Source organism: Uloborus diversus, chromosome 6 (genome assembly GCF_026930045.1).
Source record: "Uloborus diversus isolate 005 chromosome 6, Udiv.v.3.1, whole genome shotgun sequence".
Classification (NCBI taxonomy): Eukaryota; Metazoa; Arthropoda; class Arachnida; order Araneae; family Uloboridae; genus Uloborus; species Uloborus diversus.
The window spans coordinates 149,106,284-149,178,372 of record NC_072736.1 but is presented as its reverse complement, the minus strand read 5'-3'; positions in this window follow the sequence as shown (position 1 = coordinate 149,178,372).

The following is a 72,089-nucleotide window of genomic DNA, read 5'->3' as shown; positions in this document are numbered from 1 at the left end:
TGACATAAAGAAAATTTTGTTATTTAGTATTAGAATTAAAGGTAAAATGACTACAATAGAAACACTATCGTTGCTTCGTACATATTGCTGGTTAACTGAATGCTATAAAAGAGTATTTCGTCTAAGTACAATTAAGCAACACTGTTTAATGGAATTAAGTTAAATTTATCATCGGAACAAAAAATAATCATTATCTTCTAAATAACAACAAAAAACAACTACTTAATCCCATAAATATATTGTGGACTAGTGTTACCCGCACGGCTTCGCCCGTAATAGAAAAAATAAAGATCTTTTTTTTCGCCTGTATTTACAAATAATGTATGGTGAATTCATACCAGTTCCACGTTATGATAATTTCGTATCTCGCCAATTGGCTTGTGCCCATGTTACGGTTCCCCGTTATGATAATTTCGTATCTCTCCAATTGGCTTGTACCCATGTTACGGTTCCACGTTATGATAATTTCGTAATTTACTCGTCCATCTTATGATATTTTTGCTCTTAAAATCGGAATAGAAAAATAACCACATCGAATTTTCGAAAAATCGCTTCGAGGTGCACAACCCCATGCTACAAATTAACTTTGTGCCAAATTTCATGAAAATCGGCCGAACGGTCTAGGCGCTATGCGCGTCACAGAGATCCAGACATCCTACGGACATCCAGACATCCTCTAGACAGAGAGACTTTCAGCTTTATTATTAGTAAAGAAAAAGAAAAGAAGAAAGATAAAGAAGTAAAGAAAAGAAAGATAAAGAAAGATAATTTTCAGAACACATTTTTTCCCATTTTATTAAATTTCTGTGAAAAATGGGCTTAGAATTAGAATAGAAAAAGAACCATATGGAATTTTCGAAAAATTGCTTCGAGGTGCACACTCCCATGCTACAAACTAACTTTGTGCCAAATTTCATGAAAATCGGCCGAACGGTCTAGGCGTTATGCGCGTCATAGAGATCCAGACATCCTACAGACATCCTCCGGACAGAGAGACTTTCAGCTTTATTATTAGTAAAGAAGTATAATAAAACAGACATCCCCTCTTGCGTGCAGGTCATTACAGTGGTGTCTACATTATATTTTTTAATGGAACAGTAATATAAACGAGATCCGATAATCCTTTACCTTTTAAAAAACCACTTTTTTCCATTGAATCTCTGGTTTTGCAAAAAAAAAAAAAAACTTTTTTACCAAACTGCTCTAATTAAGAAGATAGTGTGCTCGTTTTCTAACAGATAGTAGTCAGATAATACCTATCAAAAAAGATTGCGTCAAAAAAAGAAAACATTGAATCAATTTCTTGACAACAAAAAGGATTCTGGAAAGATATTTATTAACACGATTCAATACTCTTTGTCGTTCCAGGAGCTTCTAAGTGGGTGGAAAAACGGATCTCTACTGGATAAAAGAATTCTATTTATTGGGGTTTTGCGGGACTTAGAAAGGAAAACTGGAGTGTTTACACCCCCAAAATTCATTAAGAAAGGAAACAAGTCGATATACTAGAAAATAAGCGATTTCGGTAAAAGGGAAGTAGAGTGTAGTCTTAGGTTTTGGTTTTGTTAGTTTTCGCAGAATTTAATATTAGTATTTACATGATACCTAAAAAATCAAATTTGCGTTTGCCTTAAAACTATGCGGATATAACAAAAAAATTCGTATGATTTGCTTCAAATAAACATTGCTTTGCGATGTTACATACATAAAATAAAAATAACTTAATTCCAGAACATATATTGTGTTATAAATTTTGCAGAAACTTTTATTCCATTTCTTATACGTATACATATATGTTTATTTTAATTTTCTTCTTTATGTTTTCTGCACATTTTCAACTTACAAATAAATAGTGTTCAAAATTCACTGACTTTGTTTGAAAAAAAGAACACTAACATGATTTTCGCGAGGAGAAAATATTTTTGGTTATTAAATATATTACTTTCAGTACATTATTGTAAATATGCCAGTAAGCACTACTACTATAACAACGATATTTTATTTGGTATTTTTTTTTAATTAAAGATAAAAGTGCTTAGGTTTTAAACAGTTGCTTTCATTACTTGAAAAATAATGATTTTTTAAACATGTTCCAAATCTTGCAAGAACTTATACCCTTAAGTATAGTATTCCCTACAGCATGAAAAAAAATAGTTAGGAAGTATCTAGGCAAAGGGGTATAAGTACTAAAATTAAATATATGGTGATAACTAGTACCGATGGTAGAAGAAATCTCATTCTTTTTTAGTAATCCTTTTAGGTCCAGATATACAGCGTGATTTAGAAGAACCTTTAGCAAAAGCCTACATAAGATTTAAATTTTGCACATATTTTTCTCAAAACTTAAAATACTATTTACAATAGTTTGACTTTATTTTGGTTCAAGAAATACTGAATGGAAACAGCCAGGTTAGTGGCATCCTTCTTGTAAGTTATACTGTAAAAATAAAAACTAACTGATCGTTGAAACTTTGTTTTCAGGATTTTGTTAGAATTTAGATAGCATTCTATTGCTGTTATTTTCATTGAAGGAATTCTCCTTTGTCAATTGAAAAAAAAATCAGAATAGAAAAATTCCATATATTTTAAGAAACATGTTATATTTTTTTAAGTGGGGTGGAATGGGTATAATATTGGGCTTAATGACATAGGCTGTGGAATTAACATTTTTTCTCATTAAAAGTTATTCTCTGAATTAAGTTGTTCATTTCATCAAAACATTAATATTCTGAAATTCTTATGTTATGGAGTTGCTTATGGTTGCACTAAATCTGGTTGGATGGAAACACAATCTCTAAAGAAAGTTTCAAACTGTTCGCAAGACATCTGAAACTAGTATGTTGTGGCCATCACGAAACTTTCTTCTATATTTTTCTTTCCTTTTTTTTTCTGATCCCTCCCCATGCTTGACGAGGAAGCAATATCCCCAACAAAAACAAAATTACCCATGCAAAAACTTGACGACCATCCCAATGTCTGAATTATTGCAAAAGCAAAGCAAAGAGCTAAAATTGAAAGTTATTTTAAAAGCCTTGCTTGAATTGATTACAAATATTTTATTTGTTAACAAACATAAGATGGCAACAGTTAAAAATTTTAAATCATTGAGATAATATTTCCGATCATTTCCATACAATTAAAATCACAAGAAATACGCAGACGACAATCTATATTTATTCGCATTATATTTTTATTCGCAAAAAAAAAAAAAAAAAAAAAAAAATCAACACCTCTTGGAGCGATCGGCGTCAAAATTGAACCAAAGCCTGTTTACATATGGATTCACATATATTCCAAATTTCAACCAGAACGTAGCATTACTTCTTGAGATAGGGCACTCAAAATGGAAAAAAAGAACGGGTGATTGCGCTACCCCCTTTTTAGCTGTTGACACAAAAATAAACTCAGTTCTTATACCCACTAAGGGCTACTTGCCGATAAATTTTTCTTTCATTCCGTTCATTATTTCTTGAGATACAGCAGTCACAATTGACGACAAAAAACGTTCTATAGCTCAACCCCCGTTTCAGTTATTGACACCAAAATTGAATCAGCACCTGTTCCTGTTAATACCAACATATGGACCAAATTTTGTTTGATTCCGCCAGTTAGTTCCTGAGGAATAGCAAGCACGCGTAACTCAAAAAACGTCCCATTGCTCCACCCCCCTTGGAGGAATTCGCGCCAAAAACCAATGGGCAGAAGTTCACATAGGGGCACATATGTGTACTAAATTTCGTTCGGTTTCATGTGGTAGTTTTTGCTGTAGAGCGGCCACAAAAAACTGGTCACACACAGACGTGACACACATACATACACACACACACACATACACACACACACACATACACACACACACACAGACAGACAGACATTTTCCAAAAATAGTCGAAATGGACTCAGCACACCTCAAAACGTTCGAATCCGTCAAAATTCGAAATTCGAAAATTTGCACGAATCCAATACTTTCTTCTATGTATTAGATATAGAAGAAAGTAAAAATAGTCGAAATGGACTCAGCACACCTCAAAACGTTTGAATCCGTCAAAATTCGAAATTCGAAAATTTGCACGAATCCAATACTTTTTTCTATATATTAGATATAGAAGAAAGTAAAAACATGCAAGCCAGCTGACCTATGAAGCTGTAAAGCACGTTATGGATAGTGAAATTATCATTTGCCTACGGCCTAATACGAGTCATACCATGAAACCACTACACAACGCCAGAGCTGACTAAGTAAATTTAAAACCAGTCTGATCAAACTCCCATTCCACTGAGCTTATGTTTAAGTACAATGTCTACAGGAGATTGGGTGCTAGTTGAATACATTGTTAAGAAATTTAAAAAGTATAGAATCTCTAATCTCAAGTTCTAGAATCTTTATATACTTGTGCTTACGTCGTAAAAATTCTTAAGAAGTCTTTGATGGGAAAGTTTTTCACCTTCCCCAATAATGCGGAAATGGAGATTGAAGAAATAGAAATCATTAAAACCTAAGTCAGCTAATCCTCAATACTCGTGGACATTATACCTTTAATTTGCATTGAAACCACGGACTACATTGTTCAACATATTTTTATCCTTATATTAAAATGTTTTTGTGAAAAAATAATAAATAACTTCATGTTTTAACTCTTAAATTTAATTTAAAACAATGCTACCCATTACAAACCACCCCATTTGGTGGAATGGGTATAAAAACAGACTTTGAAATACAGTAAACTCCCAATTATCGGTGGTCGGATTATCCGCGAGTCCTTTCACTTTTTTTTTATAAACTTGTCATTGTGTTGTTGTTCGCTTTTAGATTTTACATATACCTTTTATATTCAATGCTAGTAGATGCAATGTAGCAAGGTTTTTAGTTATTTAAATAAATGTGTGATTGTCATTAATATTTTTTATCTATTGCATACACTAAGATTTGTTTTCTACCCATTACTCGGATAATCTGCGGTTTCGCTTATCCGCGGTTACCGTGCCACCCTATTCCGCGGATAATCGGGAGTTTACTGTAATAACTTTTTCACTGAATAATAAAATTATTCCAGTAATAATAACTATAGATATGTGAAGTGAATTGTTGAAATGTAAAAACTCAATTAAGGTTTTTTAATTGCTGGATATCAAATTTAAATAGTTTGATAATCATTTAAAAAATGCCTGTTTTTAAACCCATTCCACTCCACCTGACCCTACTTTAATTTAAATCTCAATGCTTTAAATTACTCTGACTTTGGAAATTTAAAAAGAGCAACTATCACTGAGGATGTTAATAACGTTTCTACAATATGCGATGCTGTGAATTTAACAATGAAAGACAAGTGAAGTACAATACAAAGATTACCTGTAATCCGCATGTGGCGGTGACGTAAATTGGAATTTATCACACTGTGAGGGGTTTGAAATGGGTTTTCATTTCCGGAATCAAAGCTCCCCGGCGACAAAACTGTTTTGTTTGGTGTGTATCTTTCACTGAACCTTCTTCTATTTTTAAACTTAAATTTTCCTAAATATTTTTGGATTGAATTTTGTATTCTCTAAATTTATAGATCTAACTTAATTCAAAAATGATTTTTCGTTCGTTTACACTATTCAGAGAAATTTGATGTTGATTAACACCAGGGCAATAATTGAACATTGATGAAGGAAAAATAATTTTCTCGCAAGTTAAATGTATATCAATGTACTCCAGTTGCCTAAAAATGTAGAAAGGATTATGTGATATTGTGTTTACGTCATAGACATGATTCTAAGTTTCATAAGAAGTAACTTATCTAGTTAGTGGTAGGTTTTATAGCTATTATGGTATTGAATCAACTAGTTTTTCAAAATGTATGCAAGTATGGCTATTAAAGGTATGGAGAAGTTGAAAATTATGATAAATATTTTGGAGTTATGTTCATTATGAATTAATACGCGGATATACTGACGTGAGGCATGGACTGCATTTTGCGTAAAAATATTTGAAAATATTAATAAAAAAATACTTATTTAAAAAAAAATACATAATCTCATGTATAGTCCCGTAACCATATAAAATAGACCTTGCTTCAGATCCGGAAGTTCTGATTTTATACTGAGATGATTATGATATTGCTCCAATAAATAATCCAAGTTTTTGACTATCTCAGTGCAGAACGAAACCTTTTCATTAATCGAAAAAACAGTGAAATTTTAGACTTTTTTTTTCGATTTTAAATCTAAACGACTAGTTTTTCAATACTACTTACGATGAACGCTTTTAAAGTTAACTAAATTTGTTAAATATGAATCTAGAGCTGCATCTTTATACCTAATTGTTTTCGAGATAATGTCTTTAAAAGTTTTTTTTTTTTTTTTCGCGCATTGCAACTTCAATTATATTTTGTCGCTCTGCGTGGCTTTATCGCGGAAACTATTGGGCACTTCTAGCTTCATGACGTAGAAAACTTAATTCAATTTAAAAGCTCTGAAAGAAGGTATCGTGTAGAAACTAGTCGTTTTTGGTTGAAATAGGAACAAAATATATAGTCTGAAATTTTACGGTTTTTTTTTTCTATCGATGTTTGATTAGATTGTGCTCGGCACTTAGGCAAAAGCTTGTGTTATTTATTGTAACAATATCATGAACAACTCAGCACCAGATCTGACTTAAGGTACCCCCCCCCCCCCACCTTAGACGACAAAGTTACTGGACTACTACGTAATGAAAAAAAATGTGTTTGTTTCTTGTAGCAATGGCGTCCCTTCCTTTCCAGTTCTGCGTAAACATTTTTATTTATTTATTTTTTTTGAGGGGGGGGGGGAATTCTCTAACACTCAATCATCTGATATTCTGTTTCTTTGTTAAATTAACAGTTTTTATCTCAAAGGGATCCCGTAATACACACTATCGAAATTCTATTCAAAAAGCTAACGAATATTTGCAAAGGCAGAAGACATGCCACAAGATTTGCATTTTACAAGATAAATCCTTTAATTCAGTTAAACAATGGAAGTTGTTTTTAGATGTGTAAAGACATTTTTTTTAAATCTAATGAACTTTAAATATTCATTGCTTCCCGAGAAATAAATTTATTCAACTTGTAAGATAAGCAAATATTTGTTCGAGAATGAATAAGTATTCCTAAAAAAATACATTTTCCTTTTGATTGCTTACGGATTTCTTTCAGTAATGAAAAAGTTAAAGTGTGTTCAAGAGTTTTTAGTTAGAATTTATCTCTAAGAAATGTGACTTATTCATACATTATTGATTAAGATCTAATTGTGGTAACTACCAATTGTGATTGATAAATATAATTCACTAATTAAATACTTCATTCACAGTTGAAAAAAGTTCGATTTGTTTTAATGATATGTATACAAATGACTCAGAACAATTCACTAAAACTACACAAACGAAAAGGTTCAAGGCAAATATCATTCTGAAAATAGAATAAAAGAACATGCTATTTTTACTACAACGCATGAATAGTAAATTAATTTAAGCTGTTGCCACAAATAATTTACAGAAATGTTAAAAAAGAATACAATAAACTTGGAGCAGCAATTTAAGCAATACTTTGAATAATTTCCTGCATCTTTTAAAGTAATAAAATGTTAGCAATTTGGTGAATAATAGAACTGCACAATTTATTTTACTCTTATTCTTGTCACAGCAAGCAGTTAATTCAGAAAGTCAAGTTGTCTTAGTGACTTTAATACGTTTTATTTACTTTATATGTAACATTTAAATATTTTTTGAGCATTATAAACAATTTTATCCCCAACTCTTTCAAAATAAATGCATTCAAAATGAAGGAAAGCATAAGCTATGTTGACTTACGTTATGCAACAGAATAATCTTATCGAAGCGCAGGAACGTGTAATAATGAAAAAAAATAACAGGCAGCAATTGAGCGAGCATATTGAAGCATTTTTGAAGCAAACATTAGTTGCCCTTATCCCCCGTTTTTCAGATATAAGGTCTTCAAGTCCGTCGAATTTTTAAGGAAAGCATCAAATTTAACATCCTGGCGAGAAATTGAAAGTAGCACGCAATAGCACCCCTTGCACGTGGCATTATATCCATCTGAAAATTATGGGAAATATATCTTCCATTATACACCAAACTTGCTAAATTTAGTGACTACTTTCAAAATGTCGGAAGATTTTAATACCTTATATTGCAATAACGAGGACAAAAGGACAGATAAATAATATATGCAACCAAAAAAAAAATACTGTGATCTTTTGCTTGCTATTTTAGGTTTTTTTAAATTTTTTTTCATTTTTACACTATCGTGTGGTCTCCTGGTTACAGTTACGAGACGAAACTCTCTACTTGAAGAAACGTTTCGATGATTGTTGTGAAATTTTGCTAACAATGTAAAAAGCTTTGTTGACGCGAGTTTAAGATTATACCTTTTAGAGAAGTCAAACGAATAGCTTCACCCAGCATTGCATGTTTGATCTTAAACTGCTGATCTATATGAAGTACGCTGCTGACACGTGATGTAATCAGAGACAAACAGTGGTGTTCCCATAAGGTATACTCCATATATGCTGTACACTCTCAAACAGTTTTCAGACATATAGCGTATAACCTCAAGGTTCAAAATTTTTCATATTTTGACATACTATTATGTACATTGATCGCATACACACATTGTGCACAATGTATTACTGGGAGTATACCCTCAGGAAAATTGATGGGGACATCACTGGAGACAACTATCTGACGTGCAACGGGTATGTCACACGTTATTCGTTCCGGAACTGTAATACGTCGGTTTAGAGGAAAAACTCACTAAGTGGATTTTGAATTATTTCTGGAAATGGGGAAATATGTGTGATGGGAACATCACTGGAGACAACTATCTGACGTGCAACAGGTATAGCACACGTTATTCGTTTCCGAACTGTAATACGTCGGTTTAGAGGAAGAACTCACTAGGTGCATTTTGATTAATTTCTGGAAATGTGGAAAAAATTTAAAAAATAGTTTTTGAAATAAAACTACGGGCGGTTTTTTATTGCAATATTTTTTATTGATGTTAATGAGGCAGATTTCGATTAATCATGGGCTAATTAATCCAAATGTCCTTAAAAACACTTTAACATTCATTTAAGATGACCTTTTTGAGATTTTTCTAAATTTCTTTTAGTGCAGCGAGGTTTTATTTCTATCTTCATTAAAGCAACGTTTGGTAAGACTGAACCTCTCAGACCACTTCTTTATATGACTCTCCTTCTTTGAGTTGCAACAATAGTTGCATGAATGGTTAATTAATTTTCTTGCTGCATCTAGTTAAAATGTCAAACTGGTGGTGGTGGTGATTGCAGCTGCTTTAAGACAAAATACATGGTGAAGGATATTTAACTGCACCTACATAAGTCATTGTTTTTTTCTTAAAAGCAGGTCATATTCGTTCGTGTTTCGTATACGATTAAACTGATTAAATAGTCTAATACTACTGACAAGTTTCTAGTACTATTGTTCATTTAGAGCATAGTGTGAATACTAAAGGCAACCATTAACTAATAGTCTTGAAACTTCGGAGTGAAAATAAGTGAGTTATAGAAAATGTGTGTGTGTATGTGTGCAGGGATATTGAGAATATGTGCAAAAGGTTGTTCCGCCCTACCCGAATGTGGTCGAGTTTTTATGTTCGGTCGGGTTGTTGAGTGTTGCGATTTTAAGACTTAATGCATTCTGTTAGCAGGTCGAACTTTCTACATTGGATAAAAACAATAATTAGCAACTGCTTTGCATTTAACCCTGGATACGATGACGTTTTGGTGTCATTGTAAGACAATTACACAAATTACTCTAAAACCAATGTTTTAACTTCATAAATGTAATGTTATACCGTAAACTCCTTATTTGAAGTATTCATAAAAATATTGAAAATGCGAAAAATGCACTTTTTCATATTTTTCTCACCACCTTTAAAATGTTTTTCTATTAAATCGGTAAAGAAAAAAAATCTGATAAAACTAGGTCAGGGCTTTTTTAAGCACAAAACGTTAAAAATCCCACATTTTATAAAAACACCAATACAAAAACTTGAGACTTCAACACACGCGGTAAGCAGTTACACAACTTAAGTACCATCCAATGTCCTGAATTCCTAAAAGTTATGTTTAAACTGTAAACATTTTACATGAAAAATGATCAAATAAGCTTTGATCTACAATATGATTAAAGTTTAACAGCAACACGAGTAAAGCACAAAGTCCCTAGAAGATACACGCGGTTGAAGTCAGTTCTCTCGCGATTTTCTGGTTGTGTAGTGAGCTTTTTGCACTGATAAAGAGGCTCCATTGTATCCTTGAAATAGCTATTTGCTGTATCTTCTTGAGAATTTTCGCTTTATTTACGATGGTTTTTCACGTTAACCGTAAACGTTTTATTTTAAACATTCAAAAAATATTTAAGAAGCAAAAAAGAAACATTTTTATTTTTTCTCATTGCCTTTAAAATGTTATTTTATGGAATCTCTAAGGGGGAAAAATGATGGAACTAGCCCGGGTTTCCGTAGAAATTTCATTTTTCTTTAGCCTATGGTTTTCCCACTGCGCACTACAAAAAACACATCGCATTTTATACGATGTGAAAAGAGGCAAATGTGTACATAGGTAAGAAAATTATTTGCCTTGTATTAATTATTTCATGTTTTTGTATTAATTCTCTTCAAAAGTGAAAACTGATACATTTTTTTCTATCTGAATAGCCTTTAGATTATGAGTTTGTATATTTAGTTTTTTTTAAACAACAACACTCTAAATTCCATTTCTGTAAAACAAATCAAATTATAAAATGCATTTACTGTAATTTTGTATTGCAAGAAATCTATTTTTACTGCAAAATCCATAAAACAATGATTTATTTTTCAATTCATCCACCAAGGACATTTTTAATGACACCTTTAACCGTTATACATTCCTTAAATCATTTAATTATCCAGGGGACATTAAAGATATTTTTATCACCAACTAAGTGGATACTTTTGAGTTTTAAGTGCTTTAAAACATATATTTTTTCTTTTTTTGAAAATGATGAAAGCTCTCAAATAAATCGAAAAGCATTTCCCTGATTATTAAATAAGGAACTTTCGCTGTAGAAAAAATTATAAGCAAATCATTTCAAAGTAAATATTTTATATCTTGTAGCAATCATTTTTCTTTTGTAATTAAGAATAAAAAAACTATACAGTGGTATAACAGTTTCCATATGAATATGCAAAACCTATGACTACGAAAAAAAAAACATTTTGATAGAGAAATGAATTTCAACCCTGGATAATAAAGCTTGAAACTTTTGATTGAGAAAAATGACTTTAGAATGAGATTTTCCATTTCTTCCCGTCTTTGAAAAGTTTTCGGAAACTGCCACTCAGCTCAGAAAAGAAAATCTTCTTCTGAATCGTTTTATTGCTCCAGATTTATGTTACGGTAACTCTTAGTGATATAATTGCATGAGTAAAAATGTTATTTAATACAAAGGGAATTATTTTACCTTAATTCGAATTTATCTATCATTTTAAAATACGTATTTTTCAATATTTTTTTATCCGACCAATACTTACTTTGATAGCTTTGAAACAGCTGTTCTTTAAGTTTCATTTTTACTTTTATTTATAATGTCTCACATATAACTGTTAGCTATCATTTATTTGAGTCGGTCCTATAAATTATTTTAATATAATATTAATTCCTATGTATGCCTGTACTAATATCATGATAAATATGAACTATTATTTCGTTCATAAGACGTACATTTTGGCACTTTTTTACAACATATTTTTTCCGAACTACTTCACACAAAACTGTAAACGGGAAAAAAATAATTAAAAAAAAATGGAAATTTATTACAGAAACTAATTCTATTTTTCTAATCTGTAACCTTAATCAAATTTTTAATAATTTGCAGGATGCGACGAAGTATCTGGCTAATGGCTGATTAAAGAGCTAAAACAAAGGTCGAAACACTTTACTGGTTATGACGGTCCAATCAAACGTCTGTCTTGTCCTTGCAAAAATGGCCTGTCCAATGAGACAGCTTCTTTGTTCCTACAAAACTGAAATGTTTTACTTCACTGGATTATTTCTCAAAGCATCGAAACATAGTGTATCCAAGCCGTGAAATAACAAATGTGAAAGCACTTCGTGCTGGGTAATATAAGCTATTTTCGTTTTGCAAACGGCATAAACATTAGGAAACGCACTCGTAAAAAGTTCTGCTGATCAAAGCAGCAATATGTACGTGAGTACATACTGATGATATTACCTGCGATCGAGCCTAAATGGCCGAGTACACCCTTCTGCGAATTAATGGATTTAAGTTGGAAAATGTTAATTTTCGAATTTTGTAGGTTGTCAATCTTTGTTTACAACAGCTGTTTAGCCTACCAGTTGATTAGGCGCTTTACCCTCACGCTATTTTTTTTTTTTTTTTGCTGTTTTTCCTCTATCCGATTACTTTTTATCTTTTTCTTAGCCATGGATTTCTCCACGGAAGAGGCAGGCCATTGTGACATTGAGTTAAAATCTGATTGCACAACAAAAGAAAAAAATCATTTGTGCTTCGCGATAAACATGGTTTAGATGTCAAGAATTCAAAGAAAAGTGCAAATATCTAGTTGACTCTATGCACAGTAGAGTGATAATGGTGAAGAACAAAAGGGGGGGGGGTATAGTAAGTCATGATTTTGATTTTATAATTAAATCATGTAAATAAGGGTGATTTTGTAAACAAATTTGCTTGATTCCATTAATTTGCACAAGGATGTGATCTGAACAATAGTTTGATGCACTGAAGATGATTAGACTAAAACAATATGCTTGAAAGTTTACAGGAAACATTGAACAGCAATATTCAAATATTAGAGCACTTTCTAAGTGAAACATAATTAATTAGCAAATAATACTTCCCTTCTAGTGATAAAATAATCTTTATTGCCTTTATAAAAATGTAAGCACAAAATGTTCTGAGCGATGGCTTGTTGTACTGAACATGATCAGACTCAATCAATATACTCGAAAGGTTGTAGGAAAAATATTACAACAGCAATATTCAATTATTTAATTACATTATGATTAAAACACAATTGAATGAACAAGTAAGACTTCCATTGTAATGAAATTATTTTCAGTACCCATATAAAAAAAGCAAACGCAATAAAGTTTCGTAAACTGATAAGGACTCATTGTTACGTGCTTCTCTCTGATATTAAAACCATTTTTGATTTATCACCGCGACAACGTAATCAATTGTATCAGAAACTATATCTCACAAGACAAACATAAAACATATTTTTATTTTTACTTTTTTTAACAACAAACATTCTCTTAGAATATTTTTTTCTAACTCTCCATTTGCATTTCAGATGCTTTATTTAAATTTCATCCATTTCCTAGGTTTTATTTTGCACACAGTCGAACCATCGTCTCTGATGCCCAAAGTTATCGTTCTTAAAACTTCGAAGATAAATGCTTTTGCAAAATCAACTTTATGATAGCAATGAACACTTTATGAAGCCGTTATTTTGTGCTTCTTGGCGCAACTCTAGAAATAAAAAAAGAATTTAAAAGTCTTTCCATTTTTTTCCGTTTTCAAGTTCGTGATGTGTATAAACCATGCTACTAAACTAACAACAAAAAAAGAAAATCTAACACACTAGGGTGTATTTTATGTTTACTGCTTTGCGTTCTCAGGATTCTCAAGGAAATCTGGAATTGTTTGGATACATTTTATGCAAAAAAAAAAAAAAAAAGCTGCTCACCAGCATAGTCTGGGAAAAATATTTTTGCATTTACAAAAATCACGCGTGTTTCATTTTCGCCTTTAATCTTTCGAGTTCCAGGAAAACTATTAAAATGTATTTTTTAATTGTAATAGTTTTTTAATAAATCAGCAAAAAACATTATAAAAAATGAGCACTGAAAAAAAAACATGCTTTTGTTGGTTGTTAAACAATCAGCAATTCTGTAACTAAAAAATCTTAAAGTTTAAAAATGGTTCGGAAAACCTGACACATAAGCAAAATAGCAAAAAATACTAAATGATGATGTACATTTTATAGTGATACTCAGCTTTATTATCGTCTCCTCAGAGCAACATCTAATCCCAGGAATAACACTAAGATACCCTACTTTTGCTCTGAGGCTACGATATATATCTTTAAGATCACATCGAAAATATGTACTACGATCTTGTTAAAGATTTGTGCTGGTTGTTTAAAACTATTTCTGTATTTTTTACTACTTCTATTTTTTAGATTCCTGCACGCGTAATATTTAGCATCTTCTATGGATTTTAGAATAAGACTGGAGGATCATCAAAATATTTATTTAATAAATAATAAAAATAGATTTATGACTTTTTTTTTGTTCCCATTTAGAAAGCATTTGACTGAAAATTTTAAGAGGAATTTTTCTTCGTGAAATAGGCAAAAAAAAAAAAAAAAAAAAATTAGTTCTCCACATTTGGTTGTCCAGAAAAAAAGTATTTTAAAATAAGATAACTCTCAATTTAATAAGACAAAGATTATAAAATATAATGAAAATAAAACTTTTTTTTTCTTTCAACTAATAATATATAACCATTTCAAGAGAAAATATAACACTTGAACAAATATGCAAAAAAATAAATAAATAAGGATGTAAATAACAGTTTGGATGATTAAGAAAATGCATATTATAAAAAAACACCTTTCAGCTTATTTCAGAAACAAATTGAATTTCCATTTACAATTCCCTTTGTGTGTGTGTCATGTAATACCAATTTGATTTGAAAAAGGTATAATTAATCAAATCAATGTTTAAGGTTTCAAATGAGTTTTATTGTTACATGTTTTATTAATTTAAAATTTGAAGATTCGGTAAAATTATAAGTTTTGGGATGAATTTATGTTAAAATATATTGTCATCTTACTAAAATATGCAGCTCGAGGGATATTTGATTTGATTAATAATATTCCGAAATGTTTCTGAGAAGCAAATATTAGTTTCATGTATGTTGATTATTTTTCAAAATTAAAGTAGTTTCATTATAACTAACACGGTATTGAATTACCAAAAATAAACTGTTAACACTTGCCTTGAGTAATACAAAGGATCCCAAAGCCTCTCAACAGTATATAATCCTTTTAGGGGGATTTATACTAAAGTAAGCAGAAAATTTTTAGTGACTGTCCAGAATAAATTAAAAAGTCTCGTTTGGCTCAGAGGGACAGTACAGGGACCGGAAAGAATTTCTTTTTTAATTTTAAAATTTTGACAACCTGTTTATTTTAATCAATGAAGTAGTTGATCTCAACATCAACAATCTCTGCCATCTAGTGAAGAACATTTTTTTCACAGATCAATAAAAATCAATTGGTTTACAAAAAAGGGAAGCATCGGAATCCGGTTTTTTGTATGCTACCGAAATTTTCAAGTTTTGTGTCTTATGGGGGCCGGAAAACAACAAAATCAGAACCTAGAAAGTCAGGCAATTTTATTCCTGTAATCATAAACAGGAACAAGACTACGCAATATAACAATACTCAAAACAAAACCTGCTACCAATTATTACTTTGCGACGGGTTGCCACCATATACTATACTCTCTCGACATTGCATTGTCTCATTTCCTTTTCTTCCTTTGAAGGGTGGGACATTTTAGAAATCCTATGAATACACACTATAAGTGGGTTCAGTTGATCATCTAGTCATATATTTGACTGTCCAAAAGGTTTTTTAATGCATTTCTTTCGCAGGGGGTGGTGTCACTATTTGTTCACACCGCTTCCCTGGGGCAAAAAAATGTGTTCAAGCATGCAAAAGGAGTTTGAATCTTTTAGAACAATATAATTAATTATCTGATGGAATTTGGAAAAAAAAAAAAAACATGGTTGCCTTTTTCAGCGCTAGTTAACAATAAAAAAAATTAAAAAAAATCCATTTTTAAATTCCAAAGATAGGCAAAAAATCGAGCAAACGGTAAAAGATACTTTTGTTGTTCTGCCGCCTATTGTTGTTTTTTCAAACTTAAAACAAATTGCCCAGGTTATTTTGATACGAAAATTCGGGAAAAAAAATGTAAATTGACGATTTTGCGGAGCGACCACCGCCTTGTTAGTACGTTCAGTATGTAACAAGAAAGCTCGAAAGAATTGGTGATGTCTGAAATGCTATTCCCAGACGTTTTGGTACAAAACCACTGGAATTTTACAGGTAAGAAATTAAAAATTTGCATGTCAAATGGAAAAAGTTTAACCCTTTATGTCATCAAGTGGAATATCTGCAGCAAACACAAAAGCCTATTATAATTTACTCAGTTTTTATGATTATTTCCATTTTTGAACATCTCAATTAGAACATATCTCTCAACTTATCTGTAGTAGATGAAAATATAATACGATCATTAGATGGAAATATAGTACGATTAGATGGAAATATAGTAGGATTAGGTGGAAATATGGTACGATACGACATTCAGTTTATCTCTTACCAGCTTCTCTTTGAATATAGTAGACATTTTTTTCACATTTTGTAACGTTTGAAACAGTTAAAACATTCAGAAATAAATTTTGTTTCATTAATGTAAGATCAAAGTCTTCGTCTCACAAAATTTTAGTTGAATAACATTCTGTACTTCAGAGCCGGACTAACGTTAGTGCAGTAATTGCAATTTTCCGTTTACAAATGAAGTCTATGTAGAATCATCTTCCGCACGAAGCCATATGAACATAGTTCTGAAATAAAATCATTCGCAAATATTTACTAGTGTTAAAAGGGCGTAGGTTTCACCCTTTGTATGCACCAGGCAAATGTTTTCCCGCTCTCCTGTAAGTAGCGATTATGTGACACGTTAGTCTGGCTCTGTGGTACAGAATTTAGAATTGAATTTGTAGTTTTATGCTTGTTACAACAATTAAAACTTTTTTAAATAGATTATCCACTAAACACTGTAGTATTTTTTAAACTATTTTTACGTGCTTAGAATAATAAATTCTAACGTATCAGTATTTTTTTCCTAATTGGAGGTGTTAAGATACAAAGGGTTAATAATTAAAGTATTTACGTAAATAATTAAAAATAGAATCTCGTAAAAATTAATTTGTATGAATAAATAAAAAACTTACTTTCTGTCCCCCGATATAATACAATAAGCATCAGTTTCATTCACTGTGAACCTATTTTAAATTTTCGTCAACAAATCACTTCAAAAAAAAAAAAAAAAGGTTAATATGATTTTACGAAGTGGAAAATTCTCAAAACTTTCTCAAAAGGAAAGAAAATCTAAACCCTCATTCTAAAGTCATTTATCTTAATCAAAGGTTCAAAATTTTTGTTTCTTCGTCTTCTTGAAAAGACTTCAGCTGATGAAATCGTGACCACGATATACTTTTATAAAGTTTCCGTATTAAACTGAAATTTTTTTCACGTTTATAGAAATTAGAGGCTCCTTTAATTACCCTTTATTTCTTTCAACGAAATGCTCTCTACTGCAAAAATATGCAAATTGTTTATGAAGTTCCGTAATAGATTTCTTAATGATATGAATCTTGCAGATCACAATTTCATTATCAAAATAAATGTTTCCAAGATTGCTCTATTATAAGAATGATATGCATCGACGAAGATGCTAACATCGTTACTAGTCAGAGGGCTGCACTGTTATTTAAACAAAAAATACAAGTTTTAATTTAAATCAGGTATTACACAGGAGGTTGCAAAATTAAAAGTATGGCGCGACTTCCTTTGGTAAAAACTTCAAAATAGGAAAGGTAAATATTAGCACATAAAAAACTGTTGAAGGGGAACATTGTTAAAAAGACAATACAATTACGTTTATGATGAATAACATTATGTATATTAATTGAAAAATAGTAAATGTTGCATACACGTGTTGCAGGATTAAAAAATGTCTATTTGCTTAATTACCCTGTAATTTAGAAAGCATGTTCAGCTTCCGACTAAGAGCAATGTTTACAATGAAATTGGTTCGATAACCGATTTATTTCGCAATGAGCTATTTGAATTAGATTAAGTTATGTCAGAAATAAATTATCAACTATAAAAATTATAAAATGAAGTCTTATCGCGCCTGTATTATGTTTGAACATGAAAAACTAGGATTATTATCAAAGAATATGTCTTTGATTTTTTTTAAATTTGAAATGTCAACATTCCAGTACAAGAAAAGTTCAATACGTAGATCGTTTTTCAATTAAATTCTACTTTTAACAGGGATGGAGTGAAACTTTGGAATTGTTCTAATTCCAATGCATTTTTGAAAATTCATTTTTCTTTCGAAAGCGGTGCTTTGAGTTAAAATCGTCGTTATTCAATATGGGATTTTAAATACGACGTGGAATAATCTTTGAAAATAGATAGAATAATGTCTAAGCATTTTAGTTTAAATAAAAAAAAAAAAACAATATTTATCTTTCATGCACGGGAAATACATTTTCATTCATACAAGGTATTTTGTTTAACTTCACAACACTGGTATCGCCGTGAAGTTTTTTTCAGGTAGTTTATTATAAAATGTTTAGCTGTTGCTGTTTCGTATTCCGCCTGATATAGATTTTGGCTAGAACAGATCCATAAGCCCAGAAGGCCTCAGAAAGAGGACATTTAAGGAGGTCTTCCTTATCAACATACCAGTTTATGACAGAGGGAAACCTTCTGAATAATACATAAGATATCATAAAACGTACTTACCATACACTGGTATCTGCAAAAGTTCCTTCAGAAGCACAAGTAGTCAGCTGACGGATCGGGTACGTTCTGCGTTCGCTGTTCTTGGGGCTTACTGTTTGAGTTTAAAGCAATGAGGAATAAACTTCCTGCTTTATCTCCTTTCTATATGACATATTTCAATTCAATATAAAACATTTCCCATACAGTCAATGTAGGAAAGAGTTTACAGCCGAATTGAAGAGTCGACCCGGAAACCACTTTTACAGGTCAGAAAGTAAAAACCACTCCAGCTGAACAAAGGAAGCGGTCACCGTTTAAGCTTTGTTCTCAATTTAGATTTAATAACTTAGATATTATTCTTTCTTTCTTTTTTTTTTTTTTTTAGTTTGCTTACAAACATTTTACTGTATTCCACAAGAAGTGCTCCTCGATACAAAATCGAAAGAATTTTCCATCACAAAGAGACAATAACAACACCAAAGAATACCAGGGACGCTCTTGCAGCCTCCTATAGTGTACGCAGGTAGTTATTGGAGGAAGTGCTTCTGACCGCTCGACCACGGCGGCCCCAATTTCTGAACTAGTGCTCTGGTTTTTGATAATGACTATGAAATACTGTAAAATGGAACAATTTTGTAACCAGACGGCAACAATGAGCCACTGTTTATCTGGTGATGATTCCGCTCTCTAGTGGCATCTTTTTCGAACTTACGAATTCCAAAAAAAATCACCAGGTAGCATAAACATTTAGGTAACAAAAGACGTCTTAGCAGATATTGCCATTTTTGTTGTATACCTTAGATAATTCAGTTATTCTTATTGCGTGATTCGACTCACTCGTGGAAGAGCCAAAAGTCTCCTTTGGGCAGTCCACTTATACTGTTTTTTCAAGATCTGGTAAGTTCAGATTTGCTTTACTATTTTGTCTATTATATTTTACGAATGAAGCCACTTCTTGAATGAAAACGTTTCACGTTTACCTAAGCCCTCAACATTTATCGAAAATGGGAATGCTATAGTACAACAAAGGGCCACCTATTCTTCATGGTTTTTTGTGGCTTGGAGTTTCAGTTTATTTTCTTTAGAGATGCTTTAAGTCTATTTTGTGTTATTTTTTGTAGATAATGTCAAGAAAAGACATAAGAAAAATGTTTATGGTTGATTTGATGCCTTAGAATAAGGTAGCTAAAGTTTACTGATTTTGTGTGCCTTGAAATGTGATCTTTAAATATATATATATATATATATATATATATATATATATATATATAAGCGCTCCGTAAAATGTGATAATTTTTTTTTTGATGAGCCTTAGAATGTGAAATGTGATTTCAAATTTCATGTTTCAAAATATTTTTTTATTTTTTGTTCTCGTTTAGAACTTGTCAGACCTATGTAGTTCCTGAAACTTGAGTATAGATACCTAGCCTTTCGTTTGTGATGTTTTGCAAAATTTTCAAATGTTTCTGTGTCAAAACCTAGGTAGATAATATAAATAACGTTAGCTACAGTTACAATGTTGAATTTATTTATCACTAGAGACTTCAAATAATGATTAAACCTTGAAAAAATTGGAAAAAAAAAAGGTCAAAGATGGGCTAAAAATGTTTCTATACAGCTTCAAGCAGAGAGCAACTAGTAGCCTCAGACGACAATAATAATGTTCTCAATGTGATTTTTCAGATTAAAATGAGGTGACCCATAGTGACTAGTGACCTCAAACATATCGTATCTATTTTCTAAAACCTTTTTTAGGTGATCAAACATTTTCTAAATATCTTAACATTAAAAGTGGTAAACACTGACTTAAGAACTTAACCAGCCTTTCTGTTATTGAAGATGTCAATTCCTTCCAAGCTAATCCAAAATGCAACTTTTTCCGTCATATTAAGCCAACTGTGATCAATGAATCTTGTTAAAAAATTTGTATGCTATTAAAACCTGTAAAAGTTTGTCTGTGTGTATATCTGCGCACGTGTGGGTGTGTGTGTGTAACCTTATCTCCTTCTGACTGGCAGTGTCTACCATGTAAATACTGTTATTGTTGGGTACAGGACATCCAGGGGAAGCGATTCCGTCCTCCCTTTAAACCATAAGAGCCGAAGATAAGGAGCCAATTGCCGAGTTCTGAGGATGCCTTGAGGAAAGCAGGGGATGTCCTGTTAACTGAAAAGCATTAAAATCATTGAATTTCACCCGCCGCAATCGACGTTTAGGCACCACAGGTGGGTAAAGAGCAAAGAGAGCAGTGGCGAAGCTCCCTAGTTTTAAATGCGTTGTTTTACTTTGTTACAATATAAGTGTTTTGCTCTTTGTGTAATTAGTGTCATATTTTAATGTTCTTAACCGTCATAATAACACAGCTCATATGACAAATGGTCTTATTTAACCAAGACACATAATGTTCTGCTTACCAATTCAAACAAAAATCGTCCTTACTGATCAACTTGTGATACAAATAACTGGATCTTATTTATTATACATAGATATTGATTCCTGAATTAATTTTACTATCATAGCCCAAAATGATAATGCATAAAAAATGAAATCTATGCATCTTGCCTCTCTTTCATATCATTGCAAATATTTTTTACACAAATATGCATCTAATACATGATATATGGTGCATACCATAGGGTGAGAGGCGGGAAACATCACCTCCTGCGTCACTAGATGTGCTAAAACTGGAATACAGTCGGTTTTATTTTTCTTCAATTTGGGTAAATATTTCTGCAAAAATCTGCACGATCAATTAATAGCATTTACTAGCGATGCACGGGGATATCAATATTCGTATCCGTGGATATCCGAAGAAAAATAAAGATCTGTATCCGTTTTATGTTTGACCGATCTTAACGGTCTTTCAGTCTTAAACTTCATTATATATTTTGAATTCTACATTTGGAAATCTATAAAATACTATTCAATTCCATATAAATTAGTATTCATTTTGTGTAAGGGGCTTTCTTCAAAAAGTGTAACTTTTCTGTCACCCGACTTTTACAGTAAAAACTTTACGGAACAATACATTTAACAATGCTTTTTAATTTCATCAAAAATATATCTATTTAAACCTGCCGACGTTTTTTTGATAATAATTTTTGTTTTAGTATATTTTTGGTTCACAACATGTGAATTTCCACCTCCGTAGCATGTCACACACTTTGTGTGACTGTTAATGTTGCTTAATAACTTATTTAATTAAAAGTATTTACTGATTATTCCTTTCACAAGTGTCTCAAATACTAATTGTTAAAGTAAATTTAATTTTTTAATATTGTGTTTTAGTTTGTTTTAGTAGGATAAGGAGTCGTGTCACACAATAAATTCCCACCTCCGTTACCTGAACACAAAATGGCATAAAATTGTATTTTCCGCGATACAAGGGTAACCTTGTACCGTGTAGGGTACCCTTGTTTATTTTCAGCCATAAAGAAGTTGTGAGATTTTTGTCGAAAAACAAGAAGTCAGATTTTGTTTTAAAAAGTAAGTGTGGTTATTGTGACTTCTCACCTCCGTGAACCTGAATTTCATTGATGTAAATTAATGTAAAAAAAAGAAATGAACATGTTTTCATATGCTTAACATGTGCAGATTGTAGCAACGAAGAAATAAAATATTTCCTTGAAAAATGCATCCTTCAGGCCTGTATTAATGGAAAATTCCTCACCTCCGTGACAGACCTTATAAATGTCATTATTTCTGAGGTAAAAATAAATGATGGAGATTAAATACATCAATCTTAGGCATTGTACCAAAGTTATAAGTTGCCAGTATATTCTAAAATTTTCTAAGTACTATTTTTAAACACACATTTGAACTAAAAAGATAACTACTAATTACGCCGTACTTTAATTATGAGAGCTTAATATTAGATTCTCACTAATCATTAAAATAGCTCATTGTTTGCCCAATTAAAAAAAAACTACTACTTTGATATTACGTTGAACTCGATTTTTAAACATTAAAAGTGTTTTATTTATTTATTTATTTATTTTTATTTCCGTAAACAAGGCATTTTTTATTTATTTTTATTTATAAGTAAAATAATTGGAACTTAGCTGGCCATTGTTTATGGTTTTTTCTAGTAGGTAACACTTTCATGTAAGAGTGAAAAAAAAAAAGAAGTTTCAAAATTGAAAAATATTTGCGTTCAAAAATTACGTTTTCTGGAGAATGACCCGTAAAAATTGCAAGGTATCATTTCAAAAAAATAGTAGTCAAATTCCTACTGATTTAGGAATTTTATTATTCCTCATTTTGGCTTTTCTGGGCATGTTTTGAAAGAAATGAGACTAAATTATACGTTAAAATTTTCCAAAGATGTTCTCGGCTGTATAATTTCGTTTATAGTTTAGTTTCCGGAGGAATGATTCAGCGCTGTTTTTGTGAAGAAATAAAAGGTGAAAAAATATTTCTTGCTAGTCCAGTAGATGTCGAAGTTTAGACTTTTGCAAATACATCTACAGAGAAATCTGAAAATAATTTTCACATATTATGAAGGCATAAATGCAACGCTTTCCTATTCCTCTCGCTTCCCATTTCTAACGTTTACCCCCTTTTCTTAAAACTGTTCCTACAATTGAGAAATATTCTTCATGATGCTTTCGCTACAGTGGGTATAAAAAACGATTCCAACCTACACCAGCAAGTATGGTTAAAAATAAGAGAAAGTGTAAAAAAAATGCATTCTCAAATTAACTGCTTTTACTTATTTTTTATCTTTACTTTTCACGTCTCAGGTCTGAATTTTCAATTACAATAACTTATTGGGATGTGTAAAAGCAAGACATATGCAATAAAAAAAGGCCTTATAAGTGAATTATAAAGGCACTCTTAATACCTGCCTCTTAATTCATTACGGAACTGTATGGAATATTGATAAGTATAATCGATATTGCAACATTGAAACTCAATTTGTCGTCATTAAATAAGGATTTACGAGCTTTCTTTAATATTCATTCAGTCTTATTACTGCGATTTTAAGTTAAAACTTTAACTTCGTAGCGCCTAAAGGAGTTTACATTTTTCAAAAGTCAAAGTAGCATTATTGGGATCATTTCGCATTATAAAAGTGGTAATAATGCTGAGCTTAATACTAAATTCAGAAAGTCCTATTTTTTTAATTAGTACTAACTTAAATTGCAGCCTCTTTTTTTAACTTTACATTCAAAGAAATAACTTATTTAAAACATTAATCTTTATTTGTGGAGAGACATTAATAAATGACAGTAAGACAAAAACGACATGCTGACGAAAAACAAATGTTAAACACGCCCATATACATGTAACAGGTTACCAAGAACGATTATGTTGGCCAAGTTATGCATCTAATAACTGGTTTCTATTTACCAATATAAATTACAAAAATGAAGTAATGTTATATAGTATGAGAGTCGTACTAACATTACCTCTAAAATTTAAAATTGTTCCACGTATACATTGCTGAGTAGTTACCAAAAGTATTCAGTAAATAAGAAAAAAAAACACTTTTTGTTCTTCAGCAAAATACAAAATTAATCAAAAGCAGAAAATACTTTGAAGTTGCTTTTGTAACTTTTACTTTTAGGAGTATTATTCAAAGTCTTTTAGTTTATATTTCATCCAAAATCAACTCACCATTTTCTTTATTCAAAGCCATTATTCCCAAAGCGAAGGAGGTAAAATTTCTTGAAATGCAACTTTATGTAACCCATGAACACTTTGCGAAACCGTTATTTCTTGTTATCGTCGGGTGCAGTTCAAAAAGAGCAAAGATTAGAAAATGCTATTTACTTTGTTTCTGCAATTTAAGTCAGGGGTATTTCCTAGAAGACAACATAAAATTCAAAATATCTGTGATAAATCATAATGCATTTCATTTTATCTTACAGTGTTAAGAATATAGTGGATAACTGTATTCTACTACGCGCATTAAACGATGGGGTTTTTTAATAAGTTGCTTTGATATCACTTAATGTTCTAAGTCCCGGAGCCAGTTATATTTTAAATATCTGTATTGAAAAAACAATTGTTTTCATTGATGTCGCCATAAGTACACATAGACTTCCCTTATCCGTTGTTAAGGCTAGTAATAGTGGGATAACTAATTTGAGAGTTTTGAAGGTCTTTTTTAAAAAACTTTGCTACTCATCACTCATTAATTGTTAAAAACGCAGAATTTTAAATGTTTTTAATCGTTTTGAAAGAGGATGGGGGGGGGGGAATACATGCTGAAAGTATACGAGGTTATGTCTAAAAACAAGTTTTGTGATGCAGAAAAGGGGGGAGGGGAATGAAACACTGTAATCTGTTTAATTTTCTTGTAAATGCGTGAAATTATGTGCACGATAAACATGAATCACTGCTAATAAAACTTGAAAAAACTAAGCGTTAATAAATGTAAGCCCTCTCTTTTTCTCTTAAAGTTTTTTTGCAATCTCATATAAAAATATTACCAGCTATTTCAGTTACTAGCTGCGTTGCATGGTCTAGCTGCTTAAAAATAAAAGTTTTGTTGAATGGCACATGCTCAACATTCAGGGTTAAATAAAAAAAGAATATTGTGTAACGGTGTAGAAAAGATAAATTGTATGACTAAAATTCAAATTCACATTTCTTTGGATTTTTTAACATCCTAAAAAGGCACTCATTGTTATAAATGTGCGAAAACACTCCGTTTCGCGGATTTTATGGCACCGCACGAGGGGGGAGGGGGGGGGCAAAAAAATTGTGAATTCCTGAGCATCAAAGGAACTCTGTGCCAAATTTATCGAAAACCCAATGTAAACTAGATTTATACAGTCGAGCGTGCTTATAATGAGAGCGAAGGAACTACGAGATTTGCTCGCTATAGCCGAGTGCTCGTAAAAAACGAGTTAGTGAAAAAAATCATACAAATTTAAACACACTTTCTTCGTGTGATTTTTGTTTCTGTTAAGTATCAAGGAACTGAGTTAATATGCTTTGAACTATATCATTGTTTCTTTTCTGGTTTACTGTTTTTCGATAAATTCTCATGGCTGGAAAAATACCATCTTTGTACCGCTTACTTCCAAAATAGTTTGAAGATTTTCTTCAGATCAAAAGTAGTTGACTATGTTGAGCATGGTTCAGCTTGAAATTCTTCGCATTTGTCGTAATTTTTGGCGCCTTCATAATTTGTTTCATTTGCTTTAATTTGAATTAGAGCTACAATAAATTCGGAAGTATCTTGAAAGTGATATGGTTGGCAGCAACTCATCCACAAATATTTCTCAAATGCTCCTGTACTCCACAAATTTAAGTGCAGTCATCACTTTTTCTCAGGTTTTCTGACTCATCACTAACGTTCAGTTGACGTTTGAAAGTTAAATATATTTTCAAAAAAAAAAAAAAGGGATAGACTGAGCTGAAAATCCCTAGAAATTTTATGAATAAAGAAAGTATTGCTCGCTTTAAGCGGAGTTTGCTTGTTAGAAGCGAGTAAACCACCAGTAAACCTCCAGTAAACTTAACACTGTATCAATCAAGAAATACGTCAAATTCGGGCTCTCAGCCATTTATAGACTTTATTTGGAATGTATAATTTTTTAGAAAAGTTGAAAATGAAGATTATTTTATGCAGTCATTCACCATCAGTAAAAAATGTATGCCTAACTGGATAGATATGTAAATAGATAGAGTTGTGTTTTCATGCATTTCAGGCTTATTTGAGTACATGCATATATCCCTCGTGGTATATAAACAATAATTTTTCTCCGCTTCATTTGCTAGAATAGCTGTCTTTGTGAATGCAACTAATTTTTAATCGACGCACATTTCCCCCCCCCCCCCCCAAAAAAGTTTAGCGTTCTACATTTATTATTAACAGCTAATTACTCAAGAAGTTAAAAAACATCAAATTATATTTAGACGAAAATACAGTATCTTGATTAGTATTATGCTACAAGCAAACTGAAAAAAAAATAACTAAGTCTAGCTCTCCACGGGAAAGTAAAAGGCAGAATCTGCAAATCTCTTTTTTTTTCTGGTACTTTTGTCATGTACTGTACTTAAACTTTATTGTACAAGCTTGAATATTTCATTTACGCCAAAAGCACAACATGATGGAAATGTCAAATTTTAACACTTTCCTATTGTTAGTAAGTAGGGATTGCAATACCGGATCAAAAATTCAATACCGGTATTCAGTATTTTTAAAACGTGATACCGGAATACCGGTATTGATACCGGTATTTGAAATTTCTCAAAAAATTGCTTGAAAACATATTGTTTCATTGCCACATTTCAAAATTTTGTACAAAAATCGTATTACTTGTGAAAACGTACTGTGAAGAAATATAAAATGAAGGAACAAATGTCATAATAAAAATCAATAATAGCAAAAAACATAATTCATCTAGTGAATTGTTTCTAAGAGTGAAGCTCATTTTAGTGATCAACTTTCCTGCAGTTGAAAATGCTCTTTTAATTCACGCAGGTCGGCGGTACTGTTAACAACCTCCTCTAAAGTCCAGAAGCCCTTAATCTTCAAATAATTCCGTCGATTGCATTTCATTTTTGGATAAACCCTTTTGTGTGTGAGTGTTACTTTTGTATTATGTGTATTGCATTATTATTTTTTTTGAAGTAAAGCTAATTGTCATTTCTTTCCTAGAGACGATACTTTTCCAATATTAACATCGTTTTCTTTTAAGCAGGTGAGGTTTGTGTTAACTTTTTATTAGCTCTTTGGTTTGAAATTTGCGATAAACTTGACTAAATTTGATATTGTTGGTTTCTTTTATTCGTTTTCGCTTTCTTTTCAAAATTCTTTACAATTATAATTATGAAAATATCTGAAAATATCTTTCAACTCATGGAACATATTTATGCTTTTCCACTATGCAAATTTTCAAGGAACTCTATATAATTTTTAAATGTTATCTTGCCAAGTATAAAGCCAAATAGCGAGACAGCACAACAAACCAATACTGTTGCCAACAAATTACCATTTGTAATGCTAACAAGAAAAAGTAAATGTTAAAATTTAGTACAATTGGGACAAATATTTAAGGAAAAAAAATCATACAGTATTCCTGCAATTGATGGTTTGAATAAACTTTTCATCGGACAAATGCATTCAAAATTTAACTCGAATTTAACTTTCACAAATGGAAAGTGAAAAAAATGGAAGAGGAAATGGAAAAAATAAAAACATGGTGCACAAAATATTTTTAGATATTCTATTAGTTCATACTTTTGTGAAGCTAAATTTTTATATCAATAGATTGATTTTGGTTCTGTATCTTGGAAAAAAATGTACATTCAAAATATAAGTGGATATTTAATAAGTTAAATTGAAAATTCTTTAATTATATAGTATTTATTATTTTCTGCTAATACCGACAATACCGGTATTTGCCTCAGCAAATACAAATATTCCGAAATTGCAAAATTGCAAGAAATACCGGTAATTGGTATACCGGTATAGCAATCACCTATTAGTAAAGAATATAAAACGCGTTTCTTTAAATATCTCTAAAATTCGTTTCTGCAGATACTGCCATTATCTTTTACAGGCAGAATTGCATTTTTATATGTAACCTTGTAATACGTGACATGCATAACTCTAAGAGGTTGAACCAAAAAAAAAAAAAAATAAATAAAAACCACAATAAATCTTCCAGAACTAAAGAAACAGCGATGATTCGTTCTTTTCCAAACGAAGACAATTCTGTTAAATCACCCAATATTTCAAATTCGTTTTCCTTTCAATTGAGATTTATGCAGGTGCATTACTGTCTCTGCTTCAAACTATAGTCATTAGTTATTTTCAGAAGATCTTATGCTACGTTTCAAATCTCGGACGCATCAAGTTAGATAGAAAATATTACCTTAACCAAAACTATTTGAAAAGAAGCATTTACACTTGGATAGAAATAAAATGCTCCTGCTTTTGAATGTGCGCATGTGCCCATAAAATGCACGTAAAAAGTTTCACATAAATGCATATCTGCTCTGTACGTTGCTTTCTTAGGATTGAAAACAAGCTCTTAGTGTATGGTGTTCTGTAATTTGTGCATCAGAAGTGAGTCTCGATATTAAAAATACCTTTGTTTAAAGTTTTTCTCTAAGTACATAATGTAAAATAAACCTTATTCTCTGTATTATGGTTTAAATGATAGTATTTCACTGTTTTTCGCTCAGGTTTTGAATTTATCAGACTATTTGCTTTTCGGTTATACACATGAACCGCAAATTGAAGCCTTGGTTGAAAAAAGCTTCGGTCCGAGGTTTAGCTGTCTGACGAAGGATCAAATCGCTTGGTAAATGCTGACGTTAATGACGCATTCTGATAAAACATAGCATCAGGAAAGTTTGAAAAACTAGGAACTTCCCTGTTATCAAACCAATTTATGATATGGACACGGAAGTGTTTCTTTATGAATATTTCAGCTGAAACCACAAATGCGCTGATACAGTTTGAAATAATGATTATTATTTTTTTTTTCATTCTCCGAATCTGCAACATAACATCTGATTCATGTTCACTAATTAAATCAGTACTGTTTTAAAACTGCTGGATTTGCCACGTTTCTTCAACGGATGTAAAGACAATGCCTAGAACAGAAAGAAGATAATAAAGCTTAGTACCAGGAAAATAAAAGTGGAGGTATTTAATTTGGCTAGTAACTCTGAAGTAAGACATTGACACATGAAACATTGACAAAGTAATTGTTATTCAATGATAGGTTTCTAATTAATTACTTTGTCCTGTTTTTTTTCCGGAGGATCCTGTCCTGAGGATCAACTCGGCTGGTATTATCAAACGTCGAACTCGTGTTCTCATTTGTAACTAGCACCATCTCGAGAGTTTGGCGGGTCATGAGCGTGATTATCGAACTTTGGTGCTTTATCTGTATATTTGTTGACGACTTCGTTAAATAAGTGAACGGAAAGAATTGTATTGCTCTACAATTACGAGTTCCTGTGAACAAATAGACGTAAATAATTATATTTTTAAAAGATTTAACTACGTCTCGTCTTCATCAAAATGAATTTTTACCCGACTACGGCGAAGACAAAAGGAAGGGTTACGATTTTTAGCAGTCTATGTGTGTGTGTTTTTTTTTTTTTTTTGTAGTTGCGCGTGTTCCACCGTAGCACCTAAACTACTCATCCGATTTTGATGCACAAGGTGTCAAACGATTCGTTATTATAACACAGGTAACATAGACTACATTTTAACCGAATTCAACAATAGCAGGATACGATTTGTTTTATTTTAGCTCTTTTGTATTTAGGTTTGCTCCACCGTAGCGCCTATCATTTTTTATAAATAAGGTGTCAATGGATTCGTTGTTATGGCCAGAGAAACATAGGCTACATTTTAATTGACTTCAACTGCAGGAGGATTCAATTTTACTTTGTAAATTTCGGTTTTAACTGATTTTTTTAGCGCGGGTATTAAATAAATTTATCAATAACCCGACTAAAGGAACAAAAGGTAAGAAACAAGTTTGAAGTAGAATACTATTCTGATATTATTAAGTAAGATAAATATTTCATTATATTTTATAATAATTAAATAAATTTATTAGTAACCCGATTAAGGGAACAAAAGGTAAGAAACAAGTTTGGAGTAGATTACTTTTCTGGTCTTATTAAGTAAGATAAATCTTTTATAACGAAACATTTCTATAAGTTTAATATAACAGCACTAAATGACATTTACCATTCTTATATATCAAACTAAAATGCTTACTTGTTAAGTTTTCATTACTCACGGTATTATTTTGCTTTCCATCAAAGGTTAAAATACTGTTCAAACAAGAACGTATTTCAGTAAAGTATTAATATGGTTTAATGGTTAGATCTGAACAGAGGGAGTGAGTGAATCCATACCCAGCAGAAGCAGAATATAGAGTTTTAAACACAAATTACAAATAATAAAAACAATTTTCAAAACATTTAATACCATTAAATAAAGAACCTTAACAGATAAACTAGACACTAAAAATGAATGAGTATTGATCATTAATCCAGAGAGAAGACATGTAATAAGGGATATTTTCTCACTACTATAACTAAGTACGCAAAGCATTTTATACTTTAGTCAGCAATTGGATGTACAAACTAAGTATGCGTACGTGTACGTCCATCCGTATGTAATGTTTTCAAATATTTGTTTGCAATAACAAAAAAAAAGTTTATTAACACTTCTTATAGATAGAAGGCTCATGCAATGTTATTTAAAACTACCTTAAACTCATTAATGTAAGTTGTGTCAAATAAATAAAAACAAATAATAAGTAAGATCCCAAAAATGAAAAAAAAAACGCTATCTCCGAAATGAATAAGTAAAATCATTTATTCGGAATTTTAAAAACTGAATTAATGTTTTTCTGTAAAGATAACATTCATTGTTTTACTTTTCCTTTTTGTTCAAAAATAGTTTTCTCTTATGAATCACATGAGCATTTTTCCAAAGATTTATCTTTTAAAACTGAGTATTTTTCTCAAGTTGCGTTGATAGCAGAAGGTTCAGCTTCCTTTGGGAAGTCGATTTGGTTATCTAGAGTATCCAGCTATGAGAGTTAGTCATTTTTAAATTTCGAAGTGAAAACTCCTTTTTTCCAAGCAAGACTCTTGGGTCTAGAATTAAAAAAAAATAATGTTGAATTATGAAATTAAATCTGTTTAAAAAAGGTCTGGTTTCTTTTGAAAACGCTGCCGTAACATATTTATTTAGAAACGCTGAAATAACAAAGAATTCATATTTACTTCTAAAAAATATATTACACTGTAAAAACTATTTAGAAATGTTCCTGGAAAATAATAGGCAGCTGATGTGCCCATTTTCAGCTAGTAACATATTTCGATAAAACCAGGAATGTTTTCCGCTAAAATTTAGTAACCTTCTTGAAATTATCCTGAAAAATCCAGAAATCTTCCCGTTTAAAGCCATTCGTGTCTCTAGAATTTCAGAGTAATCTTAGGTACGGATAATATAACAGCTCATAAATAGTAATCACGGCCAAAGCTAAGCCAGAATTGCGCGTAAGTATCAAGCATCTTACTTGATTGCAATTCTTGCAAAGCTATGTAGCCCAAGAACTTATACTGCCGTGGGCAGGTAAACGGCAGTAACTGCAGATTTTTCGATTTTCATTTTTTTGCATTTTTGATCTCTATATTGATATAGTTTTATGGTACAAACATGTTTATTTGGTTGCCGCAGAAAAAGAAGCATTTTTTTTACCAGTGGTAATTAGCAGTAACTGCTTTTTTCGCAACATTTTGCGGGAAGTCGGCAGTATGTACTTATTGCTCTTTACCTGCCCACGGAAGAACGAAAACTTTCTCCCGTGGGCAGGCAAACAGCAGTAAGTGCTTTCATCGCTACATTTTGCAGGTAATCGGCAGAATGCACTTACTGCTCTTTACCTGCACACGGAAGAACGGAAACTTTCTCCCGTGGGCAGGCAAACGGCAGTAACTGCAAATTTTTTGAGTTTCATTTATTTGCATCTTTGAAATTTTTTGCCCATAACCGTTCTGCCGTGGGAAGATAAACAGCATTGACTGCAAAATTTTCCATTTTCATTCATTTTTTTTTTTTTTTTTTTTTGCATTTTTGAAATCTATATTACTTCAGCTTTATAGTGCAAACATATTTATTTGCTTTCCGCTGAATAACAGCATTTTTTTAATCAGTGGTGATTAGCAGTAATTGATATTATCGCTGCATTGTTCAGGTAATCAGTAGCATGTATTTACTGACCTATACCGGTCCATAACCATTGCTCGAAGAATGGAACATAAATGAATCGCTGCCAAAATTGGCACCAAGACGCAAAAACCGTTTTCACGATTTTTTTAAAACTCAACTAAGCGCAAGCAATAGCGCCCCGAGTGGAGGTCATTGTGTGGCCTCTCAAAAAATTCCTTTATTCGGCAAATTTAGAGACAATATTGCATTTTTAAAAATGATTCCCAGTCGCTTCTCATCAGATGTAGATATGCGTGCCAGGTCGTATTTTATCAATCTGCAAAATTGGGAATTATCACATCTCAAAAATTTATCTTCGGCCGTCCTTCAGCGCAAGAGAGACTTAAAACCATTACTTGAGGAAAATAACCATAGTTTATTTCAAATAAAGTCGAAAAAAACGTTTTGTAATTTCACAGGCCTCAGACATTAAAAAGAAAAAAAATGTTCTTTGATTCGTCATATTCGTGTTCTAAAACAATAAAACAAATTCAGTTCTTGCTAACATACAGTTATAAAAGCTAACATACGAGCAAACACAAGCAATACTTGGCAGGCGATAAATAAACGTGTAGCAACAGAACGATTTTGTTCCGATTGTTTTGTTTTGTCGCAGACGATAATTTCCGTAATTTTTAATACTAAGCGGCTGCAATTTTAGTTGTTCGATGAGAGCCATTGTTGACATACGAAGCATTTCTTTTGCCTAAATTTTCATAGAGATTTATTGGAACATTAAGCGATTTTTCATTAAAAAAAGAGAGAGAGAAAAGAAAATCTACTGAAGTTTTTTTAATATTCAACGTTTTATGAAAGTCAAAAAATATAAAAAACTAGACATTTGAGTTTGTTTAGCAAGGACTGTTTTAATAAGCAAGTATATCTAGTATTTGGGTAGTTACGTATATGTTATTGCATTAAATTTCTATCAAATGTATGTAGGTCATTTTGTTTGATACATATTTAAGTTATATCTTTTTTAATAATAAACCAACATATATACATAAAGGCATTTATTTTCATTTTTGTATGTAAGAATTTTTTTATTATTATTATTTTCAAGTTACATTTAATTCATTTATTTTAAATTTATGTCAAGTGTATACATGGTATTTATTTATGGTTTAAAACAAACTATATATTTCTCACTTTGCAACGAATATACTTAGTAATAACGTATCTACTCCGTATTATGTCGAATCTGTAATTATTGGTCATTCAATAGCATATTGTGCAGTTTCTGCTTATTACCAGTCAAAAGTGGATGAAAAATACTAGCAGGTAAACGGCAGTATTTGCATTAATCAAAATTTTAAATAAAAAATCAAAATGAAACAGATTACGCAAAAAATATTTCGATATGAACATATAGAATCACTAAAATCAAACTTTAATATTTTATTAATGTTTGTGGGAAATTAAAAACGCGTTTCTTCAAATATATCAAAAACTCATTTTTTGTAGATACTGCCGTTTACCTGCACACGGCAGTATACGCTCCCTTTATGAGCTTAAGCAGTCAGGACAAGCTGTAAGTGAATTAAAAGTCGATACACCTTATAAATACTCTCAGTTAATCTTTAAACTGGGAGCTATAAATATTTTTTACAGCAAAGAGAAGTCTGCATTCCTACGACTTGTAGCAATTCAGGAAACTTTTTAACAATGATACTTGGTATTTCCAGGAAGTGGATAAAAACCATTGAAATCCCGAAACGTTGCACGAAAATACTCAGTAACGTCTCGGAATTTTTTTAGTGTTCGCAATATTTTAACAGTAGCTTCGGGTATGAATGAGATGAATCCGATTTCTGCGGTCACGAGTTTGACATTGAAATAGATGAAAAAAATATTATGTATTTTATTTTGCACGAAAGCGAGAATTCTCCAGCCAATTTTCAATAATATGTTAGAGTAACGAAGCTGCAACAGGTGATATAGTTCAGAAAAGAGATGCAGATCAGTGGTGTGACATCTTACCACTGGAGAGCACATTTAAATTAGGCAGTTATATATGATATCACAAGAGTTGATAAACTGTAAATGCATTTTTATGTCATTTTCAACTTTTCGGAATATATTATAAGTAATTGCATTAGATACATAGAAATAAAGCAAAAAATATTAGAATTGTTTACTATTGAACGTAAGAAGTTAAAATGAAAATACAGTGAAACCTGTGTATGTTGACCACTTTCGGTGCACTACTTTGGTGGTCACCTTACAAAGGTTGATTTTTATGGTAAGGGCTAATTCCGTGCCTGAAAAAAAGCGGTCAACTTAGGCAGGTGGTCAACTTCACAGGTTTTGCTGTACTTCTATACTTACTTGGGGTTTCTGCTTCCTACTTCTTGATGCTCAACAAAACACCTGAAGATAGGTTCACAATCTTATTTGGTTACCGAAGATGTAATGTGCATGCTAAGAATTATCAGATTAAAATACACGTTACGAATAGAGTAAAATGAAAATCGCGCTTTTTCGTAGATAATAGGATTTTAGTAAAGAGCTCATCAAAATTAGAAGGGTATTAAAGTCCTACACCGACTCAAAGACAAAAAGAGCTTGATAAAAATACGTACAAAAAATATTAAAAAATAAAAAAAAAAACTTCATAGAGCACCCCCCTCCCCCGGGTCCAATTTTGTTAGAGGCCTCTTGAACATTGTAAATCAGCTGTTTTGTACGTTCGTGGTATCTAGCTATATTTTACTCTGTAGTACCGGGCTTAATTTGAGTTAAACCTAAGACGTTCCCTAGACTTGAAACCGCTATATCTGCTGGTCTGACTAATTTAAAAAAAACAGAACAAGCTCAATCTACTGCAGAAAAAATGCTCTTTCGCATGACATAGGATGTAAATTGGTGTGGGCAATTTTTCATCCCTTTAATAGGCAATGCAGGTAAAATATTAGCTTAAGAAATTAATTACTAAAAAACATAACTCCTTATTTAACAAAAAAACTATGTGCAAACCCCTGCGGCTCGAAGTAATTTCTTACTTAATTTCAAAGCTGTAAGTGCTCGCAGGATTCACTATTTCTTTGATGTTACTTTTTTAAGATTCCGAGATGCATGGTTAAAAGCTTCTTAAACTAATAAAATACTCATATTTAAACACGACTTTAAATAAAAACAAAAAACAGAAGAAGAAACGTTTCTAAAAGCAATGAACTACCCAAGAGTTTCAAACTTGGCAAAAATTCTACATCAGAAAGAGCAGAGCAGAAAGGAAAAAAATATGAAAAGCAAAAGATTGAAAATAAATAAATAAAAATATTAAATCATGTAAAAACGTACTTTAAGCATCAGAAACACCGACAAATTTGGAATCAAAATAAAATTAGGGGGTCAATGGAAAAGTGAGGCACTGGAAAAAATGTTACTGCCATAATGTGGTAATTTTTGAAACGAAACTGTATGTGAATAAAGACTAGGTAATATGTAGAAGATATTCTAAAAGTTCCCCGTGCTTCCAAACAATTGTATACAAGTAGAGACAATTGGGGTAAAAAAGAAAAGACTAGGTAAATGGAAACAAACTCAACAGTCCCACTTTCGGTAATTTTTGAAGCGAAACTGTTGATGAGTGAAGACAAGGTAATATATAGAAGCAATTTTGAGAGTTCCGCGTATTTTCAAATAACTGCGTACAAATAGAGACAATTGGGGTAAAATAAAAAACAAAGAAAATGGAAAGAAATTCGATTGTTCCACTTTTGGTAATTTTTTAAAATAAACTGACCGGGTGAATAAAGACAAGACAACCTACAGAAGATAACATGATAGTTCCATATGTTTTCAAATAATTGTGTAACTGTGTAAATTGTGTAATTGTTGTGAAACTGATCACAAAAGAACTTTGAACTGTTTTCTATTTTTAATTATTCAATTCTTTATTTATCGTGATTTATGTAAATTTTGATGTAAATAAATTTATCTGGCAGGTGTCGCCAGATAAAATAATACCTTCTGTTGACAGGTAGTCGACTGCTTTTTTTGTTTCAGTGGAAGCGCAACTCTGCGCATTGTAGTGTGGATTTCAGGCTTCAATAAAATCAGTATGTAGATATTTTGAGTTAGTTCTTGTACATATGTGTTCAATCTCACAGATAAAAATATGGTCAGAATGAAATCGAGGAGTCTCCCAACAGATGCTATGATTATTTAAAGATGACATTACCAAAAAAAGCTTCTTTTTTTCGTGTTTCAAAAGCTTTAATTTTTTTCTTAGCTATAATTCTCATTAATTTTTACTTGCTAAACAGTACTTAATTATTACATTTCGCATGTGTCTTAAGTTAAAATTTTCTACTGTAAAATTAGGTTTTTACGCATTTATTTATTTATTTTTGTTACTTAGTATGGTTTTATTTATTTATTTTTATTTAAAAAATTTTTTTTTAAAGGATTTGCAAAAAAATATATAGTGTTTATTTTTAAAATGCGGTTTTCTGGATTTTCAAAGCTTTCTTGCTAGTTTAAAAAACTTCCTACATTGATGTAAAATGTAACAGTGTAACAACGTATAACTTTGTTTACTTTCAGTAAAATTAATGACTCAAGTACAAATTACCAACTCAACTCTAGTAATATAAAAAGTGGAAAAACATACATAAAAGTGGTGCACTTTTATAAAAGAGAGGAGTTTAATGGATTTTTCTAACGATATAAGGGAATTATTTTGCGGAAGATCAATTTAAAAAAAAATGTTTTCTGAAAGTACTTATTGCTACAGAAATTTCATATCTAAAATTGCTTCATAAATATTTTATAGTAATTCGAAAATTTCCAAGCTCATTCCGCTTTATTTTATGATCTGCTCCAGTAAAGAAATAAAGCACTAAAGTTTTATAAAGTTGCTTTTTTTAAGGCGAGAATTCATTCCAAAATAAAATGATTTGGTATAAAAGATGGAAGCATTTAAATTGTTTTCTTGAATGGCAAAACCATTTTTTTTAAAATAGTTCCTTACTAACTATCGAATACAGGCGTTCCTCGTATAACACGGTACTTCTAGAACACGGTTTCGATATTACACGGTACGAAACTTGAATTTAATACTTCATGGTTTTGATTATAACTCGAATGTTATCTTTAAAAAAGATGGAATTTCAGTTTTGTTTAAGACAATCTGTTAATGGTTGATAACTCTAATACGTTTTTACGAAACTTGGTTTCGATATAACGTGGTACACATCCCTTGATTTACATTACTTCTAGGTCTCGTATCACATGCGCTGTAACACGGAACACGGTTTCGATATAACACGATACATCTTAATCTGATTTTTCTCAAGTACATGCATAATTAGAAATAAAAATAAGTAAAAATGTTATTTTCAACAAAATCTCGTATAACACGGTTTCGATTCTACACGGAACGAATTACCCGTTTTATACAAGAGCCACTCCTGCATATGCAAATTTGAAAAAAAAAAAATCTAGCATAAACCCTCTGGCATTAATTTAGTTACTTCAAAAGGACAAGGACTAGAGAATGAAGAGGCACAGTCTCCCTCACCTAGTCCGGTGGACCACAAAAAGGATAGGACATGAACTACGGTCAGAGTGAGAACAATAAGAAGTTCGTGATTGCTCAAAAAAAGCGGAAAACCTACTTCGCATCAAAATGTAGATGCTGTACGAGTGAATATACGGTAAGTGATTTTTTTGTGTCCCCAAAGAAAAAGTCATGTGTTTTGTTTAATATTCATTATTTCAGTAGTTGCCGTTATGTTTGTGTTTGTAAAGATGAAAACCAGAAATTTTTTTTTTTTTTTTTTTTTTTTTTCAGTTTTTTAGGCACCAGGGGAAAATGTTGTCTGGGAAGTGACGCTATTGGCAGAGTTATATATGTTATTCTCGTAATATTTTCACCTTTTCCTGATTTATCTGATATAGTTCCGCTTTTTTTTCTCTTTTAATTCAGAATTGTTATTCGGATCATTTTTAATTTCTTGGTAAAGTAGCATTTCTGCTTGACGCTTTTTATTTAATCTATCTACCCCTGTTTTCTTCTTTTTAATGTCCTTCGTGATATATGAGTTGGAATGAGCAACTAAAACAAAAAAAAAAAAGCTTTATAATTGTAAAATGAATATAATTTCCCAGTGACACCAAAAAAGCCAGAGGAGTGACGCCAGAGAAGTGACAAAATCACACATAACCTGTCAAAACAACATCACGCATTCTTTTTACTAGAACTTAAACGTAATCCCATGATGTTTGCACTCAATAAACATTTCATTGTACAAACTTACATTTATGTAACGACAAAATATAAAAACATGTACATATCAGGGAAAATACTGCAACGACTGGAGCAAGCACGCTTTGTGGCAGTTATAACGTGAATTGATGCAATATTATTTGAACTTTGATCGAAACATTTAGCTGGATTTTAACTTTAGTCTGTATTACGCAGATTCTTTGCGGTTAAGGAGATCCTTTAGCTGTTTTAATGTTGAATTTCAGTCTTTCAATTTTACCAGGTGAGGGTGACAATATTCTTCTGTGACGTAAAAATCAGTATTTTTTTGCATATTAATAAATATTTTTTCAATGTGTTTTGATAAAATATGTGTTGATGTTTATTCATAAGTATGACTATAGTAAAATACATTACGTTAGGTGATTTACATTGAAACGATGAACGTGTTTGTACAAAAAGTCGAAAAAAGGGAAGCCAGGGGAGTATACATTTTTAACTATTTTTAGCTTAATTAATGCTAAAATGAAACAGTTATCGAGAATTGACTGTGTGGGACAAATAAAAGACAATATTCTTTATAAATTGTCCATGCGATAACAACATTTTTTTTAACCCCCCCCCCCAAAAAAAAAAAAAAACCTATCCACCGTTAAAGTTCAAATAGCGTATATTCACCCATACATTTCTTTTTTATTACAATACATTGCAAATAATCAAACACTTTTTGAACAATATTTGCACACGTACACTTGTCCCCTTTTTTAGAACACTTTTTCCGGTCAGTTTTCAAAACACTTCTTGAAACACTGTTCGGAACGTGTATATCCTTTTTATCTCACTTTTTGGACATTTCATGGATAGTGTAAAAGAATGGTTTTTGAACACTTGCGCTAAACATTTTGTGGCACACGTTTTAGTACAGTTTTTAGGATATTTTTCGGAACAATTACCGATTACTAATATGCACCCGGAATGTGTGCTACCCAAGCATAAAAGAAGCTTATAAAAATAAAAAATGCTCACTAAATTCATTTTTGTTGAGACTGCAGGCTTGAAGATGGGTTTAGGCTTTGAGTGAATATGATTATTAATCCGCATTATTAGTAAGAAAATTTAAAATGTAATGGCATCTCAAAACCAATTGAATAGTTTACAGCGAAATGACAAACGAGCAAAAAATGCAGCAGGAAATTGTAGTATAAATCATATTTACTACAGAAATGACAACTAAATTTGAAATATAAATTTCCATAAGTAAGTTTTCAAAGCCAATCAATAATGTAAAAAGTAAACAAAAATGTGTCAAAAAACAAATGGTTATATAAATTAAATTAAAGAAAAAATAATTCCTCAAGAACAAAAACTTTTATTACTGTCTATAAATCTAATTTGCTTACGTTCCTACTACTTAGCTACTCAGTAATGCAATGAAATTCTCTAATAACTAATCATTTCTGCGAAACAAAACTGCAAAGATGGAATTACCAATTAGTTAGTATTAAGTTTTTCTTCCTTGTGCAAAGTACAGGAGTAAATGCATTAAATTAAAAAAAAAATTGAATTAGGCCAAAAAATTCCATTTAACTCATTCCCAGATGTATGTTTAGTGTTTTCGACCCGTCTGCAAGTGCATATGAATGTACGGGCAATCAAAATGCCCGTTTTTGGTAATTACTGAATTCATTATCACGAGTTTTCTCGTGACGTCAGTAAGTACGTATGTATCAGAGGTGAATTTGTAAATGTTCCAGTACCAGAAACCTTAATGATAAATGATTGAATAACGATTTTTGGCCAGTTTTGTGTGGAAGCGGAATTATTTTTCTTGAAAAGTAACGGCGTTGCAGTAAGACCAAGCACGAATTCACCCCTGGTTTTAACGTATCTCGCACAACTGAAATACTGTATGCCGTAATAAGTTAAAATTTTGTATGTAGACTGAGTGGAGTCTGGTTGTGCATCTCCGTTTTTGGTGTGCACAGAGGTTCCAAAAGAAGCGTTTACAATTTTTCTTTTTTGAACCAAATCGGTGTAGTTTTCAATGACGACTAAGAAGCATATTTTTCTCGATTATGTTCGATTTGATCGAATTCTATGTACCAGTCACGTAGCGAGACATATTCTTCTGGGTAGGGTAAAGGAAATTTCTGGCTTCACTTTTGGTTGATAAAATTCGTTCGAACCGAATCATCAATTATGTTAGGTTGAATGTGCCTCTGAAATGATGTTATGCATGGACGCGCACTTGGTGAAAAACTGAGCTACAAATATTTCACTAGTTACTACTTCTAAATTGTTATTTCAGTATGATTTTTTGGAAACATTACTTCTGAAATAAAATTTTTTGAAAATCCAATTATTAGGTTGATTAAAAGTTATTAAACGTAACTTGCTTTCTATTAATGGCACATTCAACTCGATTGTGTTCAATTCGATGGAATGCTACCTACCAGTAGCGTAATGAGAAATTTCAACTGGATGAGGCAATGCAAATTTTTGGCTGTGTTTATTGGTAGATACAATCTTATTCGATTGGATCAAATTATGTTCGAGTTGAATGGGCCACTTCAACTAAAAAAGTTTCAGTTGTACTTGATTTTTTGCAATAGTGCGATTTTCTTTAAATAAAAACACTAGTTCACAGAAATTCCTGGTCAAACTCGCTTAATTATACTTTGAAATACAGAGTGCTGTTTAAAAAGTTAAATTCTCTCAAGGAAGAAATAAGTTCCCTAACGCAGCTAAAAATTAAAACACGTATTTAATTTACATTTTAAACTGATGCACTTAGAATCTCTGAACTCCTATTTTGCAGTTTACTAAACACATCTTGCCGTAAACAAAATATTTTTAAAGTTAACCTAATTGACACAAATACACATTTTAAAATTTACATCACATTGCTGAAAGTAGTATTGCGAAATCCTTATCGTCTTTGGGCAAAAGTTTAATTAATTGAGTGTTGGTCAACTTGGACTTTTTTGTTTCAGTCGAACGTTTAATTAAATTTAGTGTGGTAGGTTCATTGTTTCAAAGCTTTTTAAAATACGAAAAACATGAATTTCAGTTTCAATGTCTGGAAATTTAAGTACAAACGACGTCAGGAAAAAGTCTTACATAACTGAAGCTTGAATAGAAGTATGTTCATTTCTTTTCAATAAATGGAAATCTTGAAACGCATCTGCAGAAATCGTTTGCAGTTTTACTACTCAACGGTCATTTAACTCAATATTTTTTTAATTAATTTATTTGACACATATACAGATTTTAAAATTTTCATCACATTGCTGGACAGTTGTATTGCAGACTCCTCGTTTTTACATGCAAGTCGATTCTACTGTAAAATTCCATAAAAATTTAATTTATAAAAGCTATTTTTTTAAATTTATAAACTTCATCAGTTAAACACAAATAATACATGTCACCTTTAACACTAAATTCTCTTGGATAATATTTTTCTAGAATTAGATCCCTCCCCCCTCCTTCTTTCCCTTTTATCATCAAATATAGCTGACATGTTTTTAAGATATTTTTTTTTTTAATTTACGGCGAGATTCTCCGAGTCTCCTTCCTCTAACGTCTTTAAGTTCAGCTTAAAACTATACTTTCAAAATTAAAATTTTGAAACATTGAGGTAGGATATCCCTTTAAGTCCCCTAAAAATGTTCTTAATTCTTCACCTCTGAATCGTTTTCGGAGGGGATTACTCATAGAAACTCTTACCTTTATAATTTACTAAAGACCAATCTAAAATTGCAATTTCAAAACTCCAGTTTAATTCATTTTTCTAGACCCCCTCCCTCGTTTTCTCACCTTTACGTCACCCAAAGACACCTTAAACGTTATTTGAAAAACATCAGCTTCAACAAATATCTCGGGAAGGTATCCCTACACCTTTTTTCCGAACATTAAAAATATGGCCTAAAATTGCGTTATTAAAGTTAAAATTAGAATTTTTTTAATTAAAAGCCCTGAAAATTCCGAGTATTCTAGTATGTGGCCCCCTGAGCCTCCCTTTTATAGTGTTAAATAGTTTGCATGAAATATATGTATAATATTGAAATATTTCTTTCATATCTGCTACAGAATGAACTTTTTACTTATCCAATACTTAAACGTTTTTCTTCAGAATTTTCATCATGTTATTTAATTTTATTTCATCAAGTTGTACATTTTTCTTAAATAAGACATGGTCATTTTTCAAAAGATAATTTTTTTTTATTAACGTGTCGAACAGCAAACTGAAAAATTGATTTAAATAAGGCAAAAAAAAAAAAAAAGGTAAATTTCTCAGAATTATCTTCTAAACCAGTGGTTTTAAACCTCTTGTTTCCCAGTCCTAATTTTTAACAATTCCAGGCTCGATATATGTACTGAGACACACATACATTTATACAAGCTATATAAGCTTTAGTAGTTTCAGAAATCAGATCAAGATAGCTGATATAACTTTTTGCATATATTTCGAGTTCAGAGTAGAAATTTTAAACATCATTTTTTTTTTGCTTTACTACGCATTTGTGCTAAATTTAAATGGTGAGACTCAAATTTCATACATTTATAAAGTGTAACAAATAACAATAAAGGTTAGTGATCCCTGTTCCAAGCATAATCGATGGTTAAACATCTGGATTACAATTGTATAATTTTAAAATTTAGTTATTTAAATTCTTCTACAACTTAAACAGTATGATGAATAAAAGTTTATTTAAAACAAAATGTGAATGCTCAGGGATGTACAAGCGCTTAATGTACAAATGCTAACGCATAATGTACACAAAATATAAAGCTCAACGATCTGCGAGTGCTAAGTCAATTTTCAAATGTTTAAGCATCATGTAAAGAATAATAATGGAAATAAGTAACTTGCATTAAATTATTCCAAACCAGACCAAAACAGTTACAGATGAAAATTCTGAAATCGACATCAATGTTTACTAATACTTCCTGCGTAGCTTCGCAGAATTTGGCACACGTGATGAAATACGTCACAATTTCGTAGCAAAAAGTTCTTTCAATTAAGTTTATGAGTGAGGGTGTTGAAAAAATGTAACAAAATTTACAGTAAAAATAACATCATTAATTTAATAGTGTATACATACAGTATATAGTACAAACAACCAATCTTCATCTAGCCATTCTCATTACAGCAAAGAAAGCAATGATTTTACAAGTGTGCCCAAATGTGACTAATCATGTTTTCAAATGTGTTGACGAACCATCTGCTACCTAGACTCGTGTGTTGGTACTCGAGGTTCAGTATCCAGAACCAATTCGGAACAATTTCTTTCTGACGGAGCTTATTCAGAACACTTCATAGCGCACATTCCCATATTAGGATCACTTTTTCTGAAACAAAGTGTTCCAAATTATGCAGGTTTATTTGCAGTGTAGACATAAATGCCAGAGTAGCTTTCTATGAAATCTTTAAAGAGTTCCATCACTTGCATCCCGTTTATGAAAAACTTTAACCACTGCGTTAACTAGTAACTAAATATACTAGTTAACGCAAATCTGCAGGACGAATGAAAGCAAAACGTGGGACGATTACAGGGAAAAAGTACCTCTTTCAAGCTAATGTTTTTTAAAAAATGTATCGCAACATGAAACATATGTTAGATATGTTTTAAAATCAAATACAACTTTAGACGCTATTTAAGTAAAAATAAATATTAAGCTAAAACTGCATTTGCCTTTGTATACGCTTCCCGTAATCGCTTTGCTTTTTAAACGAAAACACTGTCAACTAGTATGTTGTGGCCATCACGAAACTTTCTTCTATATTTTTCTTTTTTTTTTTTCTGATCCCTCCCCATGCTTGACGAGGAAGCAATATTCCCAACAAAAACAAAATTACACATGCAAAAACTTGACGACTATCCCAATGTCTGAATTATTGCAAAAGCAAAGCAAAGAGCGAAAATTGAAAGTTATTTTTAAAGCCTTGCTTGAATTAATTACAAATATTTTATTTGTTAACAAACATAAGATGGCAACAGTTAAAAATTTTAAATCATTGAGATAATATTTCCTATCATTTCCATACAATTAAAATCACGAGAAATACGCATACGACAATCTATTACGATTTATCTTTCTTATTGTTGCATTAATAAAAATATTTTTATTCGCAAAAAAAAAAAAAAAAAAATCAACACCTCTTGGAGCGATCGGCGTCAAAATTGAACCAAAGCCTGTTTACATATGGATTCACATATATTCCAAATTTCAACCAGAACGTAGCATTACTTCTTGAGATAGGGCACTCACAATGAAAAAAAAGAACGGGCGATTGTGCTACCCCCTTTTTAGCTGTTGACACCAAAATAAAATCAGCTCTTATACCCACTAAGGACTACTTGCCGATAAATTTTTCTTTCATTCCGTTCATTATTTCTTGAGATACAGCAGTCACAATTGACGACAAGAAACGTTCTATAGCTCAACCCCCGTTTGAGTTATTGGCAACGAAATTGAATCAGCACCTGTTCCTGTTACTGGCAACATATGGACCAAATTTTGTTTGATTCCGCCAGTTACTTCCTGAGGAATAGCAAGCACGCGTAACTCGAAAAACGTCCCATTGCTCCACCCCCCTTGGAGGAATTCGCGCCAAAAACTAATGGGCACAAGTTCACGTAGGGGCACACATGTGTACTAAATTTCGTTCGATTTCATGCGGTAGTTTTTGTTGTAGAGCGGCCACAAAAAACTGGTCACACACAGACGTGACACACATACACACACACACACACACAGACAGACAGACATTTTCCAAAAATGGTCGAAATGGACTCAGCACACTTCAAAACGTTCGAATCTGTCAAAATTCGAAATTCGAAAATTTGCACGAATCCAATACTTTCTTCTATATATTAGATATAGAAGAAAGTAAAAATGAAACGCTCAATTTTGACGATTCGGCAATCCCCGAGCACTATTTCGTTATTTTCAACGATCCTTTCGTCACCGAATCACGTGATATTTGACGAAACCAGAAATCTCAAATTTTTCACGAAATTATTTCGTCCCGATTTCGTCACATTGCAGTGCATTCTGGGAGTTTTCGTTTCAATTTTGTACATGCTCGTTAAATTATCTTACCTCAATTATTCTAAAGGATTCATAAAAAAGGTTATAGACCAAGAGCTGACCCCCGAAAACGCGATTTATCTCTTTTATGGCTTGTGGCCGGTTAAAATAATAAAAAAATGCAATTTAAAACTTTGGCTCGAATCCCCCCCACTAATTTTGGGTCACACGGCTGCGGGGGTGGATGAAAGGTCAAAAAAATGAAAAATATCAAAGTGATGAGTTAAATGGCTAAAAACTATATAATAGCATTAAATTAATAAGAAAAAACCCGTAGCGAATTTCCCCCCCAGCTATTTTGGGGCGAACGTGGTGCCCCCCAGGGGTAAAGTATCGATTATTAAACTTAAAAAAAATGATCACTTTCGTGGGGGGGAATTTTACAGGGTATTAGTTTCATTATTTTGATTGCCAAAAAAAATTCCCCCCCAGTAACTATGGGTCAATTTGTCAAAAAAAATTTTTTTTGTTCCTCTTTATTTGGTTCAAGTCGAGTATTATTCGAACTTACGCATGACTGTTTAAGTTGCAAAAAAAAAAAAAAAAAACCCCAAAGTTTGAATGTTTTTTCATTAAAAAAAAACTCGTAGCACCCACCCCCACACCTATGGAGGGGGTTGCTACGCGGTGCGCAGTTTTACAACGTGGTGCCCCCCCCCCAGGGGTGAACTGTCGATTGATTAAATTAAAAATAAATGATCACTTTCGTGGAGGGAATTTTACAGAGTATACATTTAATTGCAAAACAAAATATCTCCTCCCCAGCAATTATAAGTCTACTAGCTGCATTGCCAGGCGTTGCACGGTCTACCTCAAAAATGTACGTGTATTCGGCGTTCCAAGCATTTTATACAATTATATAAATTTTCTCGCTTTCATTACATTTCTTATTGCTGCTCCACTCCTATTAGTCAAAGCGCAATGTTATATAGCCTATAGCCTTCTCAATAAATGGACTATTCAACACAAAATGAATTTTTCAGTTCGAACCCGTCGTCCCTGTAGACCAAGAGCTGAGCCCCCAAAACACGGTTTATGTGTTTTATGGCGGGTGGCCGGTTAAAATAATAAAACAATGTGATTAAAAATTTTGGCTCTAATCCCCTCCCCCCTCCGCCCACTATTTTCGGGTCACACGCTGCATGGGTGGATGAAAGGTCAAAATAAAAGAAAAATATTAACATAAGTGAAATGGCTAAAAATTATATGATAACATTAAATTAATTAAAAAAAACCACGTAGCAAATCTCCCCTCTAGCTATGTTGGGGCGAATGTGGGAAACCCCCCCCCCCCAGAAGTGAATATCGATTGTTAAAATTAAAAAAAAAATCACTTTCGTGGGGTTGGGGATGGGGAACTTCACAGGGTATTTGTTTCATTATTTTGATTTCCAAAAAATCTCCCCCCCCCCAGTAACTATGGGTAAATTTGTCAAAAAAAAAAGTTTTTTGTTTCTCTTTATTTGGTCCGAGTCCAGTACTATTCGAACTTTCCCATGACCTCTTAAATTGTAAAAAACAATTGCAATTATTTATTCGGTAAAAAAAAACACGTAGAAAATCCCCCCCCCCAGCTATGTTAGGGCGAACTTGTTGCCCCCAGGAGTGAATTATCGATTGATTAAATTTAAAAAAAAAAAGATTACTTTCGTAGAGAGGAGGGATTTTCTCAGAGTTTACATTTGATTGTAGCAGGAAAAAAAATCCCCCCCCCCCAAAAAAAATGTTTTTAATTTAAATTAGAAATTTTGAAATATTTTTCAAAATGAAAGGAAGCAATACAGCGTCCGTACATCTGCTTCTACCACTGTGTGCTCAGCATGAAAAGAATGAAGGGGAAAGTATACGCCTGTGATGATTTCTTCTTGCTGTTTCGAGGGCAGTTTCGTCAGTGATCAACTGTAGCCAACACAGTGAAGTCGTTATAGCTGTTGGTTTTTCTTTTCGGAGCACACTGTACCGCATCCTTAAACTGAATACGTAAAAAAAATCCTTTTTTCAAAAATATATTTTGATGTTTTTATATTATGAGTGTTTTAAAGGGTAATTTTAAGTGTAGCCACCCACCAGATAAAAGTTAATGTTTTGACAGAAACTTTATTTGAAGGAATAAAAGTTTCAAAGATTCGAAAACACTGAAAACTGAAATTCCGTGATTTAGATTTTTCCGAGTTCTTAACAGAAGCAGATTTATATCATCGAGATTGCAGGAACATTTTTATCAAACTAGATAGACACTATCACAAGCAATATGCTGAAGGTAAATAAATCTATATGAATTTCCAAATTATTATTTTAAAAATTCATTTAACGCATCGGATTAACGCATTAACATTTACAAGTAAAAAAGTCGTTATTGCAATTTTAACATAAAATCACTTTTGTTTGTGAAATAAACTCATAATTACTGGGGTAGGGGGAGATTTTTTTTTTTTTTTTTGCAATTAAAACAATTAAATGTATACTCTAGGGATAATATACTAAATTATCTTTTATCTGGTGGCTGGCTACACTTAAAATTACCCTTTAAAACGCTCATAATATAAAAACATCAAAATATATTTTTGAAAAAAGGATTTTTTTTACGTTTTCAGTTTAAGGATGCGGTACAGTGTGCTCCGAAAAGGAAAACCAACAGCTATAACGACTTCACTGTGTTGGCTACAGTTGATCACTGACGAAACTGCCCTCGAAACAGCAAGAAGAAATCATCACAGGCGTATACTTTCCCCTTCATTCTTTTCATGCTGAGCACACAATGGTAGAAGCAGATGTACGGACGCTGTATTGCTTCTTTTCATTTTGAAAAATATTTCAAAATTTCTAATTTAAATTAAAAACATTTTTTTGGGGGGGGGGATTTTTTTTCCTGCTACAATCAAATGTAAACTCTGAGAAAATCCCTCCTCTCTACGAAAGTAATCTTTTTTTTTTTTTTTATTTAATCAATCGATAATTCACTCCTGGGGGCAACAAGTTCGCCCTAACATAGCTGGGGGGGGGGATTTTCTACGTGTTTTTTTACCGAATAAATAATTGCAATTGTTTTTTACAATTTAAGAGGTCATGGGAAAGTTCGAATAGTACTGGACTCGGACCAAATAAAGAGAAACAAAAAAACCTTTTTTTTTGACAAATTTACCCATAGTTACTGGGGGGGGAGATTTTTTGGAAATCAAAATAATGAAACAAATACCCTGTGAAGTTCCCCATCCCCAACCCCACGAAAGTGATTTTTTTTTTAATTTTAACAATCGATATTCACTTCTGGGGGGGGGGGTTCCCACATTCGCCCCAACATAGCTGGAGGGGAGATTTGCTACGTGGTTTTTTTTTAATTAATTTAATGTTATCATATAATTTTTAGTCATTTCACTTATGTTAATATTTTTCTTTTATTTTGACCTTTCATCCACCCATGCAGCGTGTGACCCGAAAATAGTGGGCGGAGGGGGGAGGGGATTAGAGCCAAAATTTTTAATCACATTTTTTTATTATTTTAACCGGCCACCCGCCATAAAACACATAAACCGTGTTTTGGGGGCTCAGCTCTTGGTCTACAGGGACGACGGGTTCGAACTGAAAAATTCATTTTGTGTTGAATAGTCCGTTTATTGAGAAGGCTATAGGCTATATAACATTGCGCTTTGACTAATAGGAGTGGAGCAGCAATAAGAAATGTAATGAAAGCGAGAAAATTTATATAATTGTATAAAATGCTTGGAACGCCGAATACACGTACATTTTTGAGGTAGACCGTGCAACGCCTGGCAATGCAGCTAGTAGACTTATAATTGCTGGGGAGGAGATATTTTGTTTTGCAATTAAATGTATACTCTGTAAAATTCCCTCCACAAAAGTGATCATTTATTTTTAATTTAATCAATCGACAATTCACCCCTGGGGGGGCACCACGTTGTAAAACTGCGCACCGCGTAGCAACCCCCTCCATAGGTGTGGGGGGGGGATTGCTACGAGTTTTTTTTAAATGAAAAAACGTTCAAACTTTGGGGTTTTTTTTTTGCAACTTAAACAGTCATGCGTAAGTTCGAATAATACTCGACTTGAACCAAATAAAGAGGAACAAAAAAAAATTTTTTTGACAAATTGACCCATAGTTACTGGGGGGGAATTTTTTTCGGCAATCAAAATAATGAAACTAATACCCTGTAAAATTCCCCCCCACGAAAGTGATCATTTTTTTTTAATTTAATAATCAATACTTTACCCCTGGGGGGCACCACGTTCGCCCCAACATAGCTGGGGGGGAAATTCGCTACGGGTTTTTTCTTATTAATTTAATGCTATTATATAGTTTTTAGCCATTTAACTCATCACTTTGATATTTTTCATTTTTTTGACCTTTCATCCACCCCCGCAGCCGTGTGACCCAAAATTAGTGGGGGGGATTCGAGCCAAAGTTTCAAATTGCATTTTTTTATTATTTTAACCGGCCACAAGCCATAAAAGAGATAAATCGCGTTTTCGGGGGTCAGCTCTTGGTCTATTAGTATTTATTGAAATTTGTATGTGCAATGTGCCTTCTTTTATGTATTGTTACATTTTTTATAGTGTTGGGTTTATAGTTGTATTTAAAAAAAAATTAAAATTGAAAACGAACGGTTCGTTTAGGTTTAGAATTCTGTGTGTTAACTTTGAGTTACCTCCACGTTAGGCTTAGCTAGCGTTGTTTTTTTTTATTTAAAAGAAAATGTTGGTTTGTTGACATTTGTTTCCAAAAGCGTACTTCCTTTATTTCGATAAAAAAAATTACAAACATGGCTAAAGAGTTTGTACGAATTTAAACTTACAAAAAAAAAAAAAACCCCTCCACCGTAGCTTAACTAACACAGATGATAAATACAGCGCTTTTATAAAAGGCATAGAACTTTGAAGCTTTCAATTTCAACATGGAATATATTACATGGTTATGTGTTTTCATTCTTCTCCATGAATTTTACAAAAATAATTCTGTTACACGAAGTGTATTTTTTAGTTTAATAGTTCAAATTTGTTTCATTCTGCATTTTTATTTTCTTAAACAAATACTATATACGAATCCCCCAATATGCTTACCAGCTTACCCCACGTTGTTTATATAATCTCTTTCCCTGCGGCAGATGTTTCTAGCAATAAAAGCTTATGTTCATTATTTGTGCAGCCTTTTTTTCTTAGTTGCATAAAACATGAAGTAAAGTAAATATCAATTTGATAAAATCATTTTAAGATAGAGAAAATATTAATTTCCATAAAGAACTCGATCTTTGTGCTTTAGCAGAATATTTTCAATATTTTTTCAATTTTTCCGCAAATTAAAATAAATTATTGAAATGAAGTTTTAATGTTTAACTTCGATTTACGAAGAAAAAAAGAAAAGATAGTATAGCATGTTTGAAAATTGTAATAACAATAATAAGCATTTTTTGTTGTTTATTTTCCCACTTCATGCACTAAATTTATAAGTTTTTCTATGTCAATTTGTGTTACATGATTTGTCATAATTATGAATTTTTCCATTACACATAGTTTCTACAGCTAAAATAAATGCAGCATTAATTTTATTGCCATATTTGCCGCCTCAAGATATTGTCGACAAAAAATGAGAAATCCCGGTCTACATTAAATCAGACTAAGAAGCATTTTATAGATGAACTTCCAATAAATCCAAATCTTTTAGTTGGAGTTGTGATTTTACTGCATATAAAATAAAATGTCTGAAAATTTACCCGAACTTCAATTGAAAAATTGAAAGGATAATGAAAATATATGAAAAATTAAAAGGATAATGAAAATATATGATAAGCTTTATATATGTAACAAGCTTTGCTCACCACACTAGTCCCTATTTTCATTATATAACTTTGAAAAAAAATCCATTGATATCAGTCAATTAGTTCTCAAGACACAAACAAACAAGAAAATGCACTTTGTTATTGGGTTTCCCCTATCTTTGGCAGCTGTTCTCTCTTGGCGTTTTTTTTTTTTTTATTTACTGCGTGAAACTTGCATATTTTGAAAATCAAATATGATTAGTTAAAAGGTGATACTCCCTTCGTCTCCGCCCCAAACTAGTAAGTAGAGCTACGTTAGAATATTTTTGTACTAGTGATTGATTCTGATGATTTTATGATTTTGTTCGAATATTTTTTAAAGATTTCAAGGTACTGTACTATCAATTAACAACTTTACTTGGCAAGCATTCCCTCTTAAAATCATTACCAGCAGAGTTAAAAAAAACCGAAGTACACACCCCTTAAGCTACGCCCATTTTGTAAGTACTCTACCCCCAGTATAGCAGAAAAATCAGTTTTTTTTCCTACTAAATCCCTATCCATCAGATAGAAGGTAGCTTTATGTAATTACTAGTTAACTTATGAAATGGAGCGTGACTTCGAGTGTTGGAGCCCCGGGTTTTTGACTCTAATTTGATAGTAGTTTAAGGAGGTAAAGCTCGGTAAGTAAATGTTGTTTATTGATAACATAGCACAATAAAATCTCTGAAAAAAGTGCAAATAAAATCATAATCATCAGTTTCAGTACTACTTAATTCATAAGTACTTTATTGGAACTAATTTGGGTAGGGGGGGGGAGTACTTCAGAAAACATTCGTGAAGAAAACGAAACACGAAAATCGGAAAAAAACGGTGTATTTTCGCTTAGATCAACAATCACAGATCACCAATTTTCGCACTTTTGATTTTCTTATAGCTCAAAAAAAAAAAAAAAAAAAAAAAAATGAAAATTCACGACTTGATGTGCAAAAGAATTAACTCGTTTAATGGCTAAATAATGCTGATTCCCGATAAATTGAAGAAACTCTAATTCTAGAATATTATTCAGAAATTAATTTCAGAAACTAACTGAGAGTCTAGCTGCCTAAATAAAAATTTTGTCCATCCGCTGTAAAAATAACTCATTCTTGCAATCTGCTTGAAAAAAAGCTGTCAGCATCGAAATAATCATATATTTTGAAAAATATGAAAATTAAATCAGATGCTTTTCAAAGTCACAAGCGAATCGTAGCTTTTTAACTTAAGAAAAGAAAAACTCAGATTTTGAAAGAAATCTTGAAAACATGTTTTATTTCAGAAATAAACTGCTGAATTTAATCGTAAAATTTTCCTCGAAATAGAAAAAAGATCCATGTGCATGAGGGCATACACCCATGGACTTAACCTTTTCTTATTATGTATATATTCTCTTTTTAAAACTTTTTTAGGATGGATCCAACATCACGGAGATAATCGGAACAAGGACAGACGAAGACTTTTTCATAATTATAACAATATTCAAAATGTTCGTATATTATTCATTGATTTCATGTTACACATGTTTGGAAATAAAAATAAAAACTTAGGGGCTAAAAAGCAAAGGTATATTTTTATAATTATTTAACAAACATTACACTAAATTAATTTTACCAAAAGATTTATTTCAGATCTGCATTTTTCAAAGATTTATATTTTCAAATACCTCTTGCAATTTTGGCAGAGAATTGTTTTCAAAGTATGAAGTATGAATTGCATGCAATAATAAAATTCCTGTATTAAACATAAATTTGGCCAAATAAACATTCTACATACAAGCAAAATTAATAAAACAAATAATTAATCGGAAAAAGAAAAAGGTAAGCTTTTTCTTAAGATTATCTAATTTTATTTTCTGTATCTAATTTTAGAACAAATATGTACTAACTTAAAGTTGTCCATTTTATTGTACTTTTTCCTTGAAATTTGTGGTATAAGTTGGATAAAAATCTTTTTTTTCTGGAATTTTTTCATGCGATGCAATAAAGAAGAAACTTCTCAGCAATTTTCTCCCGAGCATATATCGATCTAACTGTGCATAAAAGTGGCACATGATCTTTTTTTCCCCAGAACCCAATGTCTGCTGAGGAAGTAGCACTTTTATATTCCCAGTAGGGGCAGGGCGATGTAGGAATTTCTACATCGTGATGCATCGCCATCCTTACATCGCGATGTAGCGATGTAGTTCAAACAGTTTGAAATATTCTTTCCGCTTTAGGGGCACCCCCCTCCCCAATTAGTTGAGTTTTCCTTACAAAAATCCAGGCTTTTGTCAGATCTTTTTCTAATTTGGCACATAGGTTCTTTAATCACATTGGGTAGTACCCCATATGAATACTACTCCATGGGAAACTATCCTATGTGGATTTCCAGCATCAAAGGATTTCTGGGCCGAATCTGGAAAAGATCCGACGAAAACTGGATTTTTATAAGGAAAACTCCTATAGGGTTTGTGCCACACATAGCGGGACGAAAATTACACTATGAGAATTCCGAAACATCAAAAGACAAATGTACCAAATTTGGAACAGATCAGACAAAAACTGGGTTCTTATAAGACCCCCCCCCCACACACACGTGGTTTCCCACTCCATAGCGGGACGAAAACAGGAATTCCCGAGTGTCAAAGGACATCTGTGACAATTTTGGAAAATACATGATAAAACTGGTTTTTTGTAAGAAAACCCCTCATTTGGTGGTTGTCCCCCATAGCGGGGCGAAAACTACCCTATGAGAATTCCTGAGCATTAATGAACGAACCTCTATGCCAAATTTTGGAAAGATCCGACAAAAAATGAATTTTTTTCAAGGAAAACCCCCATCGGGGTTGCCCCCCCACCCATACATTGACGAAAGCTAACCTCCTTGAATTCCTCAGCATCAAACCTCTATGGCAAATTTAGAAAAGATCGGACAAAAACTTTTTTTTATATAAGGAGAACCCCCAATGCGGGGTTGCTCCCCCCCCCCCATCATGGAGGGTTGAAAACTACCATGTGTGAATTCCCGAGCATCAGAGGACCTCTGTTCCAAATTTGGAAAAGATATGATAAAAACGGTTTTTTTATAAGAACCCCTCCCGTATGGGGGTTGCCCCCCATAGCGGAAAGAAAACCACCCTATGAGAATTCCTGAGCATCAAATAAGGAAACTCTGCCAAATTCGGAAAGATCCAACAAAAACTTTATTTTTTGTTGGAAAACTACCATAGGGGTTGCCCCCCCCCCCCCCCCATAGAAGGCCGAAAACTACCATGGCTGAATCCCCGTGCATCAAAGAGCCTATGTGTCAAATTTTGGAAAGATCCGACAAAAATTGGATTTTTTCAAGGAACCCCCCCCCCCCCTTCCCCTTATAAAGTGATGAAAACTACCCTGCGTGATTCTTGAGCATCTAAGAACCTCTGTGGCAAATTTAAAAAAGATCGGACAAAAACTTTTTTTTAATACCGAGAACCCCCAATGCGGGGTTGTCTGTCCCCCGCCCCCCACATAGAGGGACATAAACGACCTTGTGTGAATTCCCGAGCCTCCAATAACGAACCTCTGTGCCAAATTTGGAAAATATCCGACAAAAATTAGATTGTTTGTAGGAAAACCCCCATTATGGGGGGTTTAATTAGATACCATGGGGAGTTTAATCTGCAATGATTTGTTTTACCTTTTTTAAGAAGTTGTTTGTTTGCATTTTTACATAAATAAAAATTTGCTTGACATATTTTATGTGCCTCTTTTTTTAAACAATTACTTGTCTTTTTTTTTTTTTGATGGGAGGGGTGGCTGCTGGCCCGTTGTTTCAATTTTTTCCCAAATATGACAAAGAGTCTGTACTCAATAAAATTTTTTACAGAAAACGAACTAAAACAACGGCCAGTCATGTGTAAAAACATGAATGTTCAAAAATCAAGACAGGGGGGGGGGGGGTCAATTGACCCCCTGAAACCCCGTAAATGACGGGCCTGTGAAAGTGACTATACGCAATAAAGTGGGAAACTACGGTGGTAAGATTCTGAAGTTAGGATTTGATCTCACGCACACAAATCTTATAAAATACAGCCGAACCTCGGTATAACGAACTTAAAGAGACCATTAAAATCGATTATTATAAAACGTGGTTCGCTTTATCCAAAAAACAATAAACAATAAGACAAGAATTGCAAAAAAGTTCATTTCAGCTGTTATTTGTTTTAAGCGTGTTCGAATTAACAAAGTTCGACTGTATTCTCAAAAAAAAAAAAAAAAACTAATGTGCTCAAAAAAAAAAAAAAAGGAAATAAATTTTCTTAAAAAGTTACGAAATTAACGTCCTTATATATGACGAAATTAATTTGACGAAACTAATGCTCTCAAAACTACGAAAATGATTGTTAATTTGACGAAACTAGAATGAAGAAATATTTTGTTACATTTTCCGAAATTCGCATCCTTAAACCACTAACAAAAGCAGTTTCTTCAATTTGACGAAATGTTCGCTCGGAGCATATCCCTGGAAGTGGTTTCGTCAAAAACGAAGAAAATTTCGTCAAATTTGAAAGTCCATTTCTGAGAGTGCGAGTCACAGACCTTCCCAAAGACTAAGACCAGACTCAAAACCATAAATACTATCATTCAACTGCCCTTCCCCTCCCCTTCTTTTTTCAGATTGAAGTTTTAATTTATTTCCTATGATTGCATGCTGAAGCTAATATGCTACATTAGCAGAAATCAAACTTCGAAAATGGTGAACTTTTGATAGTAAAAAAAAACTTAAAAGAAAAATAGATGCTTTGAAATGTCTGTTGAGGCTTATACACTGACTTTTAAACTCATTTATAAACGAGTCTTTATACTAAAAAGTAGATAGATATAAGACTAGTTCTTTAAAATATTGTGTCATTAAAGTATTTGTGAGCTTCACAAATTGTAACTTATCCTATTTTAAAATGCATTCTTATAACACTGTCATAGATACATTAAAATCTTTTGGGAAAAGTGTTAAATTACGAATGAATGAGAAACGAAAAACTGAATGCTTAATTGCCAGAGCGGCACATTGTCTGCCCACGGATTTTATGGAATTGCAAACGTCCAATTAACACGAGTCAATCTGAATGAGAGGGAAAAGTAAAAATATTTGATGCTCGTGTTCCGCTAATTTGAATGTGACTCTGCTTAATGTAGAGGCTAACATATATCTGCAAAAGCAGGTATCCCTGAAAACTAATAGATGCTTCCATTTCCGCCTATAAACCGGATGTTTGCCTTTCCATCTCATAGGTGGTCAGACTATAAGTCATTCTAATATGAAACTGAAAAGTACCTTTGTGCTTGAAAAGTAAAATAAGAAATAACAACGTTTACTTGCACAAAATTGCAGATTAATTCATGCACGTGTTTTTGGGCTTCAAGGAAACCATTTTTCAACCCAAAATTGGTGACTTATGAATGAAAAGACATCCGACTTTTGTCGGAATACGTAAGCTCACCTATTTTATAACCCCGAAACCCGTGTATGCAGTAATCTGCATTCAAACGCTGTTGTTTCTTAATTTACCATTCTAACATAGTTTCGAGTAATTGAGTTTTGTAGAAGCGTTTGAAAAAAAAGGTCAAGACTGCGCAAGTTTAATTTTGAGATATGTATTTGTATTTAAGCCAATGGAACGGGGGGGGGGTATTTATTAGAGGTAAACTAGGTTAGGGGTAAACTAGGGAGACTTAACCCAATTTTTGGGTTTTTTTTTTTTTTTTTTTTTTTTTTTGTAGAATAGTTAAAACGAAATAAAAAAGACACATAAATAGTTTGCATGGCAAAAAATAATAGCATAATTCTAAGTAGAAATGGTACAAAAAAATTATATTCATCACGTCCGCAAATGGGTCTAGTGTCTCTAAAGCTAGGTAGATTTGACCCGACACTTAGGGGGACATGACCCCCCCCCCGCATGAATATTAGAACACTCATAGATATTGAAAGCAAAAACGCAGGTTTGATTGTGTTTTTTGGTTTAATAAGTGATATTTGAAGTGAATGAACAAATGTTCACTCTTTAGGTGAAGTGGTACAGATTTTTTTTTTTTATTTATCTTATTGCTCATTAGCAGAAAAGCAGAAGGCTAATTCAAAACTCTATCAGTTAAGACTTAAATAATATTTCAATTATTTTATTAAGAAATAAATCAATGGGCTTAAAGATCATTAGTATATTAGTTATTTGTTAAATAAAAGCAATTTATTAGACCAAAATCTTTGTTTTTATTGTTTATGTAAAAAAATATTCCTCCTTCCTATTCACAATGTTAAAGTTACTGCTTAAATAAAAGCAAATCATTAAGATCTAAATCACAATATTTTAGCTCTTCATAAACAAAAATTCACTGAAAAAACATTAACTTATTCTTTGGGTCAAGTCTCCATGGTTAGCTTGGGTCAAAGCTTCCTAAGTAGTTTAGTCTTCTTTACCTTAAATTTTTATCAACTTAGGTCAATAAAATCAAATCATTAGGCCTAAATAACAGCATGATATCGATTCAAAAATACAAATTCATTGAAAAAACGTCAAATTAAACAAAAACAACAGATTAGTCTTTGGGTCAAGTCTCCCTAGGGTAAAAGCTCCCTAGTTAGCTTTCTTTTGTTTACCTTAAAATTTTAGCAACTTAGATTAAAGTTATATAAAACTACTGTGTATTAATAGATAACTACCAAAGTGAAAAAAAAAAACGTGTGTACTTTTAAATTTCAATTCCCCTCAAAACTGGAGGATAAAATCCAAAAAATTCTAAAATCTTCAAAATTTACATTTTTGGTAGAGTATCCTTTAACATTGAATTTCTTGAAAACCACTGATAATTCTAAAATGGCTTATCCCTGCAAAATAATGTTGTGTGACTAATCAACCAATGCTATAACTACAATTTTCCCTAACTGTCCTTTTCATGGAAAAAATCCTCATGGATCAGATCTCCCTATTGGTCAAACCTCCATAGTTTCCTCTATGCATAACTTTTATGAAAAGGTACTAGTAACTTGCTTTCAAGCAACTTTACACGACGCATTACTTTTATTCTCTAATTTGCGATGAATTTACTGAAAGAAATGCAAATGCAAATATACTAGTTATGAGTGAGTGATTCTCCTCCTAGCAGACCATTCAGAAAATTCTGACTGCTTGTCGAATCAGCAGCGTTTAAATTGACTGGAACAATTGTTATTCTTACTTGAGTAGCATCTTCGGTTAAAGGATAGTTTTCGTACACTTCTAGTGAGTTATATGTTTTGCACAGTTGTAACTCTCAACAGAGAAACTAAAGGAGGACTCAAATCTACATTTTTCTAATTTTGTTGTGTTTTTCTCTTTTTTTTTGCTTCTTACGCAATTCCTTTTTACAAAATCATTTGAACCTCATTCTGATGAAACCAATTAAATAACTAAAAATGAAAACTGTTGAAATAGGTATCATTCGAAAGAGCATATTGAGACTTTTTTTTTATGCAAACAATACTTGCCCTCGTGCATTCGTTACCGAGAAATAAGGTGTTAAAATATGCCGAAGTTTTAAGAAAATTACCAAATTTAAATTATTGGCAAAATTTTTAAGATACCAATTTCTTGCTGACGATTTCATTGTCTGCATGTGATCGGACATCTACCTTCAAAGCGTGTGAAAGATGTGTCCCGTTACTCATCGAAACTCGCAAAATTTGGCGACTTTTTTTTGGGGGGGGGGCGGGGGTGAGACATTCAGAACTTATGCTTTGATAACTGTGACAGGATGGCAAATCAATTTCGTCTCCAAAGCTTTGCTTTACTTTGCTTTATCACATGCTACCTATTTAAAAAGTCATTATTACACACTTGTATGTTTCCTAGTGAGAATGTAAAATTTTTAATTTTCGATTGTTAAATATTCGTACATTCGAAAATTTTCTATTACAATAAGAAGTGTTAATTTTCTGAAAAGGATTTTTGTACTTGCAAAATAATCATTTGTACGTTTTGCTTGTGAAACCGTACCGTCATGCCTACAACATGCAAAAATCATTCTTTTTTAAACACAACACCACTTTTTAGGAAGTTTATACTTCATAATATTTTAAATAATAGTCCCTTGCATTCGAATATCTAACAATTAAAAAGTCAAAGTTTAAAATTCCAGTAATAACAATGAGTTGCGTAAAATTGTCAGCTTGCGTATAATTGTCATATATATATATATATATATATATATATATATATATATATATATATATATATATATATATATATATATATATATATATATATATATATATATATATATATATATGAATAACTGCCATATAAAACCGTGTAATTGTATAAGTGTCAACTGAATTAATTATTATGGGACTATCATTCTCCCCCGTCCACATATCTGATATTTTTGTATGATTTTTTATTTCTTTTGATGACTACAAAACTTTGAAAAGTTTTGCATGAATCATGTGAGTAAACATAAAATGTAACTATTATTTTTGAAAACAAGAATGTTTTTTCCAAAATGGTCGATGAAGTTTTTTGTTACAAAACAAAGAAAAAGGGGAATATTTTCCCGAAGAAACAAATGAGCCTGATAAAACATCCTAAATGGCTCTTCAATTTTTCCTGAGATTTATCACAAGATAAATTAGCCGACTCTCTAATGGCGAAGTCTGTTGTATGTTTCGTTTACAGATGGCCGCATGAGCGATCCTAATGTAATGATCGTGCTTTTATGTTCGAGGGAAAAATATATCAACGAACCCTCTTCTGTCAGCAACTGTAGTTTTCATGATGAATTGAAGTAGAAGTTTTGTTTTGCACAAAGGGCAAGACATTTTATGCCTTCAGTACGGTCAGTCAGAGTAACTTTGTATCCCCCCTCTTTTTTTTTAGTATACTTGACTTTATAAAACAAAAACTAGAAGGCCCTCCGCTTCTTTCTCCCGACCAAACTATAAAACAAGTTTTGTTCTTTAAGAAACACACACCCACACATATGCACGCACACAACTGATTGCAACCAATCATTCTAAAGAGACTGTTTGAAGGCTATTTTTGAAGATGTTTTAAAAGTTCATCCTACATTGCAATTTTCTAAGAATATTAAAACATTACAACAATCCCCTAAACCAAATTTCTGAGAATTAATAAAGGTTTTAAACACTGTGCTACAAAGTGCTTTTTACTTCCTTTTACAAAAAAGGAAGTATTGTATTCGCAAAAAAATTTTCACTCAAAAATCGATGTTAATTTCCATTTTGCTCACCCCTGTTTTTTTTTTTTTTTTTTTTTTGACCCGACCACACGTGGATATATGCCTAGGAACGTACAGACACCCGAAATAACCATTTTGACGTTTCCCCCCCCATAAAAAACAACAAGTTTTCTCGTGACAGTCTGTACGTACACACACACACACACACATATATATATATATATATATATGTGTGTGTGTGTGTGTGTGTGCGTATGTATGTCGCATATTTCAAGAACGGTATGTCCTAGAAAGTTGAAATTTGGTACGTAGACTCCTAGTGGGGTCTAGTTGTGCACCTCCCCTTTTTAGTTGCATTCAGGTGTTTCTAAATAGGTCTTTTGCCCCTTTTTGTGGGGAAAGCATTGTTAATTTCGATGTAAACTCAAGTGGTGTTACAATTTGTCGGACACTTGGCAATTTATTGCCAGCCTTTTGGTCGCCAAGTTTTGTCGCCAACTTGGTGACAAATTTTTCAATTTTTTTTAAAAATCTGGTTTTAATTTGGCCACTGTTGGTGATATTTAGAGAGTGAACTATTGAATCACATTAAAATTGCCAATAATTGGAAAATGACATTAAATTGGAGTAAAAGGAAGTGATCAGCTCGTTTAGAAAATACTTTTCTAAGAACAATAAGGACTACATTTCTTCCCAAGCGGTCTACACAATTATAGATAGAAAAAATAATTGAAACTAAAAAATGTTTTAGAGCTATTGAAATAAATAAACCATATTTATTTGTTATATCGCCAGAAATGACAAATCTTTTAAACCGTATAATTTTTTTAAATATGTTAGCAAGTCAAATAAGAACTGCCCCCACCTCTACAGAAAACGAGTATTACTAAAATAAACACTCACTCTAACTTAGTTTTCTTCATTCTGATCTAATTTTAAAAAAACTAATAAAAACGTAACGCGAGAAGAAATATGCATACGTAAAATTATTTTCAATAAATTTAATATGTTAACGTTATAAAACAACCGTGAAAATATTATACCTATTATTGCAAAAACAAATCTATTGTTTAACGGCATTAACTGTCACGGACCAAGATTGTGGAACACCTTATCCAATTGTTTAAAAACAATAAATAGTCGACATTTATTTAAGAAAAGGTTAAAAAAATTTATACTCAACTCTACTGCAATTAATTTAGGGAAAGGATATTTGTAATAGTATAACTTGATTTTTTTACAAAATTCGACATAATTTATTGCATTACTTGTGTTGTGTTTACGTGTTCTTTGTATGATTATCCCTTATTTTTGTTATTACTATCTTAAGTTATGAACTGGCCCTAAATTAAGTTCTTTTCTGAGTGGTGGGAGCTAGTCCGGCTATTGTTATAGCCTTTAGTCCCTCCTCAGAGATTTTCAAAGAGACAGGGTGAAATACATTTCTGTTTGTAATTTATTTTCTTCTATTTTATACGTGAAATGCATTTTTGCAAAAAAAAGAAAAAAAAAATACTCTGATTGAAATAAAATGAATTAAATTGAACTAGAATAAAAACATTTATTATGTATAAATGTCAAAAAAATGATTGCTGCTCTCTTTTAAATCCTGATTGTATTAAATTTTGTCAATTTAGCGAGCACATTTCTTTAAGTAAACTTTTTTGAAAATTCTTCCTTGAATTGCTCATTGATGCATGTTTATGATTAAACGTTGCAAGTGAAAATTAAAAATTTGTATGTAAAATCAGTTCTTATATATTCAATGTACAGTTACACATCCTTAAACCCCAAAACTACACATACTTTCGACACTAAGTCACTTTTAATCTATTTACTAAAGGTATTACACGAGCTCTAAGCAGGGATTTATTTTCTGAGATGTAGTCATAGCATTGTCAAAGTTTTCGGAACTTGGTTTAATTTCTAACATGTAACAAGATTAAATTTTGTCAACCTTGTAAGTTTATTTAATTCCCCTTTGACGCCACTATGCCTTAAAATTATGCTTAACATAATATTTTTGAAGAGATTTTCTCAGTAAAAATTATGAAACAAAGCAGTTAAAAAAAATTTATTTAACAATTCTATAACTTAGCGTTTTTAAAAAACTCGAAATTGCTTCAAGCCAGTGGCGTAGCTAGGGTGTGGCGGAGGGGGCGGTCTACCCCGGGCGGCACTTTTTTAGAGGTGGCAAATTGACCCTTTTAAAATGGGGAAAATAAACGTATTTTTCCAATTAGGATATTATGTTTTGAATCTATACCTGCAGGCAAAATGAAAATCTCTTCGAAATGTAAGATTTTCGTATCTCTACCAGAATACTACCAGAATAAAATTACTTTGATGGGTCATTCCACGCGAAATGAACAAATCAGCTGTGGCTGACATGTCACAGATTTCAATGAAAATTTTCATTTAGGTAAACCATGCATATCTATGAGGAAATGCAAAGTATGAAAGTTTAAAAACTGTTTGTTGCTTTGTGTGATGGAGGACTATCCGTAGGATTGCGTTGTGTAGATGTTAGCTCCTGCCATCACAGGTAAGTTATCAGTTACGCTAAAGCTAAATCTGGCGAATAATCAATTTATTTTGTCACTAAATACAGTACACAGATTCTGGGAGGAGAGGGAGTGTGGACTTACCCAAAACTCAACGGAGGAGTAACTTCGTCATCATTCTGCTGGAACTGCATGCTATGAGAGCAGCCGGTCACCAACGCACAAGACGCACTACTGCGAGACCTCCTGGCTCACACCCTCGACTCTCTCTCTAGGGGTCTGCGTAGGGGGCAAACCCCTGATCAGTTTGGTGTGCTTCCTTAGCTGCTGGCGCCATCTATCGAGGTTCTCCTAAAACTTACTTCAATTACGGATTTCTCCGCCACACTCCTCCCCCCTTTCAAAAATAACCACTCAATATGAAACTGGTTACACATAATACAAAATAGTTCAAAATGCTGTAAGTACATTTCAAGCGAAGTTTCTGGAATATATCATGCAATAATATGTTAAGAAATAATTATTAAAATACAAATGACTAAAGTTCAAAATCTGTGGATGAGAAAGTCATTTTTTTTCTTTCATAAAATGTCATCATCATGTGTTTTGAGGGAACATCAGCACTATTATAGTAAGGAAACCCACATAATGCCTATCTTATGTGAAAGTTCAACGTGGACACAGTAGCACAGAGTGAATTTGTCTGAAGTCCGCTCAAAGATCTCAGTATTTTCACTCGTTTTGAAGAACCAAGGAAATGCAACCTTTGTACCAGTCTTTTCATAGAATCCAGTAGAGCAACTAGAGTCCGTCGGATGTAATAAGGCACAAGAGGTTTTGAAGATACTTCTGCAATGATGTTGGTGTCACTTTCTACGGCAGCACTCGCTATAATGAACTATATTTAGGTCGATATAGCTTCTGTATCAGAGAGCTGGACAGATGGAAGTCACAAAAAAAATTCTTTTCGAGGAGATTCACAGTTCAAAATTTGCAGTGGTGGGAAGTTTGCTTCTAAATCCAAGAGACTCACAACTTAACTTTGAAGACGTAGGTGACCTTCTCACTATTTTTCTGCAAGTGAGAATTTTCTTTTTTTTTTAATCTCTGACTTTTGCCGCGGTAAGTCCACTACTCTCCAGTACATTTTTTTTTTCTAAAAATATCTAACATTGTAGAAAAAAAGCTAACATTGTAAACCATATGCAATTGGATGCTATTGTGAGAGTATTCGATTTTTTTTTTTTTTTTTTTTTGAAGGAAGATTTAATTAAACAAGTTAAGGAAAACCTGCCACGCGGAGGCGAAAACTGAACCCCTGGCCCTGGTGATCAATTCCTACCTACGATGAACAGATTATTGACAAAAATTGACCAAGACAACACCAAGTGGCCAGCTCGATGAAATCAAAATCCCTATCTGTCAATCCCTCACATGTTTACAATTCTGCCATACTTAAAATCAATGAGCATGTACATGTGCGAGGAAAAAAAACGTAATAACAATTTAAAAAAAAAATGGATGAATGAATGAATGATAACATATCAACAAAAGGGCAAAAATTCTACCTCGGTCTTAAGTTATACCTTTGCGGATGATTTTCTAATACGTTTCTATCATGAGAATCACTTAACAAATTACTTGGCTGAACATCGCATGGTTTCTCTACCTGTGTGTCCTGAATAATGTTTTCATCTCCTGTCAAGTGTAAATAGCTAAACCTCTGAGTGTAAGGAATTAATCGATTGACATGTACCCTTAACACTTTTCTTGTATTCTCAACATGTCTAACCTTATAGTTAACATTTGTGTATCTCTCAATAACTCGGTATGGTCCCTCATATTTGGGTCTCAACTTAGCAGAAATATTTTTCTTTAAATTTGGGTTCTTTACAAAACAAAGCGACCCTACCTGATAATTGTAACATTCCTCTTTTCGACCTAGTCTGCTTCTATCTATATTTTTCTTCTCTTGCTCGTTCAAATTATGTAATACTTTTGGAAAAATTTTATCCAATGACTCAATTAGGTGTGTTATATACTCTGACTGTGTGTCAAATTTTGGTGCGTTCCCCAGTGTATATGGGAGCCGAACATCCCTGCCATGTTCAAGAAAGATGGGCGAGACCTGAGTGACTTCATGAACCGCGGAATTCATAGCTAACATAGTCTGAGGTAACTGAGTGTCCCATTCTTCACTGTCAGAAGACAAGGCTGCAAGGATATTTGCAAGGCTCTGGTTTGTCCTCTCGATTTTTCCGTTGACGTGAGCGGAATACGCAGAGATGTGTCTTTTCTCAATACCCTGAGTCTTACAAAAATCTGAGAATTCAGAACAATAAAAATATTTTGCGTTATCGGCTATAAGAACACGCGGGCAACCTCTATGAACTATGTAGTTTTCGAAAAATGTTTGCGAGATTGTGTGCGCTCTCAAATTTGCTAGGGGAGCAAGGTGTATGTATTTAGAGAATGCGTCAATCATAGAAAGCACATACATATTACCTGCCCGAGTGGTCTTTAATGGACCGAAAACATCGATGTGACATTTCTCTCCGGGTGACTCACTCTGATCTACCTGTTGTAACGGGGCAGAAGGTATTTTAAACGCGTTTCTCCTAGACAAACAAGTAGTGCATGATCTTACGAAATTTTTTGTATCTCTGTACATGAAGGGCCAAAAGAAATTCTCAGTTAACCTGTTGTAAGTCTTAAAAAATTTCAAACGACCTCCCACTTGAGAATGAACAGACTCGAGAACTTTGGCTTTGAGCGAGTGAGGTACACAGATTTGGTGTTTTGGATCCCTCCTTGGTGATCTATTGTTGCGTGGTGAGACGTGAATTAGGACATTGTCCTCATTAAATATATAATTGGGATATCTATCACTCTCATTCTTTTCTAGTGCATGGATAATTTTGATTAATTTTGGATCTTCCTTTTGCATTTGTATTAGCTCGGTGTTATTTGGGAAAACGATGGTTACTGCGTTCACACATCTTGATAGGTGATCCGCGACCGCGTTAAATTTGGCTTTCACGTATTCTATGGAATAATTAAACTCCTCTAATGCTAATTTCCACCTGAGAATTTTAGAGGAAGGATTTTTGTTTGAGAGAAATCCTTCCAGTGGCTTATGATCGGAAAACACTTTGAACCTCCTGCCAATTAGAAATGCCCGAAAGAAAGACAAAGCACAATAAATAGCAAAAAACTCTAAAACAGTTGCACTATACTTTGATTGAGATGGGTTTAACTTTTTGGAGTAGAAATATAATGGTTTTACTTCCCCATTTTGATACTTTTGTTCAAGAACTGCCCCAATACCCAAAGCAGAAGCGTCTGTGGTGATTTGCAACTGTGCATTTGGGTCTGGCAAAGCTAGCACGGGAGGGCTTAATATTGCTTGCTTAATATCCTCAAAAGCATCTTGAGCCGCTTTATCCCAAACAAAGGGAATATCTTTTCTAAGTAAGTTAGTAAGAGGTAAAGCCCTTTTTGCGAAATTCTTAATATATCTACGGTAAAAATTACAACATCCCAAAAATGACTTTACTGACCTCTGATCCTTAGGTGGTAAAAACTCATTTATAGTAACAGTTTTGTCTTTATCTATGTGCAAACCCTCGGGAGTTAGAATAAATCCCAAAAATTTACAAGATTTAGTGAAAAACTGACATTTTGCTGGATTAAATTTTAGTCTAATTTTCTCAAATCGATGAAGAACTTCCTCAAGGAGTTTTAAGTGATCTTCCTGAGTTTTTGAATACAAGAGAATATCATCTATGTAGACTAGTGCTCCTTTGTGTAGTAAATCTCCTAATACATTTGTGGCAATTTGTTGGAACGCTTTCGGAGCATTTCGGAGGCCAAAACAAACGCGATTAAACTCATACTTATTTCCGTCAGGAGTAGAAAAAGCTGTTTTGTGCCTATCTCTCCGGTCAATTGGAATTTGATTGAATGCAGTTTTTAAATCAAGAGAACTAAAATAATTAGATCCTGAAATTTCGTGCAAAATGTCGTCTAAAGTCGGAATTTCAAAGTCATGCGTTTCAGTAATTTCATTTAACTTTCTGAAATCAAGAACCATTCTCCATTTATTTGTTTGCCTTACAAAAAGAGCTGGGGCGTTATACAAAGATTTTGATTTTGAAATTATGCCAGCTGATTCCAAATCTTGAATTTGTCTCCTAAATTCTTCCCTTAAATTGAATGGAATTTTGTAAATGGGACATTTGATGGGGTGATTATGATGTATCTGAATCTTATGAGGTTCTGTTCGTGCTTCCTCTAACTCCATTGTCGTCCTAGCAAAAGCAGATTCATGATCTTTTAAAATACTGAAAATTTTTGATTTTAAATTTGCACTCAATCCGCTCATGTTGAAATCTTCTTCCGTCAATGGTTCAGGTAAATCCCTTGAAACTGGGATGTCTGAGGGGAGCTCCTCAAAATTGCTTACATAGCAAATGTTAGTGTGTTTATTTAGAAAAATGCCTGAATCAGTGGTGTTATTAACTTTGATTGCCGCTTGTTTATTACTATGGTCAATCTTAATTTTATCACTGTCAAACGAGACACCTTTTAACTTGAATTCTTCTTAATACTAGCACTAATGCAATTGTCTGTACAGATGGGCACTTCAACGTAAATAACTGAGCTCGAATGTGGCGGAATTAAAATTTTCTTATTAAGTTTTAATTTAATTTCCTCTCCCAAATCAATTATATTAACAACTGTGCTTCTTGATGTAATTGGTATCTTTGTGTTCATGATTTGCAAAGTGTTATCGTATAAGTTTAAATTTGCAGTTCTATATTGTAAAAAATCAAACCCTAAGATTCCTTGATAATTTTGGTTAAAGTCATGCTTAGTTATGTAAAAAATTTGCTCTAAAGGTAAATTTTGAACTTTCAAAACAATTTTAAAACAACCTTGGATTTCTAAATTTCCTCCATTAACAGTTCTGGCTGAAATATTATATTTGATCTCTTGCAAATCTTTTTTCTCTAATTTTTCAAAAATGCTGGGTCCGAGTAAAGAAATTGAGGCACCCGTGTCCAAAAGACAATTGCATTTTACACCGTTAATTTCGACATCAATCGTCGGCAAACTGTAATTAGGGTATGGGTTTGAGGAGGGAGAAGGGCCGACCCTGTAACTGCTAAAATTAATTAATGCCTTCTCCCCCTGAAGTTTAAATTTTGATTATTTCTCCCGCGATAATTATTACGATCTCGTGAATTGGATCTGTTCCTTGTTTGCCTTTGTTGTCTCATATCTCTATCTTTGACATAACACTCAGATAGCTTGTGATTTGCGCCTCCACAATAGTGACATCTGAAGTTAAACTGGCCTCGTCCCCTATTGTGGGTAAACGAACCCCTACCTGTATGTGCGTTGGTTCTATAGGAATTCCCCCTAAATGAATTACTATTCCCTTGCTCCTGCACATTAACCGCGTTCGTTTGAGCTCTTAGTGTTTGCACTTCGGTGCTTAATTTTGCTAATTGACTGGTCAATTCACTGACAATTTCGTTTTGTACTCTGTGTACATCACTCAATTCTGTTTGTTTTACTGAGGCCTCGTGAATTTTATTGTTTTCCTCCTCTTGTGAAGCGATTGATATTGCGTCATCTAACGTTTGCGGGTTCTTACTCAACACAAATCGCTGAATGTCTGCTTTCAATCCCGCTAGAAACCTTGCTAAAAGCAAATTCTGGCTTACTTCTGGCATTAGTACCATATTCCCTGCACTATAAACCTGGGCTCCAACTTTCCTAATTCTTAGACCGAAATCAAATGCACTTTCTGTTGGCTTTTGGGAGCATGTTGCCAAATCATGTAATGCGCCTGTAATTGAAATTTTCCTTTCAAACCGTTCTATTAGCAAATTCGCAACCGTGTTGAAATCATTTTCTCCCGCTACTGTCGAAATAAACAATTCAGCTGCCCCGGTGAGTTTAAGTTTCAGAATGGACAATTTCTCTTCGTCCGACCAATCGCTGAACTGTCCTACTCCATTTATTTTGCTCAAAAATTTCTTTACGTTAATAGTGTCGTCCCCGGAAAACTTTGGAACTAAATCTATTAATGCCATATTGGCTGTATTGTTTTGAACAATTATGTTCTGTGCTGCTCTGCCCCTACGATACATTATGACATTTAACCTAACACACAATTAATTATTAGTAAGCTTCAGTAAAATTGAGAAATTAAATAAAAATTCACACATCACTTAGCAAAGATTTTTCGTTACCCCAAAATGCACTTTATATGAAACATTTTGCGATTGCTTTACACAATATAAATGCATTATAAAATAATAAATAAGTGAAAACAACCAAAAGCATGATCAATTGATAGGAAAAAAAAACAAATAAATAACTGTAGAACAGAGTCAATTCAATGATCATTCAAAAACAATGCATGAAACGAAAATTTTCAAACTTTTCTGAATCGTAATTTTATGGAAATATCTCAAAAATAATTGCATATTAAAGTAAACGTTCACAAAATTGTTACAAATCTAAATTCAAATAAAGCATATTTTGAAAACTCTCACAGATGCATCCAGATCGCGTTAGGCTTAGAACCGGCATGGTCAACGTTCGATACCAGCATAGAATCTTCTAAACTAACTATTTTTTTTTTCAAAAAAAAACGTATCGAACAACCACGGCGATTACTTTTCGAAATATTTTAGATTAAACGCCAGGAAAAAATGGTCACTGCACCAATGTGATGGAGGACTATCCGTAGGATTGCGTTGTGTAGATGTTAGCTCCTGCCATCACAGGTAAGTTATCAGTTACGCTAAAGCTAAATCTGGCGAATAATCAATTTATTTTGTCACTAAATACAGTACACAGATTCTGGGAGGAGAGGGAGTGTGGACTTACCCAAAACTCAACGGAGGAGTAACTTCGTCATCATTCTGCTGGAACTCCATGCTATGAGAGCAGCCGGTCACCAACGCACAAGACGCACTACTGCGAGACCTCCTGGCTCACACCCTCGACTCTCTCTCTAGGGGTCTGCGTAGGGGGCAAACCCCTGATCAGTTTGGTGTGCTTCCTTAGCTGCTGGCGCCATCTATCGAGGTTCTCCTAAAACTTACTTCAATTACGGATTTCTCCGCCACATTTGTTATTGAAATTAGAAGTTGATGCATACGCTAAGCTTAAATTTTCAGAGTTCATTGCTGCCAGTTTGTGACTCAATAACTCCATAAGTTATAAACGTACACTTAAAAAATAACTATTTCCTCATTCTATAAACAAATCTCTATTGAGAAAGAGCAAGTAAAATTTACTCGGATCATTTTTTAAATCGAAGATATTAACAAAGATTGAAATTTTGCCAATTTACTTCAGATTCTAAATCACTCTTTTAGCTCTCTTAATGAAAAAATAACAGTAAAAATGATTCAGTTTGAAAAACTATCTATAAGTAACTATATGCTCTAATTTAGTAACTGTTTATGAATTTCTTGATGACGCAATTGTACTTAAAAAGATCGAAAATTTCCAAAAAATTCATTTTTTCCTCTCTTTTAAATGTTTTTTTGAAGATGAGGGAATGCTCTAAATTTACTAATTTTTTTTACATAATATACTGAAGTGTCTTTTATATGCTACTAAATTTTAATCATTGGTAGCAGCATATTTTTGTTACTAGAGTAACTTGAACTAAGGTAAAATTTCATTAGTGACTTTTTATTTTGTAAGTTTAGCAAAACTAACCATTTCTTTCGTGCTTCATTTTCTCAAAAGCATGTTTATGAAGTACATGCTGAAATGTACATTTTTTAAAATTGAAATAAATGTCAATTTTACTTGCTTTTGTATCATTTAGTCGTTTATCTGATTCTTTGAATTCTCGTAATTTCAAATAAGGGTCAATCCATACAGATTCCATACAGTATAAACTACTCATTCATGTCCAAATATTTCTAAGTTATCAAATTAAAATAATTGTTTTGAAATTTACAATATGTTTTTTCAGTATAATGTATTATATAGGGCACAATGAACGTAATTTAAGAAGGTGCCATGAAGTTTTCACACTGTTTATTTCTGTTTTAGTGTGTGAATTGACTAGCAAAATTGCTTAATTTCAAAGAATTGTATCTGTTTTACAAACCGAATACAAAAAACAATATGTGTAACATGTATATTACTTAAATGGAATATTCAATTGGCCAGGAAATTTTACTTTTAATTCAATCCCCTTTTGGTTAATAGAGGTCTAAAAATTTCATTTTTGTCATTTTTCCGATTTTTGAAGGGCTATAATCTATAAAATGTACACAAACACATCAACAGTTACATATTCTTTTTAGCATGGTTCCAGTGATTAGTTTTTGCCGTATTTCATTTTGTGTTTCCGTCCCCTACGTGAGTTATCCCCCTTTGAAATGAGTAATTTTTTTACATTTGACCTTGAACTTTAACCTGTTGCCATTATTTTCATTATTTCCTTACAGCTACTTAACTCAGCATGTAAGACTATCACCTTATGCACTTTAACATCAAAGCGTTAAATTAACTGCTATAAATGTAATTCAAACAGATGTTGGCCAAAATGCAAAGGTCTAAAAGTCCCATTTTTGAATACGAAAATTACTTTTGATGACCTCTAAAAAAATCAAAGGTCCAGTTGAGAGAAAAAATAAATTAGTTTTAAACATCTTTCATATGCAGCTTTTAGGGATATGAATTTCAAAAAAATTAAAAATGGTCGAGCGCAACCATCCGTCGAACCTGTATGGATTGACCCATAAAACAGAAAGAAAATGCTATTTTTCTGAATTTTATTTTACGTTTGGAAATCAAAAACCATTTCGAGTTTCTTCAAGCAAATAGTAGAAACACAGCTCTATATTCTTGAAAAATT